This window comes from Arachis ipaensis, chromosome B3 (genome assembly GCF_059453495.1).
Source record: "Arachis ipaensis isolate K30076 ecotype BB chromosome B3, ASM5945349v1, whole genome shotgun sequence".
Taxonomy (NCBI): domain Eukaryota; kingdom Viridiplantae; phylum Streptophyta; class Magnoliopsida; order Fabales; family Fabaceae; genus Arachis; species Arachis ipaensis.
Window position 1 is genome coordinate 78,067,407 of NC_142438.1, and position 72,089 is coordinate 78,139,495.

The 72,089-nt window shown below is 33.0% G+C and overlaps 2 protein-coding genes and 1 non-coding gene across 3 annotated transcripts; 1 reads left to right on the forward strand and 2 right to left on the reverse strand.

Annotated features, from left to right (window-relative positions):
• Positions 1-2,231: 2,231 nt before the first annotated feature.
• On the reverse strand, positions 2,232-13,287 carry LOC107614144 (beta-glucosidase 12-like). Its single transcript, XM_016316370.3, has 13 exons — positions 13,036-13,287; positions 12,827-12,896; positions 8,366-8,424; positions 8,186-8,261; positions 7,539-7,616; positions 7,367-7,454; positions 6,670-6,925; positions 5,676-5,791; positions 4,302-4,516; positions 4,167-4,198; positions 3,166-3,268; positions 2,955-3,051; positions 2,232-2,471 (listed from the first exon to the last, which is right to left on the reverse strand). The coding sequence occupies exons 1-13, from the start codon at positions 13,162-13,164 to the stop codon at positions 2,303-2,305; spliced, it is 1,488 nt and encodes a 495-aa protein (XP_016171856.1). The 5' UTR covers positions 13,165-13,287; the 3' UTR covers positions 2,232-2,302.
• Positions 13,288-20,456: 7,169 nt separating this feature from the next.
• LOC148571197 (beta-glucosidase 12-like) lies at positions 20,457-29,707 on the reverse strand. Its single transcript, XM_088507754.1, has 13 exons — positions 29,570-29,707; positions 29,352-29,421; positions 26,710-26,768; positions 26,499-26,574; positions 24,788-24,865; positions 24,619-24,706; positions 24,019-24,274; positions 23,298-23,413; positions 22,719-22,933; positions 22,600-22,631; positions 21,359-21,461; positions 21,148-21,244; positions 20,457-20,664 (listed from the first exon to the last, which is right to left on the reverse strand). The coding sequence occupies exons 1-13, from the start codon at positions 29,696-29,698 to the stop codon at positions 20,496-20,498; spliced, it is 1,488 nt and encodes a 495-aa protein (XP_088363880.1). The 5' UTR covers positions 29,699-29,707; the 3' UTR covers positions 20,457-20,495.
• A 27,242-nt stretch (positions 29,708-56,949) lies between these two features.
• LOC148571198 (small nucleolar RNA R71) lies at positions 56,950-57,057 on the forward strand. Its single transcript, XR_015908404.1, has one exon. It is a non-coding gene; the product is annotated as a small nucleolar RNA R71 (small nucleolar RNA).
• The last annotated feature ends 15,032 nt before the right edge of the window (positions 57,058-72,089 follow it).

The window sequence follows — 72,089 nt, forward strand, 5'->3', positions numbered from 1 at the left end:
GGCAGTTACTTATTTTTGGATAGGTAGAGCTAAGCTCCTTTATCGGTGTCCGGCCTCTTTAAAGAGGTCGGGCATGTCGTGGAGGCCACCCTTCTTAGTGGACCTTTTTGTTTTATTGAGTCTGACTTTATTTACTGAGTTAAGGTATGAACACTAGTATTTTGAAAAGTAATAAATTTATATATTTTACGTGATTTTAACCTAATCTATTTATTCATTGCATGGTAAATAAAAAAATAAATACACGACATATATTCTATGATATAACATCGAATTTGATGAGTGATTTTGATAGATATTAAATTTTGACAAAGATTTGACATAAAATATTTTTATCATTTTACAGTGCGTAAACATGAATATTTGCATGAAGATTCATGCATCAAATTCAAGAACAAGTTCATCAAGTAATCAATCCTGCATGTAACGAAGGTGATATGATAAGAAGTCCAACAAGTAAGATTTAGTAGTAGGATATTAGTTTTTACTTGTCAAGAACAAATCAAATTCATCTCTCAAATTAAAATATGGTTCGAAATAGAATAATTTTTAACTTATGATTTCAAAAATTCATGATTGAGGGAGAGTATGGGTCGTGCCGCGTGATGATCCTAATCTATTTATAATGGATTATGAAGAGTGGACTCCAATCCAAACATGCACCAAACACCATAGTTTGAAATTTAATTTTGTTCTTTTTTGCCTTAGAGGATCGATCCATATACTAAGTGGAGTGGCTTAGAAGTGGTGAGTGGTGACCATATATCGCGAGGTGTATCACAAATGCTCTAATTTGTAGTAGTCTGTCAAATACATTCTAAATTTAGTGATATAATAAAAATTTTCGCACCTTGGTGGGAAGAATTGAACGTAGATAAAGAAATTATACCGAATTAAAATATATCATGCTTATACATTTTAATAATCTTTAAACTCCTTGTATTTCTTGTTATTTATATTTTTAAAGTGGCGTGAAAAACGAGCTCCTTATAAATTCTTGAAAACTTGTTCAAGTTCTTAAAAAATTTTTAATGCGAAATGACTCGTACTTAAGCTTTTATTTATTTTATACATGTGATACGAAAAATATTAAATACATGGTTTAAATGTTTAAAATTCACTTATAATTAAGTCCATAAAAAAAAGAAGTACATTGTCTTTGTTTGTAAGTTTATATTTCCAAAATTTAAATTTCCTTCTATATATTACAAAGTATTTAATATTTTAATTTGTCATTAATACTCAATTTATCTTTCTCTTGAATATATTTATCTTGTACTTATTGACTAATAAATTCTTCTGCATTGTTGGTTGTCCCCACAGCGCTTAATTTATTCAAATTGGAGATTTTAGACATCTTCTATCGTCTTGCAGGAGCATATTAAAACATCAGTCACACTTATGCTTAGTTTGGTAAAGCTTTTCAAAGAGATGTTTGTATTTTTTAAAAGTTCAAGTTTCTCATTTTTTGTTTGGTAAATAAAAAAAGACCATGTGCTTGTGCTTGCAGTTTTTAAAAGACCGGAATACTTTTAAAAATACCTAAGATAGAGCTTTTCAAAGTTGGCTTGTACTTTTCAAAATTTAAAAGTTTAATATAACGTCATATATTAACTAATTTTCAAATTTAATGCTTACATTTATGTCTATTATGGTATTTTTAGATTTTAAAAACTATTTTACCAAATGCAATTAATGTTGTTTGTATTTATTAAAAGCTATTTTTTATTTGATTTACCAAACATAAATACTACAACTTTTAAAAAGTCATCTTTTAAAAGTTAACTTTTATAAGTTACCTTTGAAAAGTAAAAATTTTACAAAACTAAGCTCTAGCCGAGAGATAATAACAAATCAGATCAGCCCAACACCATAATTCAATATGCTAAATAACACTCCTTATACTGCACTATATTTTCTTCCTCTCTTATGTGTACATTCTTCTCTTACCTTCTAGAATTAGTTAATTTTTTTTTGTTATACACACACTCACCATTTACACACACCTTTCAACTACAATCCAGGTATAGCTAGGTATCAAATAAACCAGGTGTGCATGCCTGGGCGACAAATGTAGGAACTTATGTATAAATTCTATACACTCATACAGTGAATAATGGAAAAAAAAAACACAACCAATTTTATTTCCATATCGCTCAAGCTTATCTGCTTTTTCTTATTACATACCTGAGTGCAAAAGCTACTTTAATCAAGAAAAGACAAAATATATATAGAACAATAAGTAAATAGTGAAAGTGCGACTAATATTTATTTTCCATAACTTTGTTCAAGTTACAAATGTTCATTGATGAAGAAACCTTTTGAACCACAAAGCTGATTGTTTGCAATATCTTTTTAAATTATTCTTGAAATCTACATGAACAATTCCCCACCTAACAGTGTAACCATAAGACCACTCGAAATTATCCAATAATGACCATACAAAGTATCCTTTCACCTTGATACCATTCCTACATCAAATGCCAAATTTCAAGTGTTAGATCAGTAAATATTGAGTTCCAAAGAGGTTAACATGATGAACAAGTTTCACAATGTCACACTATATGAAATTTGGTTTTGTTATGGTTAAAAATTTATCATTAAAAGAGATCTTCCTTTCGTTTTATATAATATGTTTCTAAAAAAAAGGACAAGAAAAAAATCCTGAAAATGGTAGAAAATTATGTAAATAGACTCCATTATCATGAACCCCCCAAACTAATACTAAATTTAATTTCTTTCTTTTAATTATATTATTATTAAGAAAAAATATTGAGGAGAAAAATTTAATACTACCTAAATGTTATACATTAGTCAAATATTTTAAAATCTTAAAAATACAAATGACACACATATTATCAAAGACAAGGAGTATCTTTGTGACAACTTTTATTACTTTTGTTACTTGCCTTTATCATCATGAACATGTTCTCTTGTGGCAAATGAAAACTTACCTTATGGCCTTTTCAATATATGAAAGATGCTGAACAATAAAGTCTATCCTAAAGTTGTCATCTAGAGCCTTTGTACCATCATTCGGCTCATTAATTCCTGCAATTATTTCAAGAACACGATTTATTGAATTGAAGCAAAATAATTGCATTATAACTTGGTATAAACTCAAATCTTAAGAAAAATGATGATAAACATAACTAAGCAGCATACCATTTTCTGTTATGTAAATGATTGGATCACCATACTTCTCCTGGGTATACTCTAATAGGTCTAGTATTCCTTGAGGATAAGTATACAACCAATCTGTGGCAGTCTGCAACATTATTAACTTCTCAATTCCACTACAAATAAAATTTTTAAGTAACAAAAATTACTTTTAAAAGATATGTCTGACACGCGCTACATAAACATTTAAAATTTTCATCAATAGAAAATCAAGGCTAGTTAACATTAGGTTGGTTTGACGTCACACCCAGTCTTTCGGAATATTATTGGGTAAATTTACATTTTTGAAAAACCAAAATAGATATTTTGTTAGTGACATAATTCAGTGGTAATTTTGGTAGAGTTTGGTTAGTACCTATGTCTACCAGAAATATGGATATGATAGTACATATTTACTGTTTATTTGTTGAAATTGACACAAAATTTTGATGGACAAAGAAATACATAAATACATAAAAACACATGTTTTCAGTATATCTCTTCTAAGCTGTCACACTAAAATACAATCCATGAGACACAGACTTTTACACCTTTGTCCCTGGTTATTTTGCTCCATTTTTTAAGAAAATATGAAAAGACGGGAATGCATCACAGATGGAACTTGGAAACTTCTACAATTCATGCCAAGCTTGAAACTAGCATGGACACGCCGCTTTAAATTTTAACGAATGCATGTTAGGAATTTCAGTAACCTTTTAGTGTAATAATTTTACAAAATTCACGTTGGATTAGAAGCTTATAGTTCATATCTGTCCAAATTTATTTGATATACTTTTTTATAAATCAAAATTAAAGGTGATAAATTTGAGCATGATATAGGCACTTATAGTTCAATCGCCAAACCGCTAAAAGTTAATCCTTACAAACAAAAATAAAATGTATAATTTTACTTAAAATGAGACTGATGATGTCATTTGATACAAATACAAATATATGAAGGTTCTCATAAAAGAATTTGAAGAATTTAAATAATATTATTAAGGTACCTGGGGACCAATGGGAATCCCATCTCGAGTAGCTGAAGCAACAAAATAGATCAATTGTAAGTAAAAGCCAAATTAAATGGGAATAGCATGAAAGCAACAAACAGATATAAGCTTGATTAGAAACATATGGATTACCACTGAACAATGCGCAAATGTCTGCCAAAAAGGTTAGATTTTCACGCTGGCAAGGAATATTGCCCACATAGGTTGCAGTGTAATAGTTTAATCCTAAGAAATCGAAGGACCCTTTGATCATGGCGGATTCCCTTCTAGAAAACTTTGGCAAACGATCTCCAAGTTTCTCAACCATTACAGCAGGATATTCACCATTGTACAATGGGCCCATGTACCTTTCAACAAGAGAGGATTTTCAGACTTGATGATTGTTTCAATCACTGTTCTAAAGATGCACATGCATTAAGTTCTTATCATTTAAGAGGCAGCTCAATGCGCAACCATCCCGTGTTAAACAGCATCTTGAGAAAGATTGCACTCAAATAGTGTAATACAAGTAGTGTAATCTAATAATTATATCAGTGATTGATTTTATGATTTGAACTCGTGATTTTAAGGTCACACAGAAACAACTCAAAATTTCATTAGGATCTCATATTTTAAAAATTTATAAATAATTTTTTGGAAAAATATAGGTAAACAATTAGAATACTAAACAATGTGAATAATGGATATGTAGGTGTTCATTATTTTTAGGTTTGATTACTCTATTGGTTCCTATAGTTTTGCAAAATTTTCAATTAGGTCCCTATATTTTTTTTTCTTTTAATTGGGTTCCTGCACCAAATTTTTTTTTCAATTAGGTCTTTCTTAGTAGTAATTGGTTTAATTGTATAGGGATCCAACTAAACAAAAAAAAATTGGTGTAGGGACTCAAATAAAAGAAAAAAAAGTGTAGGAACTCAATTGGAAAAAAAATTAGTGCAGGGACCCAATTAAAAGGAAAAAAAAGTATAGGGACCTAATTGAAAATTTCGCGAAACTATAGGGACCAACAGAATAATTAAACCTTATTTTTAATTGGATAGTTACTTCTTTTGATTCGATTTATTCATGCACAGTTAACCATGACTGGATGTTCAATTCACTAGATGTGCAAATAGTTATTCTAATGTTAAAGTTTAGGAGGTAATTTTGGGTGAAGTGGTTTTTTTATTTTATTAGGTCAATTCTAGAGCCCATTGTTCACATTATTTACAAAAGTCATTGTCTAACTAACAAAACCGTAATTTTTTATATTAAAACTTTTTAATTAAATCTTTATCTTTTCAATAAAAAAGTGGATATTATATTTTTTTTAATTGACAATTTTTAGTATAGAATTAATTAAATTTTTTTATTTATGATATGAATTTAACTATAAATTTTAAATTTAAATTATAAGAACTTAATCAAAAGTTTAGTAAATCTATAGAGACATATAGTAATTATGCTCTTTTTCTAATGGAAGAAAAAAGGGTATCCAAAATTGGTAATGAGTCTACAAGAACAAACCATTCATCCAAAAAAGCAAAGGCACGAGATGCTGCATCTACATCAGCTTTTGATGGTGAGAGTGGCATAATCCAAGGAAAACATAAGGCTATCCCAATTTGACCCTTTTGAGAAATCTGTTAGAAAACAATTGATTGTCAACCAATGACGCACCAAAATTATGAACGAAAAATCGTTACTAAAAGAATAACCCATGAACAAATATCCGTTTGGTATATATCAGGTCCTTTTTGTTTTGTTAAAATTGAACAAAGGGTAAATTTTAAATCTTTATCACAAATAATTTTGATGTCAGGTCCAACTTCGACTGTGGAGGATCTTCATCCCAGATCAGAGAGGGAATAGAAGATCAGGCTTTCGGCCTCACCTGTAGTTGATGATAAGGCATTTGCCTCCGCTGTATTAAAGTCTTTAGAATGAGAGGATGCTTGCTCTTTTGCCTCTTCAAGGAAGGCACATTTCAGACTGACTAGCCATTCTTCCCGGGCGTGTAAGAACAAGCAAGAAGAGATCGAGAGGAAGCCAAGCTATGCGTATACTTTCCTCTCCTAAGTCATAAACTATTTTTTCTAAAAACTTACTCATTCGGTAGAGATATATAAATAGTTTTATAGTTAATATTCTGTCAACAATATGACTTTCATAAATAAATATATGTAAAAAGTAATACTATATGACTAACAAAATTTAGCATTTTTTATCAGTACTCGACCAACAAACATATTTTTATATGTAATATCCAAAGAATATGGTGTTAGCTCAATCCTAATGTACTACATTATTCTAAACTCTAAAATCCTAAATTCTAAAAGTATAAAAATACAATGCTACCCGAAAGTATTGGCTAATATCCATAAATAGTGTTAGCCCTCAACATTTCTCATATGTAAATATTTGAATTTATTATTTTATTCACTGTCGATTATTTCTTTGAGAACAACAAAATGCATGATTTTGTTTTAATATGAAGGTTTGATAATAGTTAGGTAATAACCTGGAATTTGTCCCTATAGACATTCACAGCAGCCGCATGAGCGAGGAGTTGATAGTGTGAAACTATATAGGGCTCTGTACTTGAATCACCTGCTTCACAATCTGGGCGTATCCACTTTGAACATCTTGCAGGTGGGAACATACCGTATGCATAACCTTGAAGGCTAACGGGTAGTGGCTCATTCAAAGTAATCCAATGTTTAACCCTGTCACCAAATTCTCTAAAGCATACTTCTACAAAATCTGCAAAATCTTCGCTATAAAAATATTTAATAGTAAAAAAAAGTGTCAGCTTGAGTTTTCCAAATTTGTTAAGGTTGCAATTGGATGTTGTTTTTAATACAAAAATATAGAAATTGCAGAAATAATTTTTTTTTATGTTAGTCTGTGTTTTCATTTTCAATGTTTTATTTTTATTTTTTAGAGTTCTGTGAAAAAAACAAAGAAAATAGGAGATAAAAATAGAAAATAAGATTTTATTACTTTTACTGTTTTTCCTTTTTTTTCACAAAATTCTAAAAACAAAAAAAAAACACTAAAAATAAAAATACAAATCAAACACATTATATTTTCTATTTTCTATACTTTGTAAAAGTAAAAACAGAAAATCTTCGTCCACTATTTTAGAACAAGATCCAAATGCATAGAAAGAAGAGAGGGGATGGTAGGATACTATGTTATTAATTACTATTGCTTACACAATTTTTGGGCTGAGAAAACCACCATATTCATCTTCAAGAGCTTGAGGTAATTCCCAGTGGAATAATGTTATAAAGGGCTGTAGGTCTGAGTATAAGATACAATAATGTTTCAAGTTCGGTATCATCATTTTGAGTGACACTAAGAGTTGACTTTAAACAGAGTACTAACCATTTGATAGAAGTTCATTTATGAGGTTGTTGTAATATGTGATGCCTTCTTGGTTAACTCCATCCTTCAATTTTCCACCTAAACATGAGTTTAGTTAGTTGCAGTTTGTGCTATGCAAGAATCAACGTAAAATTATTTCAATGAACATAAAGTGATCAGAAGTATATATAATTTCATTAGAATTACACTAAATGGTAAAATAGATTAGTAATATGAAGTAAAGAAATAAAACGTAACAAATTAAATAAGTGCTTAATAAATAATGATTTTAAGATTAAATTAAAAAGGTTTAATTACTGTATATAATTATATATATACCTTGAAAAAAAGTCTTGGAGAAATGGTTTTTTTTTCCATATGATCTTAAAGTCACAGATTCAAACCCTAAAAATAACTATGTATGTATGTACGGGCAGAACTCAACTTTTAATTATGTTTCTAGAGATTAAAGTTTCTAATTGGTTTTCTATACGTACTACGTAAAAGAAAAAGTTTAGTTAGGTGTCAAATAAGAGTTGAGGTTATAGAAAATAGATATTATGTAAGAACATTTCATTCTAAACCGAAACATGAAATCAAATATTCTAAGAATAACTTTTTATATGAACCACAATTATAAATGTAAATAAGATTAGAGAATTTCTTACTTGGCAAAATTCTTGACCAGGAAACTGAAAATCTGTAGGCTTGAAATCCAATATCCTTCATCAAACCAACATCTTCCTGATTTTTTTTAAAAGAAAGATAATAAAATTGTCAATTTATCTAGTTGAAATCAAACCTCACCACTAAGAGAAAAGAATTTTCAAGATGGTGAATCAAAATACCTTGTAGCGATGGTATGAGTCAGTTGCAATATCTGCAGTACTGCGGTCCACAATTTTACCTTAAACAACAAGCAAATGTCATACATATGGTAGGAATGAACTCAGCACTCAACAGTAGAAAAATTTTGAATTTTTTTTCTTTAAATTAGTGAATCGGATCCATTAAATGATCCAAACCCCAAAGATTCTTAACTGTCGTTCCCTTTTGTACTTATTCAATTATTTGTGCTCTATATAAGAGCTAATAAAGTTGAAACATTTAACTGTGTATATCTAATTATTTATACTAAATATAATGGAATATTACCCTAATGCTATTGGTGGGTTGAAATTTTATTAAAATTCTATTCTACTCGTAGATTGAGAATCTCTCAACCCTAACCTTATCCTCACCCTAAAGTTCTAAGCTCTACCTTACTTTATCCTACCCGTAAAAATATCAAATTTTTTCAAAGCAAATATAAAATTCAATCATTTCAAATTTCATACATATTAATAAAATAAAAAATAAAAGACTAAATTCAAATTAAAATTAAAAATAATAAAATTTTAAAGAAATCTAACATAAAATTACAAACATACATATTATTATAAATATACAAATACTCTAAATTACTAAATTAATTAACTAATTTAGTAGTTGTTCACCTATTGTAAATTATTACATGAGAGAGGTTATAAGTTTAACTTTCACTTCCTTCACTATATACCTAATTTTTATAAAATACATACCCGAATCGATCTCTAACCTACCCGCAGGATCGAGTAACCTACCCTACCCAAACGGGTTGGACAAAAATAATTAGTTAAAAATGGTTAAAATTTTATTTTATTAATTTCTTTAACTACAATACACATATTTAATGTTCTTCTTTTTTTTTTTTCACTCTTCTCATTTTTATTCTAACAAATAATAATTAAATAAGTTATACATTAATTACATTAGTAGTAATAATAGAAAGTATATTAACAATATTCAAATTGTTTTGCCAATCATATGGCGAAGATATTATCTACTATTAATGTAATTTTTTTAATCCTTTTTCTTTAGTTCTTTTCTTTTCTTGTTCCATGTAGTGTAAGTAGTTAAAATATTTTTAATTTAATATCTAAAATTTTATACAAATAACATTTATTATTTTATATTTATAAAATCTATATTTTTATACATATAATATCTATAATTAATATTATTTAATTTCAAAATATATATTTTTCGATTATCTCATATATATGTTAATAGATGTTAATTTTAAATTATTTTAATACTTTTAATTGATATTTATATATAATTTTAATCTGATTAATTAATAATTACATTTAATAATTTGTTTCATAAATTTTCTCCTATATTTCATTTCTATTTTCTATTTTATAATATATAATTTATATATAAAAATATGAGTGGTAAAGTAAAAGTTATTAAAATATTTTTAATTTAACATCTAATATTTTATATGTATAATATATATCTATAACTTCAAACATATACATTTATAATCCACAAATAAAAATTGATTTATTATTTTTTTATTTTACAAGTCATAAACTAAAAATTCTTTTATTTTTTTGATCTTTAATAAATTGAGAATAACGAATTTGAGATTTTGAATTTTTTTTATAAAATGCATTGTGGTAATTTGAAAATAATTTTTATGGTTAATGATACGAGGACTTAAGACTTTTATTTGAAATAAAGATGGTATAATTATGGACGTAATAAATTAATAATGAGAGAGAGATTTTAAGATTTGATTCTAATAAAATTTGAATTAATTTCTAGTATAATTAAATAAAAAGAGATATTTATAAAAAAAAATTTAATTGTGTCAATTAATTAAAAAGAGTAATTTACACTCTGTTATAAGTGAGAATATTATTAAATATATATATATTTTTATTTATTGTTTGTGATTTTTGATTATGTAGTATTACTTTTTTCTAAAATATCCTTTATTTTACATATTTCATGAAAAAAAATATTATTTCCAAGATTTGAATTTAAGAACATTAAATTATAAACTTTTTGTCTTCTCAATTAATTCAATTTTTGAGCGAGTTAATAGTCAAATTAGTCTCTAAAAGATAGGGCATTTTTCAAATTCGTCCCTAAAAGATTTTTTAATAAAATTGATCTTTCAAAGATTACGAATTAATCATATTTATCCTTCAATGACTCAATTAATTTTTGTCAACGATTAATGACATAGAATATTAATTGATAACATACATGATATCTAATATGTCCAATTAGATGTTGACTAAATATGCTTATGAAAATCTATCAATTTAGTCGTTATGTCATATTAGGAAAAAAGGTCTAAATTAATAGATTTTGATAAATATGTATAGTTATCGTCCAATTAGATATATCAAGTATTATGTATGTTGTCACTTGATGTTTCATATCATCAATTGTTGACGAAAATTGTTAATAGAGTCATTGAAGGACAAATATGATTAATTCATAATTTTTGTAAAGACCAATTTGATTAAAAATATCTTTTAAGATGAATTTAAAAAATGTCTTATCTTTCATGAACTAATTTGACTATAAACTCATTTTTGAACTTGTTTAAGTGCCATTAAGTTCTTAAAAAAATATTTATACAATGAAAAAGAATTTTTTAATATTTTTAGCGTGTTTGGCAAATTATAGTAATAAAAATAAAAATATTAAAAAAATAAAAAATAACTTTTTAAAAATTACGGTTTATATTTTTTTAAAAGATTTTTTATTTTAAAAAAATTATTTTTAACATAATAAATAAATAAATACTATTATATTATTATATCTAAATATAATTAATAGACAAAAATATATTTTTATATAAAATATTTAAATATAAAATTATTTTTATATTTTTTAAAAAAACCACCAAAAAAATTTCTTAAAAGGTTCACCCAACTTATTTATATAGAAAGAATATGAAGATGTTACCAACTGACCCAACTTATTTATATAGAAAGAACATGAAGATGTTACTAACTGAAGATAAAGTATGTTTTTTGTTTTTAATATTTGTGTTTTATTTAGAAATATTTCGAATGTTTAATTATATTTAATTTTATTTTTAATGTTTTTTATTTGTATTAAAATTATCTAAAGATAAAATTAAAAATTTTTATAAATAATTTTGATATAAATAAAAAATTAAAAATTAAATTAAATTAATCAAAAATATTAAAAATAAAATTAAATATTAATATATTTTTTAGAAAAATTACAAACATTAAAAATAAAAAATATACTTTAAAAACAAAAAATATACTTTTTACTTTATCCTATCAATTTATCATGGGTAGCGGTTTAGCGCTTCAAAAGGAATACTATCATAGGCTACTCTCATATATGATTTGTAACTCTATACTCTTTGAAATAATATACATTTTATATATTTTTCATTAATAAATGAATAAATAAATAAAATAATTCATTGTCTTCTATTTTGCTTTTTCTTAGAGTCACTTAATTGAAATTCATGTCATTGCAGAGGAAGGCGCTAAAACACTTAGGATGCCATTGTTTGGACAGGACATTAAAATACGAATCCAGAGTTATAAAATTATATTTAACAAGTGAGATATAAATAGAAATATTGTATTTTAAAATAATAAATTAATATATTTTGTATTTTTTCTAAAAAAAAACAAAAATTTTAAATAAAGACATAATTTATTTTTTTATTTTTTTATTATCATTATTAAATTTTAAAATTATATTTTTTTATCATGTTATTTTTTATTCTAAATTTTGTATAAAAAATAAAAATAAATTAAATTTTTAATTATTTATTCTATTTTTTATTCAGTTTATCCCTAAATAAAATACAAAATACTAATTTTATGTAGTTGACCTTTGTATTATGAAAACCAACACAGCCTTAAAAACAACTCGAAGGAGAGTGTTTTTAAAATTTTAAATATGCAGTGTTCATGAAGTGAAATAATTTTAAAATTTATTTAAATTAGAGATTATTGATGAAATGAATTGAATCTCATTTTAGATACATGATTTCACTTTAATAAAAAAACTAATTAATTTTTCACTTTGTATAAAATTAAAAAAAAAATTGAAACCAAACACTAAAGTAATAAATCTTAAATTTAGACTCAAATTACTTTTTATGAGGTAGTTTTATAAATGTTATTATACTATTTTATGAGACTCAAAATAAAATTAAAGTGAAACCAGAAAATAATAAAAAAAAATTGATGGCAAAAAGAGTGCTACTAGAAAAGTGTTTTAAAAAATAAAAAAATATAGAAATACTTTACAAAGACTTAGCAGTTGATTTTAAAATAGAAGATTATGATGGTTGCCCAGATTTTAAATCTATAATTGAAGCGTATCTTCTTCAATAAAGCAAACCCAATACTTTCGTTGTGTTGATTAAGCCCAATTGGTTGCCAAGGAAAAAATTAACAAAATAAAAGTGAAGGGGCCAAGTACGAACTAACCAGAGTATTTATATGTGAAATTATCCCAATTGCTTTGGCCCTTGCCACCTTCATGCGCTGCACCTTCAATCTTTTGGGGAACAACACAAGAAGAGAAAAAAGCGAATGTGCATAGCAGGAAAAGAAGGCAGAATAAGATCCTTCTTCACAAAGATATATATTATAATAAATATGTAATAAATGAAGAAAATAGTTCACAGAAACAAAACCTGATGAGCTGCAGATGCTGTACCAAATAGAAAATCTGCAGGGAAGCTACTAGAATTAAGAGAAGCTACCCATTTAAATAAGGTGACAGAAACAATAAACACAACAAGAACACCCTTAAACCACATCATTTGTTTGAATTTGAGTTAACCTCAGAATACTGAGAATTGGTAAAGTTCATTTTGCATATAAAGCATAAAAACTGATATTTTGTTTTGGGGGGAAAATATTTTTTCCTCTCTCCTCATTCAGTTGATATTTTGGGCAACATCGTATGATTTAATACTCACATTAATTACTAGTCAAACTTAGGATTTTTTCCTACAATATATTAAAAAAATACATTATTTTCTAAAATAAAATAAAAACACATTAATTACACAGATTCTTTTTTTTTTTTTTGGTCCGTAACAGCTATTTCTTAATTTAAGATTCAGTTTAAAAGATTTTTTTTAACTGTTAATCCTGATTTAATAAACTGAAATTTAAAAATTATCAATTAAAAAATTAATTCCACTAAGTAACCAACAGAAATATAGCCAACAGTAAAAAATATTGTATTGAGCTGCACCTCAATAAATACAAAAAAAATTCCAATGTAATTACTTATACCCTAATTCTAATTTCACTTTTTATATTTTACCTTTTTATTAGGCTATTATCCTAATTTTACGAAAGTTGCCACTCTCCATAATATGTCCTACCACACGTGGTCACCATCACCTCGCAATGCCTAGTTTTAGCATTGCCGTCACTTCCGTTGCTCCCCCACTTACAATGAAAAAGAAACATCCAAAATCTGAAAAAAAAAATTCTAAAACCATTTTGTCACTCAACCTTTTGTTACTTTTTGGCTTTTTCTTGAGCTCTCTCTCTCTCAGCCTTTTACCACTCAAGAAATTACAGAAAGATCTACATTAAAAATGAAATTACAATCTGTAAAACATAAAAGAGATTGATGTTTCAACAGCCTCTGTTACTATAAGTTGAACCGGATTGAGCTAACACTAATCGAGTTCTTCATTTTGGCGGAATGCTTCTTTCTCTAGAACGCACTGTCCAAAACGTTAAACTTTCTCAAGAAGCCCTCTATGAAACTCAGATTCTGGTTCTTTCTCATTGTCTCCAGAAAGATGAAGATTTTTCTTTTGTATCTCCTTCCATGTTGCTGAGTTGCTCTCTTCCAAGTCAACTCCTCGAGCTGTGTGCTACACCAACTTACCATTTCACTATTTTCAATTAATCCCTAAATTAGAAATTTTGAATCTGAGCCTTTTTGCTTGATCGAAAACCTCAGGTAAGCAGTGAAAAAGTTGTTCAATAATAAATCCAGATATGAATCCTTCAGCTACAACTTTGTCCACAAGAAACAATTTTAACCTTTGATTCACAACAGTGATTATCAGAAATCACTTTCTCCATTTATCACAAATTGGAGTAGCAGAGTGTTGGAGAAGGAGTGAAGAAAGTAAATTGCATGCAAATGGAAATAAATCACCTTTAGCTTCTGACTTAGCTTGAAATAGTTTGATTTGGGTGATTAGACCTCTGCCTTTTAGCTTAATCTTTCTCTATCTTTCTTCTTTGATGAAATGAGCAAGGAACGAAGCAATCTCTCTCCTTTCTCTGAGTCTGACCGAAGGAAAAGTGAACGTTGGCTTTGGAGTGTACGGATTTGGGGGGATCAACTTGGGTGAGCAACTCGAGCTTGGGTTGTTTTCTTTCTATTCAACCCAAGTGATTTCTTTGCTCAATTACTTTTGGCTTTATATTTTAGAGTCCACCTAGTTACTGGTTTGAGTTTCGATCCTATTGGGCTGTTGCATCATTATTTCTTTGGCCTACAACACTAATCAAACACAATCAAAACTAATTGGGTGTTTATCCGGATAAAATAATGTTTGCCATCATCAATTAAGTTAATTAATTTCTTAACTCAAAAATCTCTCCCTTGATGACAAACATAATTATAACATTGATCAAAGGAATTGAATTCAAATAAAATTAGAGAACTTCCCTTTGAGTGATGTTACTTGCTTTTGTGTTGCTCCCCCTTTCTTTTTCAAGAGTTTCTCTCCCTTAATTGGTGCTCTTCTCTTCTTTTCTTTTTGCATATTCTTATAGAGAGAACAATTATGCACTACACACAATTCAACTTAACTAAGGGATTGTACATCACCGTCAACTAAAATCCAGTCCAATACCAAACAAAATATGGCAGAAACTGAACAAAATATATTATCAAGAGAATGATAAAATTAATTAAATCCAAAATAGAGCAGTTATCATGCACAAAAAAAAAAAAACAGAGCAGCAACCAAATCAGAGAGCAACTGACATGCAGCAATTACATGCTTTCTACTTTCTACTACTATCCCTTTTGTCATCAAGGGAAGAAAAACAAAAAACATCTAACTTAGAATATGTTAAAACCTGTAACAAAGTGTCAATTTAAAGTTCAAACATCTAAATAACTGAAATTAAAAGGAGCAGTGGTTTAATAGTTTACAGTCATCCAAAACAAAATATAGAGTAGTTCACAAGTAAACAATAACAGTGTTTATGAGACAAAAGTGAACAGAAGGCTGCAGCAACATGAGATAATTTCAGGCATCCGAACCATCCTCTTCAAAATCAGCATTTTTTTAATTAGAAACTAGAATTAATATTCTCAAAATTAACATTCTATTTGTGTTAATATACAACTAACAAAAATTGAATTTCCAATTTTAGATCCCCAAAATCTCTCTATCTAATATCTCTTTTTTATATTGTATTCTATCAGAATAGTTCTAATATATATATATATATATATATATATATATATATAACAAAATTTTGAAATATTCGAAATAGAATTTTTATATTCATTCAATAATTTGAAATTTTCACATATGCAAAAATATTAATATATAATCAAACAGAATCAGTGGCAGCATTATCATCCTCTTGGAAATTATTAATAAATTTCAAGAAAACTGCCACTCTATCTTTGGATTTTCTGAGGAAGTTCTCATGCTTGGTGGCTAGTTTCCTTTGCTCCTTATTCATAGTAATCAGATGGTTTGATTGAGAGACAAACTCTTGCACCATATCTTTAACAACACCATATAAAATAGATTTGTGTCTAGTGGAGACTGAAGTACCCGTGGTAGAAGGAGGAGAAGATTCTTCTGGTTCATAGTCATTATCATCATCATTAAGAACCACCCTTTCAGAATGAGTGCGTCCCTTTTTCTGTTGTTTCATTGAACCACCTCCTTTTAGATATGAGTGTATATTTTCATATGACTTATTTAACAAGTCAACACCAAAATGTTCAAAAATACAGGTTAAGAACATGCCATAAGGAAGAGCTTTATCCTTCTTCTCACTTCTAACACAATCAAACATATACCTTACCATCAAATATGCAAAAGAGATTTTTGTTTTTGTGAGAATAACATACAAAACTAGAGTATCAGTGTAAGACACTCTTTGATATGAGCCACTCTGAGGAAGGATGATATGGTTCACTATGCGATGTAACTGAGCACGAGTGTAATCCGGGGCTATGTGAGTAGGAGTAATGCCATCAATCAACGAAATGAGTTCACATACATAGGCCAGAGCATCATTGTAAGAGAGACCTACTCCTTCATCCCACTTACCAGATGTATAGGTACATGCACCAATATTAGTGTATTTCAGCGAATCACTAATGGTTTCATTATTCAGAACTATGTCACGGTCTTTTACATAGGAATGAACACTGCCATCATGATAAGTCATGTTTGCATAAAATTCCTTGACTAAAACTGGGTAAACTAGGTTTTTGATTTTCAAAATATGGTTCTAGTCCAGAAATACAATATTTTCAACAAACTCAAAACCTTTCTTTTTCAGATTTGGTAAATCAACTAAAAAGGTGTGACATAAGGTATAGTGAGCAATAACACCTTCATAGAAATCATTATTAATGGCAGATCAAAAACGGTGAGGATTGTAGTTTGAGTGAGAGGTCATGAAGTGTGATTTGTGTGCAAAAGGATCAATGGAGGGTTCCCTAACAGATTTAAGAGGGATACGAGGTTTACCTCTCTGAGGACGAGTGGAAACAGACCTAAGCTTAGGTCGAGAAGGTTCAGGATCACGTTCCTCAGTGGCGGGACGCTTTCCTTTTAAGGTGCTGGGCTTGGAAGGTTGATAAACCCCATTTGGAAGGTTTATCTTGTGTTGAATTTAGAGAATTTTATCGTCTTCTCCTACATTTATCCAATGAAATAGCATGGTTTTTGTTATTCTCCTTTAATTGTGCTTAAAAGTGAAAACATGTTTTTAATTCTTAAAATAGCTAAATTTAATTCACCTTAATTCCATTAGGTGCTTGATATGTTTGTTAAGTGATTTCAGATTTAGGAGGCAAGGATTGGATTGAGGGGATGAAGGAAAATCATGTAGAAATGGAGAACTCATGAAGAAATGAAGGAATCACAAAAGCTGTTAAGCCGACCTCTTTGCACTTAATTGACCATAACTTGAGCTACAGAGGTCCAAATGATGCGGTTCTAGTTGCGTTGGAAAGCTAACATTCGAGGCTTCGAAATGATATAAGATTTGTTATAGTTGCATCGCGTTTAAGAGCGCGCACGTGCACTGTACGCGCACGCGTCGATGTTGCACGTGACTCACTTAAGTGCAACTCGTGGCCAGCGATTTTAGAAGCCTTGTGGGCCCAATCCAACTCATTTCTGATGCTATTTAACCCAAGAATTGAAGAGGGATGATAGACATTACACACCTAGTCATCATTAGTTTAGTTTAGATTAGTTTTGGAGGGAAAATTAGTTTTAGAGAGAGAAGCTCTCACTTCTCTCTAGAATTAGGAGTAGGTTAGATCTAGATTAGAATTTCTTAGATCTAGGTTAATTTCATACTTTGATTTACTTTTTCTTTGCAATTTCTTCTTCTTCTACATTTCCTCTTTCTAGCTTTGCATTTAATTCTTGTAATTCTTTACTTTTATGTTGATGCACTTTTGTTCTTCCCTTTTCCTTTAATGCAATTTATGATTCATGTTCCTTTATTGTTCATTTGATTTGTTGTTGTTTAATTCCTTGCAATTGAGTAGTGTACATTTACTTTTCTTGCAATTTTACTATACTTTCCTTTTATACCTTCCAAGTGTTTGATAAAATACTTGGAAGGATGTTAGAGTAGAATTTTAGTACTCTTGGCTTGGGAAGGTAACTTAGGAACTCTTGAGTTACTAATGTCCAAGTGATTGATGATTGGGAGCCATTAACTCTAGATCTCACTAATTGAATTGGTGGAGAACTAGGACTTATGGACTTGGATTGATATAGCTCATTTGACTTTTCTTTACTACTAGTTAGAGAATGACTTAATGGGATTGATTCTTACCAATTCTCATGTTGTGGTTAGTGATAGGGATAGAGATCCTTGACCACCAAACCTTGCCAAGACCTTTATAGCTATTTGTTTATTTCATTGCCATTTACATTTCATGTCTCTTATCCCAAAAACTCCAAAACATATCTCATAACCAATAATAAGACACTTTATCGCAATTCCTAAGGAGAACGACCCGAGGTTCCAATACTTCGGTTTATAAATTTAGGGATTTATTTTAGTAACAAATAATCTTTTGTATTATTTAGGGGGTTTTCTCACTCTATCTCTTCCTTCTCTTTCACTTGGCCTAATTCTTATTTTTCTCATTCGAATTATTTGATTCCTCATCAGGCCCATTATCACTTTGAGACCCCACTTTATTTGTATTCTGAACTTGAGTTGAGAAAAGAGAATTGATTGACTTGAATAACCTAATTTTACTAGAAAAGAAAATACATTATACAACTAAAATCGACAAAAGTGTACGAAAAAGGATTGAATCGTGCATAAATATTTTTCCTAGAATACATTAACTATACATTCTTATTATCAAGTCTTTGGATTTGTTTACAATAGAATATGTTAGCATCTTAGTTTAAGTGGTTTTTTATTGGTAGATTAAAATAATTTTTGAGATCACTTATGGTGATATAATAAACAATTTTATAATGAATTCTATGATTTTAAATAATAATTTTTTTCTTTTAATAACTTAATTCTTTATTTTGAAAAATAATTTTTTATATGTATTTAATTAGTAGCTTATGAAAAACTTATTCTTTCTTTTCAATCCATAAAGCTTGCATTTACAGCTTATGAAGAGTAAGAAAAAACCATTTTAACGAGTTTTCATTGCCTATAAAGAAGAAAAGTAATTCATTTTTCAACTTGGGAAAAGTTTGAGGAAAAAAAAACGTGAAATCAATTTCAAAACCTAAAAGACGAGAAAAGAAAAACAAAAGCCTCTTATAATTTGCAAAAACCTAAGAGTCCATATGTTGGATTCACTTAAATGGATCATTTTGAGATATTTCACATCTTTGGTTTTCCTGTACAAATTCTCAACCTAAAATAAGATGAACAAATTAAAAATTTCAAATTTTTTTTTTTCCAACAACTACAAGAACAAAAGAAAATTGAGGGGGGAAAAGATATAAATCTGCTCCAATTATTGTTCGTTCATTTTTTTGAGATACAAATATGGAAACTCAACACCAACGAGGGTAAAGTGAAGTTTCAAGTACAAATAACTACAAATATTAGGAATTTTGAGGAGTAATTAAGGGAGATAACATAAGATGAGAATACATCACATTGCTTTGCTTTTTTTGATGTGTGACCAATTTCAACACTTCTCCATATCACTTGTTGGGATGGGCCAACCGTGGGGAGCTCTTGACCACCGGGAAGATTTCGGAGAGGAATCATGTGAGATAACATAAGATGAAAAGACACCACATCCAACTCAAAACCTTAAGGTAATAAATTAATGAGTCTCTCATCTTATAAATTTCTCACTCTTTCTTGCTTTTTTTGATGTGAGACTAACTTCATCACTCCTTACACTTACAACATACGGGACTTTCGCCTAATATAAAGGGTTAAATACAAATTTACCCTTTATAAAAATAATAATTATCAATTCCTTTAAAAAAATTGTTTCCATTCCAATCCTACATCATCTACTCAGACCACTATCCTTCCATCTCAATCAAATACACCTCCATCATCATCATTTTCAATAAGTAATCTTCCTCTCACCTTCTAGAATAAATTAGTTTTCACTAGTCACTACTATTCTATTAGCATAGAAATCTTATGATGAATTTAAAAGATTTTTCATAGAATTTATGTATAAATTCTATACACTCAGAGTGAATAATGAAAAAAAATAACACAATCAATTTTATTTCCACATCTCTCAAGCTTCTCTGCTTTTTCTTATTACATACCTAAGTGCAAAAGCTAATTTAGTCGAGAAAAGACAAAATATATATAGAAGAACAATAGATAAATAGTGAAAGTGACTAATATTTATTTTCCATAACTTTGGTCAAGTTACAAATATTCATTGATGAAGAAACCTTTTGAACCACAAAGCTGATTGTTTATAATACCTTTTTAAATCATTCTTGAAATCTACATGAATAATTCCCCACCGAACAGTGTAACCATAAGACCACTCGAAATTATCCAATAATGACCATACAAAGTATCCTTTCACCTTGATGCCATTCCTACATCAAATTATTCCAAATTTCAAGTGTTAGGTCAGTAAATATTGACTTCCAAAGAGGTTAACATAATGAACAAGTTTCACGATGTCATTATAAGAAATCTGGTTTTGTTATGATTAAAAATTTATCGTTAAAAAAGATGTTCCTTTCGTTTTATATAATATGCTTCTAAAAAAAAAGGACAAGAAAAAAATCCTGAAAATGAAAATTATGTCAATAGACTCCATTATCAATGTGAGATAAAAAAAAAAAAGAAAAAAGAACTTCTTTCTTTTAATTATATTATTATTAAGAAAAAAATTTGAGGAGAAAAAGTTAATACTACCTAAATGTTGTACATTGGTCAAATATTTTAAAATCTTAAAAATACAAATGACACACATATTATCAAAGACAAGGAGTATCTTTGTGACAACTTTTATTACTTTTGTTACTTGCCTTTATCATCATGAACATGCTCTCTTGTTGCAAATGAAAACATACCTTATGGCCTTTTCAATATATGAAAGGTGCTGAACAATAAAGTCTATCCTAAAGTTGTCATCTAGAGCCTTTGTACCATCATTCGGCTCATTAATTCCTGCAATTATTTCAAGAACACGATTTATTGAATTGAAGCAAAATAATTGCATTATAACTTGGTATAAACTCAACTCTTAAGAAAAATGATGATAAACATAAGTAAGCAGCATACCATTTTCTGTTATGTAAATGATTGGATCACCATACTTCTCTTGGGTGTACTCTAATAGGTCTAGTATTCCTTGAGGATAGGAGTACAACCAATCTGTGGCAGTCTGTAACATTATTAACTTCTCAATTCCACTACAAAAATAACTTTTAAAAGATATGTCTGACACGCGCCACATAAACATTTAACATTTTTATCAACAGAAAATCAAGGTTAGTTTACACTTGGGTTGGTTTGAAGTCACACCTAGTCTTTCGGCATATTGGGCAAATTTACCCTTTTAAAAAACCAAAATAGATCTTTTGATGGACAAAGAAATACATTTTATTTGTTGAAATTGACGCAAAATTTTGATGGACAAAGAAATACATAAATACACATAAAATATATGTTTTCAGTGTATTTTATAGACAAAGATAGTGTGTTCAGAGACACTAAATTAGTGTATTTTATATTCATCTTGACAGGAAAGACACAAAAACCACTAATAAAAGATAACTTATTTTTTATTTTTTCTTTCATTATTTTTATTAATTTTTTATTATTATATTTTTTCTTTTCAAATTTTTTGAATGAAAAAAATGAAAATAAATTAAACTTTTATAATTTGTTCTAGTTTATCTCCAAACAAAATACAAAAATACTAATTTTTGTGTCGCTGTTCTTTACGTTTTATTTTTAGTATTTTATCTTATCTTGTTCTCAGTACCAAACATAGCCTAAGATACAATATGAGACACAAACTTTTATACTTTTGTCCCTGATTATTTTGCTCCATTCTTTTAAGAAAATATGAAAAAAGACGGGAATGCATCACAGATGGAGCTTGGAAACTTCTACAATTATTCATGCCAAGCTTGAAACTAGCTTGGACAGGCCACTTTAAATTTTAACAAATGCATGTTAGAAACTTTAGTAACCTTTTAGTTGTATTAGAAGCTTATGACTTTGTGTATTGTAAATCATATCTATAAAATTTCATATGAGTCCAAATTTATTTGATATACTTTTGTATAAATCAAAATTAAGATAACAAATTTGAGCATGCATGATATAGGCACTTATAGTTCAACTGCCAAACCGCTAAAAGTTAATCCTGACAAACAAATATAAAATGTACAATTTTACTTAAAATGAGACTAATGATGTCATTTGATACTAATGCAAATATATGAAGGTTCTCATAAAAGAATTTGAATAATTTAAAGAATATTAACTGTAATCTGTATATGTAATTAAGGTACCTGGGGACCAATGGGAATTCCATCTCGCGTAGCTGAAGCAACAAAATAGATCAATTGCAAGTAAAATGCAAATTAAACGGGAATAGCATGAAGCAACAAACAGATATAAGCTTGATTACCACTGAACAATGCGCAAAAGTCTGCCAAAAAAGTTAGATTTTCACGCTGGCAAGGAATATCACCCACATAGGTTGCAGTGTAATAGTTTAATCCTAAGAAATCGAAGGACCCTTTAATCATTGCGGATTCCCTCTTAGAAAACTTTGGCAAACGATCTCCAAGTTTCTCAACCATTACAGCAGGATATTCACCATTGTACAATGGACCCATGTACCTTCCAAATTCAAACCCAACAAGAGAGGATTTTCAGACTTGATCATTGTTTTAATCACTGTTCTAAAGATGCATATCTTTTTTTTAGATTAAACTATTCATCAAGTCATTATCATTTAAGAGGGCAGAGCAACGCACAAACATCCCATGTTAAACTGGGTCTTGAAAAAGATTGCACCCAAATAGTATAATATAGGTAGTGTAATCTAATAATTATTTAGTATATAGATTTAAATTTTAAATTTAAATTATAAGAACTTAATTAGGAATTTAGTATAACTATAAAAATATAGTAGTTGAACTCCTTTTCTTAATGGAAGAAAACAAGAGTAACCAAAGTTGGTAATGAGTCTAAAAGAACAAACCACTCATCGAAGAAAGCAAGGACACGAGATACTGCGTCTACATCAGCTTTTGATGGTGAGAGTGGCATAATCCAAGGAACACTTAAGGCTATCCCAATTTCACCCTTTTGAGAACTCTGTTACAAAATAATTGATTGTCAACCAATGAACCACCAAAATTATGAACAAAAATTCGTTTGGTATATCAGATCCTTTTTGTTGTGTTAAAATTCAACAGGGAGTAAATTCAAAATTTTTATTCATAAAAAAATTGATATTAACTCATAAACTATTTTTCCTAAAAGTTTAATTCATTATATAGACATAGGTAAACCATTTTATGTCTGACAATACAATTCTATCAACAACATGACTTTCATGGATAAATATAAGAAAAGAATAATCGACCAACAAAATTTATCATTTTTGACCAACACTTAATCAACCGACATATTTTCATATGTAATATCTAAAAAAAACAGTATTGGCTAAATTTTAAATATTAAAAACTAAATTCTAAATCCTAAATCCTAACCATATAAAATACGTTGTTAACTATCGAAAAAATATGTTGTTAGTGCATAACATTGACTAATATTGACAAAAAAATGTTAATCTCCGAATATTTCTCGTTAAATAATTGAATTTATTTTTTTATTCACAGTCAGTTATTTTTTTGCTAACAACAAAATGCATGATTTTGTCTTAATATGAAGGTTTGATAATAATTAGGTAAATTAACCTGGAATTTGTCCCTATAAACATTGACAGCGGCGGCATGAGCAAGGAGTTGATAGTGTGAAACTATATAGGGCTCTGTACTTGAATCACCTGCTTCACAATCTGGGCGTATCCACTTTGAACATCTTGCAGGTGGGAACATACCATGCGCATAACCTTGCAGGCTAACGGGTAGTGGTTCATTCAAAGTAATCCAATGTTTAACTCTGTCACCAAATTCTCTAAAGCATACTTCTGCAAAATCTGCAAAATCTTCGCTGTAAAAATATTTAATAGTAAAAAAAAAAGGATCAGTTTGAGTTTTGCAAATTTGTTAAGGTTGCAATTTGATATTGTTTTTAATACGAAAATACAGAAATTGCATAAATAAAAACCCTTTTGGTTTGTGTTTTCATTTTCTCTATTTTCATTTTCATTGTTTTCTATTTTTAAAAGTTTTTGAAGAAAACAAAGAAAATAACAGAAGATAAAAATAGAAAATAATTTTTTATTATTTTTACTATTTTTTCTTTTTGCTTCATAAAATCTAAAATTAAAAAAATGCTGAAAGAAGAGAGGGGATGGTAGGATACTATATATGTTATTAATTACTATTGCTTACACAATTTTTGGGCTCAGAAAACCACCATATTCATCTTCAAGAGCCTGAGGTAGTTCCCAGTGGAATAATGTTATAAAAGGTTGTAGGCCTGAGTATAAGATACAATAATGTTGAAGTTCGGTATTATCATTTTGAGTGACAGAGAGTTGACTTCAAACAGAGTACTAACCATTTGATAGAAGTTCATTTATGAGATTGTTGTAATATGTGATGCCTTCTTGGTTAACTCCATCCTTTAAGTGTCCACCTAAAAATGAGTTTAGTTAGTTGCAGTTTCTGCTATGAAAGAATCAAGGAAAAATTTCAATTCAACATGATATGATCAGAAGTATATATAATGTCGTTAGAATTACTATAAATGATAAAATACATTATTAGTATGCCATAAAGAAGAAGTAGAACTTAACTAATTAAATAGGTGCTTAATAAATAAAGAGAAAATTACACTTTTCTCCCATCATCCCATGCGAGATGCTAAAATGACACTCCCCTCTCTTCTATTTTATAAATGTATATTCTCCTCCCTAGTCCCTTCTGACTTAAAAAACCTCCTCTTTAATCCATTTTAAACTTTTTGTGTTAACTTTATCCATTTTCTAAAAAAAATAAATTATTTTTTTAAAAAATACCCATTAGTAAAAATTTTATTTTTTATCATTAAATTTTGCTTACCAAAATATTCTTTAATAAATTATTTTTTTATTGATTAAATTATATTTTTTAAAAAATTTAATAATTATGTAATTTTTTTTTAAAATACTCTTCAATAATTTTTTAATTATTAAATTATAATTTTACCAAAATTTTCATTAACAATTTTTTTATATTTTACTATTAATTTTTCGATATCTATATATATTATTTTAATATTAAATAAAATATTTTAGTAAGATTATTTTTCAATATCAATATATATTAATTTTTATATATATTAACAGTGGTAAGATTTTTTATTTAATGTTAAAATAATATATATTGATATCAAAAAATTAATAGTAAAATATAAAAATAATTGTTAACAAAAATTTTGGTAAAATCACAATTTAATAATTAAAAAATTATTGAAGGGTAGGTATCTTAAAAAAAATAATTTAATTATTAATTTTTTTAAAATTATTTTAATAAAAATACAATTTAATCAATAAAAATAATAATTTATTAAAAGGGTATTTTGATAAGCAAAATTTAATGATAAAAAATAAAATTTTTGCTAATAGGTATTTTTTCAAAAAATAATTTATTTTTTCTTAAAAAATGGATACAGTTAATATTAGTTAACACAAAAAATCTAAAATTGATTAAAGAGGAGATTTTTTAAAAGTTAAAAGGGAGGAGAATGTACATTTATAAAATAGAGGGAAGGGGAGTGTCATTTTAGCATCTCGCAGGGGAGGAGAGTGAAATTTCCTCATAAATAAATGATGTCAAAATTTAATTAAAAATGTTTAATTACTTTGTATATATCAAGATGATACTGTATGTAGTAATGACAAAACTCATTTGGAATCGACCAATGACACTGTTGGTTGAGAATCAAAACTCAATTTGACAATGATGCATGTTTTATTTTATTTTATTTTTTCGTTTAATTACCTGTGTATTTATATATTTTAATTTGACAATGAACGTGAGTGGTTTGAATTTTGGATGTTAATTTATAATTTAGGAGGATTCTTAGGCAAGAATATAGGACTTATATGATTTTTCTTTTTTCATAATTATAACTGATGGTGAAAGGGAAAATTGAGTGTGATACATTTGAATGTATCTAAATCTAATAATTAGTTAGGTCCTACACAATCTATTGGCTGAAAAGTATTGGTTCTGTAGTAACTAAACCAATCAATTATAAATGTAAATAAGATTAGAGAATTTCTTACTTGGCAAAATTCTTGACCAGGAAACTGAAAATCTGTAGGCTTGAAATCCAATATCCTTCATCAAACCAACATCTTCCTGATTTTTTTTAAAAAGAAAGATAATAATATTATCAATTTATCTAGTTGAAAATCAAACCTCAACCACTAAGAGAAAATAACTTTTAAGATGATATATATTTTAGTTATATTCGAACAAGGAGAACCAAAATACCTTGTAGCGATGGTATGAGTCAGTTGCAATATCTGCATTACTGTGGTCGAAAATTTTACCTTAAACAACAAGCAAATGTCATACATAGGTATCATTTATATGGTAAGAATGAACTCAGCAGTAGAAAATTTTGAATTTTGAATTTTTCTTCTTTAAATTAGTGAATCGGACCCATTAAATTATCCAAAGATTCTTAACTTTTCCTTTTGTACTTAATGTGTGCTATATGTGTTGTTTTTTGGGTATCTTTTAGCGTTGCGGTAGATCAGAATTTCATTTAAAAATTTGTTATTGGCCAATGAATTAATATGTACACAAGCCGAGATTAAACACTGTGACCAAGTTGATTCAATTTGGGCAATATATAATTTCAATTCATTTGTAAGTACTTATTGGCAAAAGTTGTTGCAATTTTCTAAAGCTTGAGTTCATCAACCACAACTTCTTGGCACAAGATTTTTCAAGAGAAAAGTCAGAAAAATTGTAGAAACAAGAGGGGGAGAATGCGGAAAGAACAGTGGCAACCTATTTATACAGGGACAGAACATGAAGATGCTATCATGGCTTTTTTTTTTTTTTTTTTTTTTTTTTTTTTTTTTTTTTCATAAGAGGCTATCACGAGGTTAGCGCTTTAAAGGGGATGCTATCATAGGCTATATGATTTATTTGTAACTCTGCCTTTGATCTTTTTTGAAATAATACTTCGTATATTTTTCATTAAAAAAATAAACAAATAAATAAAATCATTTAATTGATAAATTCATATCATTACGGTGGAGGCGCTAAACAACTCCAAAGGGAGTATTTTTGGAGTTTAAATATGATGTTTCTATTTAGAGAAACAATTTTAAAATTCATCTTATACCAGAAATAATTGATAAAATGAGATCAATCTTATTTTAAAGTATAGTTATGAGAATCGGATCAATAATAGATCTAGTTAAGATGCTGACTTAATAGATTATTGATTCAATCGTTGGATGACTGGTTAATTCGGTCATAATTTAATAATTATATATTTTTTTTCATAACAAGTAATTTTTATATTAGATTGATTATTATTTTCTGATTTTAATCATTTATTAATTAATTTGTATTTATTACATTTTTTAAATATGTGTAAATAACTGTGAGGCCAATGAGTTATAATTTAAATGGCTTAGTCTCACCATATTCATCTAAGAGGTCGCGGATTCGAGTTTATTAGCCTGATTAAAAATGATAAATAAAATTTGTCATTTCAAATTTTTAGTATCTAAAAAATGATAGTAGAATTTTTTAAAATATATATATTTTTAAAATGAATCAATTAAACAAGCTCAATAGACACCAAAAACAAAATTAAACAAGCCCAATAAACACCCAAAAAAAGAAATTAAACAAGTCCTGTAATGGCTGAAGCTTGTGTAGTGTACTAATGGCAAACCTATTTGCCTCCTAAGATGTCACATCAGGTTCGATTTGCAGCATTAGCTAAGTTGTGATTAAAGAGTTGTGTAGTGTATAAGAATTAAGAAAGGGATTAATAATTAAATTAATTCTTAAAAGATAATTTTTTAATTTATTTTTAAAAAAAATTTAAATTGATTTTTCAAAAATTATAAATTAATTTTTTTCATCCTTCAGTCACTCAATTAATAGTTTTTGTAAACAATTAATGACATGGAATATTAACTCACGTCATAGATGATACCTAACATATTTAATTAGATATTAAATAAATATATTTATAAAAATTTATCAATTTAGTGTCATTAAATTATATTAGGATTAGAGTTTATATAATTGAAAAAATGGATTAAATTAATAGTTTTCATAAATATATTTATATAAATTAGACATTCTAACTGTCATATATGCTATCAGTTAACGTTATATATCATCAATTATTGACAAAAATTATTAATTGAGTGACAAAATGACAAAAATAACTAATTCGTAATATTTGAATGACTAATTTGATCAATAAATTTTTTTAAAAATGAATTTGGAGAATAACCATCTTTCAAGGATCAATTTAACCATTAATAACCTAAAAAAAAAAATCGATAATAGCTAATGGATAAAAACAAGCAACCAGGGAATTAAATTGGACCAACTTAGAGTCTAATTCGTTGATTTTTCCATCGAATTGATCAGACTGGTCCAGTTTTTTTAACTATACTTTAGAGGGGCGATTTCAGTATAATGAAAAATCAATTAATTTTGCTACCTTGTATAAAATTTAAAATAAATTGAAACCAAATGTGAGAGTGATAAATATTAAATTTAATCTCCAATCACTATTTATAACATGTAATCCCACAAATAATATGACATCTAATGTAATTGAACCGAAAAAAAAAATGTGTAGACACAGAAAATAATAACAATAAAAAATCATGATGGCCAAAACTCCAAGAGTGCTACTAGAAAAGTATGTTTCAAAAGAATAAAAAATATATAAATAGTTTTACAAGGACTAGTAGCTGAGTTAAAAACAGAAGACTACAGTGCGTGGTAGCTCAAGATTTTAAATCTATAATGGAATCGCTTCTTCGTCAATAAAGCAAACCCAATAGTTTTGTTGTTTGATTAAGTGCAATCGCTTGCCGAGGAAAAAATTAACAAAATAAAAGTTAAGGTACCAAGTACCAACTAACCAGGGTATTTATGTGTGAAATTGTCCCAATTGCTTTGGCTCTTGCCACCTTCATACGTTGCACCTTCAATCTTTTAGGAAACAAAAAAAAAAATGGAAAAAAAAAGCGAATGTGCATAGCAGGAAAAGAAGGTAGAATGAGATCCTTCTTCACAAAGATATATTTGATAATAAATATGTAATAAATGATGAAAATAGTTCAGAGAAACGTAACAAAACCTGATGAGCTGCAGATGCTGTACCAAATAGAAAATCTGCAGGGAAGCTACTAGAATTAAGAGAAGCTACCCATTTAAACAAGGCCACAGAAACAATAAACACAACAAGAACACCCTTAAACCACATCATTTGTTTGAATTTGAGTTAACCTCAGAATACTGAGAATTGGTAAAGTTCATTTTGCTTATAAAGGATAAAAAACTGATATTTTGTTTCAGGGAGAAAATATTTTTTTTTTATATTAATTGTTTTGGGTAATATGATATGATTTTATACTCATATTAATTGTTAGTCAAAATTTCCTTCAAATAATTAATATTTCAACTATTATTCTCTACTAAAATAAATAATAAATCTATTATCAATTTTTACCAAATAAATTACTTTTACTTAGAAAAGAAGAAGACTTAAATAAACAATAATACTATATATACAAATAATTTTGGTAATCAAATCCAATTAAGTTAGAACAAACCTAATAAAAATAAAACATGCTTGGCCATGACGTGGTTCTTTGTCTCTGTGCATCTTCAGTATAGAAATTTTATCAGGAGCACAAAAATATTGTTACAAAGTACAGAAATTTTGTTATCAAACACAAAAATTTTTATATACAGCACAAAAATTTTGCAGATAGTATGTAAATTTATAGATATAACATAATTTTTTTTACATATAGCACAAAAATTTATTTGGTATAGCACCGAAAATTTTCTGCTGTGCACCAATATTCATGTGCCATGTATCAAAATTTATGTGCTCAGTATCTTTACTAAACATATATAAGAGAAGAAGGAGAAGAAGAAGGCGGTAGTGGTAGCAATGATAACAACGTCGATGGCGGCAATGACGATAATATCATTGAAGAAAGAAGTGCACAGAAGATGAAGATAATAAAGGAGGAGGAAGAGGAAGAAGAAGAAGTAGCAGCAGTAACAACGCATACGTACGTACGAAGAAAAAACACACGACGACTTGGTTGGAAACTTGACTTAAAAAATACTTAGACGCCTAGATTTATTACTTGAATAAAATTATCTACAAAAGAATTAAACTCGTTTTGTACCAATAAAAAATAAAAGTTTGATTATTCTACCGATTCCTATAATTTTGCCGATTTTTCAATAAGTCTTTATACTTTTTTTTTAATTGACTCCATATACCATATCAGATTTTTTTAATTACATCTCTATTAACGTTAGTTAAATGTTTAAAAAATATGGAGTGAAGTGTAAATTTTTACCTATACCCTCCACTTATAATAGGGTTCGTATGAATTGAGCATTTCTCTCCTTCTCATTTCTTATTTTTATACATTATCTGAGATACACATAAGGTGATATGGATCTAAGTCAAGGATCCTCTTTTCTTCTTCCTTTAGGAAGTTTTATATCAAGGGTCTCCAACTTCATTGAAAGAAGACACCTATGTTTCTATGGTGAAGCAGTTGTTGTGCTCTCTTCTTCAATTGTGACAAATCATGGTTAGAAGTATATTTCTTATGGGAGGATGTCATAATGCAACGTCTTTGAGTAGATTGATGATGATGAAGGTTCAAAGAGTAGATGATCAAAGGCAAAAAAAAAAAAAAAAAGAGAATTTGTTGCTTTTGTGGGGACACTTTCATTTTTTGAACTTTTGGAATGTCAAAGAATTCAAACAAAAAATCTATTTATTTTTCTAATAAAAGATGTGAGTTTTTTGAGTGAGCTGATGAAGAGGGTGCAATAAGAAGACAAAGAATATCTACTGTAAATGTTAGACTTATGGGAACACAAGATAGTGGTTGGTTGGAGGCTGAAATGAACAAATTAAAGGCATAAGATAGGAAGATAGAGAGATTAAGTGTAGAGATAGAGAGAATGAATGTAGAGACTGGACAAATAGATGCTTGTAAGGGTAGACTGTGTACTAAATTTATTGTTGTTCAAGAGTGTAACGACCCAATTTTCAATATGTCTAGATCATACCAGAAACTGAGCGCTACCAATTTGTCTTCCTAATTATTATCTATTATTTATCATATGAGCCTGATTCGTTGTTAAACGCGTAGTTAATTTGCGTGGTGTATTTTTTTTTTTGAAAACATTTGGATTAATAGACAGAATCATTTATAATCAATTCACAAGTAATAACAGATAAAACAGTTATAAACAACCACACAAAAATACATCACAAGTAGTTGACAACATTCGGTGATTCAGCCTTTATTAGCATATAGACTGTTAGTTAGAACACCCCTAGATATAGCTAAATAATATCTATATACATATATATACATACAACATCCCAGGTCCTGACCTGTTCAAGAGGTCCCTAAGCTGGCACCTAGGCTAGCCTAGACTATATACTCACCTAGTCCCTCTAAAGTACTAAAGCGAGGGAAAGTACGTTCTAGATCTTCGAAACTCAAGTCAAGTGGAACGTCATCAAAAGATAGAACATCATCTGCTACTCCTCTGCACGATCAGACTTTTCCACAGGACGTCTCTCTGGTACCTCATGAAGTAGCCACACAATAGGAATCTCGTACACCGGATTTAGGTTAAAGTGCGCATACGAACGGGGTGCAGACGTTGGCTGGTCTCACAGTATATACATATAATCAGAGAACGATATTCACCCTAGACTCAGAAGACTATCTAGAGCAGAATCCTCTTCTTGCGAACGGTCATCAGCGAACTATGGTAAGGTACTCTTACTTCCATCTGAAGGGGGAAGGGAGAGAGAAGGGGTAAGAACTGGGGAGTTCTTAGTAGGGCCGGGGTTATTAGTTACGTTCATTAATTCTATGTTGTTTAGCAGACTATTAGAAGAATACAAGGAAGCAGTAATTAGAAAACACAGATAAGTAGAGAAGATAGAGAAAACAGATAGCAGAACACAAACAGAAGAATACAAGAAAATATCACAAGCGCAGAGAATGGAATACAAACAAGGAAAGCATACATTCATACCACAAACATAACAAAGGAAATGCGCAACCAAGTATGATGCATGTCTAGCCCTAGTGCAGGTAATGAGCTCATTTGTCGGTTACATACCCGCTCCCGACGTTACCCGGAGTCCTTTGACCAGGTAAGGCTTTCCTGTTGGCAATGTCTCTCGCAAGAGTCCTTTGACTTGTGAGGCAAACCACTGCAAGAGTCCTTTGACTTGCATGGCGGAGCTAGTTAACTTATATCTGCCCAACACACTCTCTGTAAGAGTCCTTTGACTTACAAGAGCATACACAAACTCTCACTGTAAGAGTCCTTTAACTTACAGGAGTATATGCTAGTCGTGTGTTCTCGATACCTCTGTAAGAGTCCTCTGACTTACAGAATAGCATTATAGCTAAGTATCCCAGGAAAGCACTCTCAGTGGTCGTACCACCATCTATCTGACTGCCTTCACGCAGCAGATAATCACATAATCATTCTCATTATCATCATCACTTTCACATTCTTATGCAGTACCTCTTTCTTTCTCTGTTCAATCATGCTATACAAACTTTACAGCTTTTACTTTTACAACATCGTAACTCAAACCATTTCTCTTTATCACATTACTCTTTTCTCTTTGTCTTTTTACTTTGCTCTGGTTACTCTTTTCTCTGTATCCTTTTATTCTGCTCTGGTTACTCTGTTCTCTGTGTTTCTTTACTCTGTTCTGATTTCTCTGTTTAACGTATGTATTTAAAGCTTATGTAAATTTTGGTATGAATAGTTAGTCTGTCCCAAGTATAGGTTCATTAAGTCTATACTGAAACAGTTTAACTTTTCATATAATACCTAACCCTATTCGCAATTCCAGGACTAACTATGTTGCCCTAGTTCGTTCACTAGTCTCTGTCTGTTTTTCTGTCATTAAAACTTTACAGACTTTTCTTTGGTTTTTTTTATCTTTTCTTTAACTTTTTATCTTTCATTTATCTTTGCCTCACTAATATGTTCTTACCACTCCCTAAGTGTTTTATGAAGGTAATTATGAGATTCTGCGCTTAAAGTTGTCTTTCTAAAGCTTTTACAGAAAACTGCCTTTTCCGTATTATTTTATTATTTTTATTAAAATATTATTTTTAATTAAATATTATTATTTAATATTTTATTATTATTTATTATTTTATCATTAATTTTTCTAAATTACCCCTTTTTAACTTTTAACCTTTAAAAATTTACTTTTTACCACCCGTAACTTTTAATATTTCTACTTTAACCGCCCTAACTTTTAGAAATTACAAAATAACCCCTCAAACACCAAAATATTTACTTCCTTTCTCTTTCTAAGATCTAAGGCCTGTTCTTCATTGTTCTTCATCACACTCAAAGTGTTCTTCGTGTTCTTCATAAATTCTTCAGATTCTTTCTTTGTTTTTACCCGTTTCTCAGTCTTTTCAGCAACCGATTTTTACTATAATTCATAATAAATTAGCAGCCACTAAAACCCCATCTTTTCTACATGATTTTAACACAAATTGAACCTCAATTTAAGCTCTAGGGTTTCGTTTTCCAGCAGCCATAAGAACACACATTCATAGCTTGAATTTCATCAAATTTCATCAAATTTTCACCAAAATTTCAACAAGAATTACTCATACAAACAATCAATTTCAAGCACAGACAAACCATATCATAATCACACAACTCAAACACAATCAATCAAGATTAAATTCGTCAATCCCTACCTGGTTTTGCTGCTCCTAATTCGGTTAAACTTTCAGGTGGTCCTTAAGCACTTTTTCCTCCTAAATCACATCAAGAACAACTTTAAATCCAAAAACTCTCAACTGACCAAATCTCACTCAGTATGTTAGGAAGAGATATCTCACCTTAGACTTGCTGGAAATTCACGTTTCTTGGCCCTCAAGTCAAGTTAAGCATGATTCCTAAGGAAGAACATCAAGAAAACACATGTTTTGCATGGTTTTCCTTGAAAACCGAATTGAAATGGGAGGGAGACAGCCATCTCACCTTATTTCCATCCTTGATAAAGTACATGGTTATGTAGAGGAAGAAGAGAGGATCATTTTGGTGAAATCGGAGTTTTGATTTGAGTTTTAGTTCAGAAGAAATCAAGCTTTGAAGATTAAGTGTTCATGAAAGTTTCTCTCTTTTCTCTCTTGTTATTTTCGGCCAAAATGATGAAATGAGACAGCCTTGGAGGTCTTGGGGGGTGTAAGGTGAGTTGTGATTGGTTGGCTTGGAGGTGGATTAAAATAATATTAAAATATCTCTGGTGTACAACTACTAAAACTAGGTGTACCGGAACACTCGTAAAAACATCTCTAAAAATTATTTTCTGAGCTACTAGCATAAATGACACTAGTAACATATTTATTATGAGAATATAACATGTATAATGAGGCCTTAGCATTGCTAAATTCATCAGAGAGTGCTGGTGCTAAGCTGCACCAGTAAACCGTAAACCCGGTTAAACCGATTTTCTGTTTTTAACAAAAATAGACCAGGTAACCTTATAATATCATTCAAGTATTTTCTAATACTAATATAATGATAATATTATACTATTATCTCTCTCCTCTCATGAATCGAGTCCGGTTCATCAAACAGAGACTATTTACGAAAATCAGAATCAAAACTGCCAACCGATACGGTTCAAAAACTAGGTTCTTTGCGATTGCATTATCGAGCTTGCCTCAAAGGAGGTTCTAGCTTAAGGATGACATAATAATAATGAGGATTGAGATACTTGATGATATAGCAGAGGTGTTCCCTTTACTGATCTTCCGGAGAAATCCGTATTTTCAGAAAAGATCTCATGTACTCGAAAATCAGGGTTGTTACATTCTACCCTCCTAAAAGAAAATTTTGCCCTCAAAATTTCAGTTACCTAGGAATAAATGCGGGTAATCAGCTTTCATCTTATCTTCCAGTTCCCAAGTGTGCTCTTCCTCTCCTCTTAGTTCCCATGCTACTTTGACTAAGCGAACAGTCTTGCCTTTTAGCTGCTTATCACTTCTTTCTACGATTTGAACCGGTGATGCTTGATATGTCAAATCATTTCATAACTGTACTGTCTCTGGTTGTAAAATGTGACTGTTGTCGGGAATATATTTCTTAAGTTGCGAGACGTGAAAAACATCATGAAGGTTTGATAAATAAGGAGGAAGGACTATTTGATAAACTACTAGACCGACTCTTTTAAGTATTTAGAAAGGTTCTATGTATCATGGGTTAAGCTTTTTAGTCTTAAGGGCTCTACCTATTCCAGTAATCGAGGTTACTTCTAGAAAGACACGGTTTCCGTCACTAAACTCTAAGTTATCAGCATAGCTCTTTTGACGGCTTTGTGCTGTCTGGATCTTCCGACGAATCTCCTTTATCTTCTCAGTAGTTTCTTACACTAAGTCTGAACCTAGGACACTAGCTTCTCCATTATCATTCCAATACAATGGTGTCCGACATCTTCTTCCATAGAGAGCTTCATATGGTGCCATCCCGATACTTTATTGGAAACTATTGTTGTAGACGAACTCGACCAATGGCAAATACCTATCCCAACTGCCTTGGTTATCCATCACACAAGATCTTAGAATGTCTTCCAATGTCTGGATTGTCCGCTCTGATTGTCCGTCTGTCTGAGGATGGTATGCTGTACTCATATGCAATTCTGTTCCCAATGCTTTCTGAAAAGCTCCCCAAAATCTAGTAGTAAACCTCGAAACTCGATCTGAGACAATTTATGAAGGTATCCCATGTAGTCGTACGATTTCTTGAATATATATTCGTTCCAGCCTTTCTAAAGTATAGTCAACTCGAATCGAAAGGAAGCATGCCGATTTTGGCAACCTGTCCACAATCACCCAAATGACATTACGTCCTGTTGAGGTTCTTGACAATCTCGTGATGAAATCGATAGAAATCTACTCCCATTTCCATTGTGGTATTTCTAAGGGTTGCAGGGTTCCTGACAGCTTCTGATGTTCCACCTTCATCTTCTAGCAAGTTAAACATTTTGAGACATAATCAGCTACTTCTTTCTTAATGCCCGGCCACCAGAACATTTCTTTCAAATCTCGATACATCTTTTTTTTCTCCTTCTTTTCCTTTTCCTTTTTTCTTTTCCTTCTCTTCTTTTCTTTTTTCCTTTTTCTCTTCTCTTCTTTCTTTTTTCTCCCTTTCTTTTTCCTCTTTTCTTCTTTTCTCCCTTCTTTTTCTTTTTTCTTTCTTTCTTTTTTCTCTTTTTTTTTTTTCTTTTCTTTCTTTTTCTTTTCCTTTTTTTCTTTCCTTTTTTTTCCTTTTTTTCTTTCTCTTTCTTTTTCTTTTTTTTTTATCTCCTTTTTTCTTTTCTTCTTTCCTCCTTTTTCTCTTTTTCTTCCTTTCTCTTTCTTTTCTTTTTCTCCTTTCTTTCTCCTTCTTTTTCCTTTCTTTCTCTTTTCTTCTTTTCCTTTTCTCTTCTTTCTTCTTTCCTTTTTTTTTCCTTTTTCTTTTCTTTTTTTCTTCTTCTTTCCTTTCTTTTCTCTCTCCCTTTCTTCTCTTCTTTCTTTTCTTTCTTTTTTTTCTTTTCTTCTCCTTTTTTTCTTCTTTTTCTTTTTCTTTTCTCTTTCTTTTCTTCTTTTCTTTTTTCCTTTCTCCTTTTTTTTTTCTTTTTCTTTTCTTTTCTTCCCTTCTTTCTTTTTCCTCTTTTCTTTTTTTCTTTTTCTTTTTCTTTTTCTTTTCCTTTTTCCTTTTCTTCTTTTTTTCTTTTTTCCTTTCTCTTTCTCTTTTTTTTTCTCTTCCTTTTCTTCTTTTTCCCTTTTTTTTCTTTCTTCTTTTTTTCTTTCTTCTTTTTTCTTCTTTTCCTCTTTCCTCTTCTTTTCTTTCTTCTTTCTTTTCTTTCTTTTCTCTTTTTTCTCTTTCTTTTTTTTTTTCTTCCCTTTTTTTTCTTTTCTCCCCTCTTTCTTTTCTTTTTCTTCTTTCTTTTCCTTCTTCTTCTTTTTTTTCTTTTTTCCTTCCTTTTTTCTCTTTTTTTTCTTTCCTTCCTTCTTCTTTTCTCTTTTTCTTTTCTTCCCTTTTTCTTCCTTTTTCCTCCTTTTTTTCTTTCCTTTTTTTCTTTTCCTTTTCCTTCTTTCTTCTTTTTTTTTTCCTTTTTTCTTTTTTCTTTTTTTTCCTTTCTCTTCTTTTTCTCCTTTTTTTTCTTTTTTCTCTTTTTTCCTTCTTCTTTTCTTTTCTTTCTTTTTCTTCTTCTTTTCCTTTTCCCTTTTTCTTCTTCTTTTTTCTCTTTTTTTTTTCTTCTTCTTTTTCTTTCTTCTTTCCTTTTCTCCTTTTTCTCTTTTTCTTTCTTTCTTTTTTTTCCCTTTTTCTCTTTTCCCTTTTTTTCTTTTTTTTCTTTTCCCTTCCTCTTTTTTTTCTTCTTTCTTTTTTCTTTCTTCCCTCTTCTTCCTTTTTTCTTTTCTTCTTTCTTCCTTTTTTCTCCTTTTTTTTCCCCTTTTTCTTTTCTTTTATTCCTTTTTTCCTCTTTTTTTTTCTTTTCTTTTTTCCTTTTTTTCTTTTCTTTTTCCTTTTCCTTTTTTCTCTTCCTTTTCTTTTTTTTTCCTTTTTTTCTTCCTTTCTTCTCCTTTCTTTTTCTTTTTTTCTTATTCTCCTTCTTTTTCTTTTTTTTCTTTTCTTTTTTTTTTCCTTTCTTTTCTCTTTCTCCTTTCTTTTCTTCTTTATTCTTGACAATCTCGTGATGAAATCGATAGAAATCTACTCCCATTTCCATTGTGGTATTTCTAAGGGTTGCAGGGTTCCTGACAGCTTCTGATGTTCCACCTTCATCTTCTAGCAAGTTAAACATTTTGAGACATAATCAGCTACTTCTTTCTTAATGCCCGGCCACCAGAACATTTGTTTCAAATCTCGATACATCTTTGTCACTCCAGGATGCATAGAAAATCTACTTTAGTGAGCTTCAGCAAGAATCTTTTGTCGCAATTCTCCAGAGTTAGGCACACAAATTCTTTTCTTGTACCTCCATAGGCCACTACGATCCTATCTCACAGCTTCTTCATCTCTGCAAGCAATGGTGACATCCAGTACAGTACTATGGAAATCGGTCCGGCTCCAGGTACTAGATCAATGCTGAATTCTATCTCTCGCTGAGGAGGAAACTCAGGTATGTCGTCCAAGAAAATATCAGGAAATTCCTTCATCATTCAGATTCGTTCTAAGCTTAATTCACTATCATTCGAGCTAGCCGCTAACAGAACGTACCTTTCACAATCACTCCCACCTAAGGTAACTCTTACAGAATTCAGATATAAGGTGTGGGACAGAAATGGTTTAATACATATACTATCAGATGGAATAACAGCAGTTCTTTTAAAATAATCAAGGAAAGCATGATACTTAGATAACCAATCTAATCCTAAAATAACTTCTAAACCACATAAAGGTAAACAGATTAGATCGCGTATAAAAGTCCTGTTCCTAATAGCGAATGGTACTTGCAGGCACAGTAAACTGGTCAAAGCATTTTGGGATGCAGGTGTATGGACAATCAAGTAAAAATTCAATTTAAAGAAATATAATCCTAACTCGTGAGCAATAGTTAGAGAAATAAAGAATGCGATGCACCCGAATCATACAGTACAGTTAGAAATCGATTCTTGACATAACCTGACCTTGAATGAGGGCGTTCGATTGCACAACATCTTCAATAGTGATGGCAAACACTCGTCCTTGTTGCTGGGTTCTAACTGAATTTTGAGTAAATCCCTTCGGACAATCCTTGGCAATATGTCCAAGTTCTCCACAAGCATAGCAGTTAGGTGATCCAAACTGGCAAGACCTGTTACTATGCTTTTTTCTGCATTGCTTACATGTAGGGTTTATGTAAGCCTGACGGGCTCGTTTACCATTGCCTTGCCTTACTTTACCTCGAGCGATAAATCCAAACTTTATAGTATTGCCAACAGACTCATCTACCATTCTTTTTCGACAGTCTCTTGCCCGATGTCCTTCCTTATTACAGTAGCAACATAAACCTGTTCTGAACCGGCAAAGCCTACTACCATGATGCTTTCCACAAGTTGGGCATACTACACCACTTTGAGCTTGGTGAGGTTGACTCTCATGTCCTTGTTCAATGTCACGGTTATTGTCACTACCATTATTGCGAGTTAAAAGGCTGACATCTTGGTGGTTTCCATTCCAACACTGGAATTGACCAATGGCTTTAAAGTTGCGACCTTGAGGGGCTAAATTTTGAACAAAGTCTCTTTGTGAATCCTCCCTACGTCTTGCTCGAGCTATCGCCACCTTCTTTGAACATTCTTCCACTAGTTTACTTTTATTCACCAGTTCAGCAAAATTTCATATCTCTAGCGAAACAACAGAATTCATCAGTTCTTCTCGGAGTCCTCCTTCAAACTTTAAACACTTCCATTCCTCAAAGTCTTCTGGGTTCCCTTGACAAATCTTGGAGAAACGGCACAAGTCATCAAACTTACGGGCATACTCAGCAATAGTCATATCCCCTTGTTTCAACTGCATAAGCTCCATCTCCTTAGCATCTCGTGCTGCTCCCAGAAAATACTTTTTATAAAATTCGTCCCTAAAGATATCCTAAGGAATGTCATTTTCATTCTGTTGTAGCAGTCGCTGTATCCCCTGCTACCAGTACTCAACTTCTCCCTCGAGCATATAAGTAGCAAACTCCACGTGTTGTCCTTCCGGAACATGTTGCGCTTTCAGTGATCGTTCAATACCTCAAAACCAATTATCAGTGTCAGTCGCAACGAGTGTACCCTTGAACTTAAGCGGATTAACCTTCAGAAATGTCGCAAGGGTCATAGGTCTTTCAGGATGCCCTAAGTTATTCTCATCATTCCTATTATCTTCTCCGTATTCATTCTCGTTCCCATTTCTCACTCCGAGACGTTCAACAGCCCTAGCCGCTGCTACAGGAGCTTCACGCACTACTTCAGCCACGTTGTTCATGGTAGCCATAAACGTTTCCTGTTCCCTCCCGTAGTTAACATTAGGAATTCCTTCCCGTACTCTTCGTCTCCGTGAACCCATTGTAGTCTTGTTCACACCAAACAATCATTGTTAAGGTGATCAGTCTTAACACTTCAAGTCAAGTGTGAACATTCCCAAAATGAAAACACAGAGACAATCATGCAACATATATCACTGGGATATCCTATACGCATGAGACACACAACAGAGTATGCAATGAAGCATAGTCAGTCCACTCCCCAGGCTCTACTGGGAACGAACTGCTCTGATACCAAATTGTAACGACCCAATTTTCAATATGTCTAGATCATACCAGAAACTGAGCGCTACCAATTTGTCTTCCTAATTATTATCTATTATTTATCATATGAGCCTGATTCGTTGTTAAACGCGTAGTTAATTTGCGTGGTGTATTTTTTTTTTGAAAATATTTGGATTAATAGACAGAATCATTTATAATCAATTCACAAGTAATAACAGATAAAATAGTTATAAACAACCACACAAAAATACATCACAAGTAGTTGACAACATTCGGTGATTCAGCCTTTATTAGCATATAGACTGTTAGTTAGAACACCCCTAGATATAGCTAAATAATATCTATATACATATATATACATACAACATCCCAGGTCCTGACCTGTTCAAGAGGTCCCTAAGCTGGCACCTAGGCTAGCCTAGACTCTATACTCACCTAGTCCCTCTAAACTACTAAAGCGAGGAAAAGTACGTTCTAGATCTTCAAAACTCAAGTCAAGTGGAACGTCATCAAAAGATAGAACATCATCTGCTACTCCTCTGCACGATCAGACTTTTCCACAGGACGTCTCTCTGGTACCTCATGAAGTAGCCACACAATAGGAATCTCGTATACCGGATTTAGGTTAAAGTGCGCATACGAACGGGGTGCAGACGTTGGCTGGTCTCACAGTATATACATATAATCAGAGAACGATATTCACCCTAGACTCAGAAGACTATCTAGAGCAGAATCCTCTTCTTGCGAACGGTCATCAGCGAACTATGGTAAGGTACTCTTACTTCCATCTGAAGGGGGAAGGGAGAGAGAAGGGGTAAGAACTGGGGAGTTCTTAGTAGGGCCGGGGTTATTAGTTACGTTCATTAATTCTATGTTGTTTAGCAGACTATTAGAAGAATACAAGGAAGCAGTAATTAGAAAACACAGATAAGTAGAGAAGATAGAGAAAACAGATAGCAGAACACAAACAGAAGAATACAAGAAAATATCACAAGCACAGAGAATGGAATACAAACAAGGAAAGCACACATTCATACCACAAACATAACAAAGGAAATGCGCAACCAAGTATGATGCATGTCTAGCCCTAGTGCAGGTAATGAGCTCATTTGTCGGTTACATACCCGCTTCCGACGTTACCCGGAGTCCTCTGACCAGGTAAGGCTTTCCTGTTGGCAATGTCTCTCGCAAGAGTCCTTTGACTTGTGAGGCAAACCACTGCAAGAGTCCTTTGACTTGCATGGCGGAGCTAGTTAACTTATATCTGCCCAACACACTCTCTGTAAGAGTCCTTTGACTTACAAGAGCATACACACACTCTCACTGTAAGAGTCCTTTGACTTACAGGAGTATATGCTAGTCGTGTGTTCTCGATACCTCTGTAAGAGTCCTCTGACTTACAGAATAGCATTATAGCTAAGTATCCCAGGAAAGCACTCTCAGTGGTCGTACCACCATCTATCTGACTGCCTTCACGCAGCAGATCATCACATAATCATTCTCATTATCATCATCACTTTCACATTCTTATGCAGTACCTCTTTCTTTCTCTGTTCAATCATGCTATACAAACTTTACAGCTTTTACTTTTACAACATCGTAACTCAAACCATTTCTCTTTATCACATTACTCTTTTCTCTTTGTCTTTTTACTTTGCTCTGGTTACTCTTTTCTCTGTATCCCTTTATTCTGCTCTGGTTACTCTGTTCTCTGTGTTTCTTTACTCTGTTCTGATTTCTCTGTTTAACGTATGTATTTAAAGCTTATGTAAATTTCGGTATGAATAGTTAGTCTGTCCCAAGTATAGGTTCATTAAGTCTATACTGAAACAGTTTAACTTTTCATATAATACCTAACCCTATTCGCAATTCCAGGACTAACTATGTTGCCCTAGTTCGTTCATTAGTCTTTGTCTGTTTTTCTGTCATTAAAACTTTACAGACTTTTCTTTGGTTTTTTTTATCTTTTCTTTAACTTTTTATCTTTCATTTATCTTTGCCTCACTAATATGTTCTTACCACTCCCTAAGTGTTTTATGAAGGTAATTATGAGATTCTGCGCTTAAAGTTGTCTTTCTAAAGCTTTTACAGAAAACTGCCTTTTCCGTATTATTTTATTATTTTTATTAAAATATTATTTTTAATTAAATATTATTATTTAATATTTTATTATTATTTATTATTTTATCATTAATTTTTCGAAAATTACCCCTTTTTAACTTTTAACCTTTAAAAATTTACTTTTTACCACCCGTAACTTTTAATATTTCTACTTTAACCGCCCTAACTTTTAGAAATTACAAAATAACCCCTCAAACACCAAAATATTTACTTCCTTTCTCTTTCTAAGATCTAAGGCCTGTTCTTCATTGTTCTTCATCACACTCAAAGTGTTCTTCGTGTTCTTCATAAATTCTTCAGATTCTTTCTTTGTTTTTACCCGTTTCTCAGTCTTTTCAGCAACCGATTTTTACTATAATTCATAATAAATTAGCAGCCACTAAAACCCCATCTTTTCTACATGATTTTAACAAAAATTGAACCTCAATTTAAGCTCTAGGGTTTCGTTTTCCAGCAGCCATAAGAACACACATTCATAGCTTGAATTTCATCAAATTTCATCAAATTTTCACCAAAATTTCAACAAGAATTACTCATACAAACAATCAATTTCAAGCACAGCCAAACCATATCATAATCACACAACTCAAACACAATCAATCAAGATTAAATTTGTCAATCCCTACCTGGTTTTGCTGCTCCTAATTCGGTTAAACTTTCAGGTGGTCCTTAAGCACTTTTTCCTCCTAAATCACATCAAGAACAACTTTAAATCCAAAAACTCTCAACTGACCAAATCTCACTCAGTATGTTAGGAAGAGATATCTCACCTTAGACTTGCTGGAAATTCACGTTTCTTGGCCCTCAAGTCAAGTTAAGCATGATTCCTAAGGAAGAACATCAAGAAAACACATGTTTTGCATGGTTTTCCTTGAAAACCGAATTAAAATGGGAGGGAGACAGCCATCTCACCTTATTTTCATCCTTGATAAGTTACATGGTTATGTAGAGGAAGAAGAGAGGATCATTTTGGTGAAATCGGAGTTTTGATTTGAGTTTTAGTTCAGAAGAAATCAAGCTTTGAAGATTAAGTGTTCATGAAAGTTTCTCTCTTTTCTCTCTTGTTATTTTCGGCCAAAATGATGAAATGAGACAGCCTTGGAGGTCTTGGGGGTGTAAGGTGAGTTGTGATTGGTTGGCTTGGAGGTGGATTAAAATAATATTAAAATATCTCTGGTGTACAACTACTAAAACTAGGTGTACCGGAACACTCGTAAAAACATCTCTAAAAATTATTTTCTGAGCTACTAGCATAAATGACACTAGTAACATATTTATTATGAGAATATAACATGTATAATGAGGCCTTAGCATTGCTAAATTCATCAGAGAGTGCTGGTGCTAAGTTGCACCAGTAAACCGTAAACCCGGTTAAACCGATTTTCTGTTTTTAACAAAAATAGACCAGGTAACCTTATAATATCATTCAAGCATTTTCTAATACTAATATAATGATAATATTATACTATTATCTCTCTCCTCTCATGAATCGAGTCCTGTTCGTCAAACAGAGACTATTTACGAAAATCAGAATCAAAACTGCCAACCGATACGGTTCAAAAACTAGGTTCTTTGCGATTGCATTATTGAGCTTGCCTCAAAGGAGGTTCTAGCTTAAGGATGACATAATGATAATGAGGATTGAGATACTTGATGATATAGCAGAGGTGTTCCCTTTACTGATCTTCCGGAGAAATCCGTATTTTCAGAAAAGATCTCATGTACTCGAAAATCAGGGTTGTTACAAAGAGTAACTTGAGAGATTGGCAAGCAATATGAAAAAAAATTGCAAGATGCAATATATGTTGTTTATGTGCTTTGTATTCTTAGTAATTATAGTGTGCTGTAGAATGACTTACGACTATTTTTTCTGTGTAGGGTGTTATCTGAATGTAAGAGGACAAATAAATTATTTAATTTTAATCCAATTGCTATTAATTTTGTTTTGTTTGATGTAATTGCTTTCAATATATTTTCTTCAAAGTTCACGGATGACTAAAATAATAAAACGTAACTTTAACACACTTTAGAAAAAATAAAAAAATAATAATTAAAATAAAACCATGTCTTCGCAATTTACACAAAATAAATGGCTATATGCATTATAATGTGCCATACATTTAAATAACCATAAAATAAAATTTCACCAACGTGAGACTATTAAAAGTGGTCCAATCACATAACAAAAGAATAAATTAGTGGTCATACCAATACCAAAATATTGGTGACAAAGTCACAACATTTACAATAAATCTTACACAATTGATCAACAATATACACTATAAAAAAGTAACTCTAACTCTAAAGGCATTAGAATTTTGGATCTAAGGCAACCAACTTATCATAGCATTCTTTCTAAGTTTTCTTCAGTTGGTTCATCCTTCTTTTCCATTCATCCATTTAGGTAGCTTTAGCAATTGATAGAATCAGGTCCCTCAAAACTGATCTACCTCCATATGCCTTCTTTCAATTGTCATATAAGTACCTCAAACATAATCTATACTCTCTGGCATCATCACCTAAAAAACTTGCACCAAACCCTGCAATAATTAAAGGATATTTCATTACATAATACATAACATAAACCAATGAAAAATTAAACATTACAAGTAAGGAGTTTATACTCACCTTTTATTGATTGACTTTCTTCTAATGACGCCATCATTGTCATCCAAAAGAAAATCAAGAAATCAACTGGTGCTGTCTTTGGTCTTGACCTCTGCTGCAACAACAACAATTGGAAAATAATTATTATTCAGATCTCTCCCAACATCAATTAGTTGTTGTTGACCATGATCACCTTTCAAGTGGCAACCTTCTACCCTTCTAATAGGTTATAACCAGCCAAGCAATCTTTCTTCACAACATTAAGGCACATGTACATCCTCATAAACATTGGCTGGTGAGTAATTGAATACCTATCAACTATAAATTGAGTACTATCCTAGAATATTTCTCATAATCTCTCAACTTGTCATATTACAAAATTTCCTTCCTATGTATTTCTTTCTTTGTCTTCCTCCTTGCCCAATAAATCTTTATAACCAAAATATCAACCATGTATTTGTCTTAAATGATTTGAATAATGGTTGCAAGCTTCATCTTCTCTCCCTTATTAATGTTGGTGACAATCTTTATTGAGATCCAACTGCTTGATGTAAGCCTAGTGTTGCAGTTTCTTTCACAAATGTACTTTCCTTTCAAAATTTTTAGCCTAAAGCAATTAAAATCACCAACCTTGGATGCAAATGCCATCCACTTACACTGTTATTTTTTTTTTGCAAACTATTCTATGCCTCACTTTATCATTCTTTACAAACTAACAATGTATGATCTTTAACAGCATCCTTAAGTTGAGTAAGTGACTTGAATTCTAACGCCACTTAAATTCTAACCCTCGAAAATTTCTCCAACTTCAATTTTTTCACCAGCGTCAGCATCATGACCAGTAACTTGTCCATTATTATCTTAATTTAGTAGGTCATTGAAGTCCCAAATATTTGAAGTTGTACCATCATTTTTATCTTCAACTTCGAAACCAAAATTATCCTCATGATCTCTATCATCAGCAGTATCATTATCATCAATTCTATCTTTCTCATTAGATGACTCTGATTCACCTCCAACCTCTACTTTCTATTAGACCACTACCACTATGTAAGAACTTGGTTTTGCAGAAAAAATTATTTTTGAGTATTCTGTGATTGAAATTTGCAAAATCTAAGAATCACGGTTCACCTCGATTTTACGAGATTAGCCCAGATAAAAAATAGATTAAATAATAAATAATAGTGATAATAAATGCTATCATAGTATTTAATGCTAGTAATTAATAATGGTGATTACTAGAATAAAATTTAACCAGGAAAATATTTTTACGGGTATTTTTTTACCCATTTATCCTTTCCAAAATATTCTAGAAATATTTTAGAACAGAGATAAAATATGATACCAGCAATGCATACACCGGTATACATATCCATTTTTACTAAATATAGTAAAAATAACTAAATAAGTGGCTAAGAAATTATTACCTTAGTAATTAATTACTAAGGAGTAACCTTAGCCACACATTTACATTCATGCTCCCTTATTAGTGAATTTTCATCACTCACTAATTTACCATGTGGTAAATTAATGTAAAGATAAACATGAATTTTGACACATATGATACATCTCCTAAATATCACATTTTCACCCTCCTCACTTCTCTTCCATAACTAGCTATATCTTTCTCTCTCTCTAATTTTTCTCACCATTTAATTTTTACCTTGGACACCAAGTAAGATAATTAACTAGATAAGATCATCACTAAGAAAGAGAGTAAAAAGTAAATTACACCCTTTTCTCTCCAAGCCTTCCGACATGTATAAGGCTCCTTTTTTCACCAAAATTCTCACTTTTTATCATTACTAAATACCAGTTACTAAGTGAAAAAGAGAAAAAAAAATAGAGAAAAGAAAAAGAGAGAGGCCGAAGCCAAGAAGAGAGAAAAAGAGATCATCAAAGTCTTGTTCATACAATTTTCTTTGTCATTCCTAGACTATTCTATCATTTCTTAAGAAATCAAGAAGCCAAGATCACTCCCCTTACTCTCCTCTTTATTTTTCACCCCAAAATCATCAAGGTAAGTGAAGAGAGTTCCTTACTTTCTCTCTTCATAATATAACTTGGTTTTTATGAACCATTCATAAGGATTTATATTGTTTCCTTTCCTTTTTTAGCAAGCCATTACTAGAGGCCACAAGGAGAACATATAAGACACCACCAACTCAAGTTTAAGAATGTGAAAAACTACTCCTCCTTCTCCCTTGAAATTTTGGCCATAAGGCCTAGGAGTTTATTAATTGATATTTTGCTTTTCTCTAGAGAATCCTTAGTGATTAAGAAGTTCAAGAAGTAAATTGAAAGAGAGGTAATAGTTAGGAATAGTTATATAATTATATATCTAGAAATTATGCTCCCATCACTCTTTAATGTTTTGATGCCTATGCTTGCTTGTGATAATGGTTGAGTGATGAATTGCCCACTAATAAGTGAGATATATGCTTTATATGAATGTTTGATGAATATGTCTCATGTATATTTGATGGCCGAATGCAAAGAAGTATTTGGGGTTAAAATTCAACTCTATGAAAGATGATAATGAGTAAAAAAAATCATAAGATGAAATTTAGAGAGGTAGAAAGAGAAGAGAAGACGTAAGAGAGTAAAAGACTTAAGGAGAATGATAAAAAAAGGCATAGAGGTAACATCTTTACTATCAGAATGTCACGCTTCCAGTTGCGGCATTCTGATAGCAAGGAATGTTATGACAACTCTCACATATTTAACAATAAGATAGAAGCTTTTAACTCAAAACCATATCATTGTTTTCTTTGAAAAGTCGGAAATACTTTTTTATTTTAATCAAACATGCATATATAACCAAAATCAATCATAATCCTCATATATATGTATATATAAACATATCAAATTTCGTATACAAGTAACTTACAAATATTATGAACATATATATTATTTTTAGAATTATATTATTTTGATTTCACCTTAAATTTATTTTTTTTCGTTTGTCCATAAGAGTGCCCCTTTACCATTATGTACTTATAGTACTCCTATCCCTCTAACAAGGATATAATAATAAAGGCAAGAAAAAATTACAATATGTATATATAATAATATACAACAATCAGATGCACAGAAAGAACTACTTAAACTCTTCGTCCGTCCTAAAAAGAAAAATCTGTATGGGGTGAGAATATCGTCCTCGCAAGTTCTCAGTAGAGGATTTTTAAGAATTGTCATAAGAAGATAGGTATAAAATAAAGAATTGATCTTAGCTACAGTGATTATCGCTCATCTCATGAATCTATTGAAATCATTAACAATTAATTATCTAAAATTCAAAGTTCACTTCTTTAGTATAAGAATTTCAAAACTCAATTAATATCCTATAACATAATCCAATACGGCCTCCGACTCAACATATAATCAAATCGAATTATGGCCTCCGACCTAAATTAAATCAAATCACTATCAAAACTCAATCTCAAAATAGAATCAATTATCAGCATCAAACGGTATAAGACAAATATAATCAGAGAACAATTATAGCCAGTGCCACTATATTGAAACTTGCAAGTAGGAATCAAGAACATAAATGAAATCAAATAGGAATTAAATAAAGAAGAAACTACCATGATCATATGAGTATTGGAAGGCTAAAATAACTATTTAGCTCAACACATTTGAACCTAGTTGTTTGAGGTTTCAGTCTAGAGGAGCTTTATGAAATCTTTACAAATAGTTTAGAACCTTGAAGAAGCAAAAGTCATCAATCAATGATTAAGTAAGAAGGGGGAGAGAAAGAGAAGCTGAAGGCTCTAAGTACCAATGACTAACCATTAGTCAAGTACTTGTGGTGTTTATGTATCAAGAAAAACTTCAAAACAAAACACTTAAAGTTAAGGCTAGGCTCAAAAGTGTAAAGCACTCCTTCAAGCTCAAGGCTCTGAGTATCAATGACTAGAAAGAAAAGAAAGAAACAAATATAAGGATCAAAGAGTCCTCTAATCACATGCTTGTGGTTCTTATGTATCAAGTGGTACAACTTAAAAATAAAACATTTAGAGTCAAAGTTAAACTCATGGTGTAAAGCACCCAATAAGCTAAGATAAAGAAAGAAAAGAGAAAGGCAATGAATTTGCTTTAAGGTGGAAATATTAGAAATGATTTCATAAAGTAATCAAGATAGAAACTTTAATAGTTAGAATTCTTTTGTGATTGATACATGCATAGTGAAACCGCCAACCAAGAACATTAAGAATTGCTAATCTTCACACCCTGGGTTGTCAAGATTGAATCCTTAAAGTTGATTTACATGATGACAAGCAAAGTTTAAGTTTGGTGTTGTGATGCACGTGCATCATGAGTTATTTTTCTATGTTATTTTATATAGAAAGTCAATTAATTATACTCAATTATGAAGTATTTTAGTGTTTAATTTTAATACTACTTTGATTGCTTTGAGTTAATAACTTTTGTAAGAAATGATAGAAAAAAAGCAATAAAAACACTAATAGAAGAATCACTCAAGCAACACTTTTAGAGTAACATTTTAGAGGATCAAGAATAGAGTTTTGCGAAGCCATTTTTTTAGGATAAACAAATCAAATGGTGCAAGTTACAAGTGAGACAAGAATGGTGTCTCAGACTCCACATTATTGGCGTCTTACACGCCATGTGAATACACCTTTAGGAAGCACCATCTTGGCATCTCCAACTTCACTTCTTTTAACTCCTCCAACGCCAATGGTTGCACCTCCAAGAAGCTTCATTTGTGGTGCCTTAGACACCATTCCCTTGGAGCCTCCAACGCCACAACAATTCAACTCCCAGGAACCTTCAATGTGGCGTTTTAGACACCATCCTTCTTCACCCAATTGGCGTCTCCAACGCCACTCCCTGGAGGCCAAAATTATGCAACAATGTGGCATCTCCAATGCCATTCTTCCCCTATTTTGGCGCCTCCAATGCCACTCCCTAGAGGCCACATTGAAGCAACAATGTGGCATCCAAGAGGCCACAATTGGACACTGGTCCACAAAATTGTGATCATCAACAATGGCGCCAAAGACTTGGCACTTTCAAACGTGAATCACACTTTGTCACAATTCCGTACAACTAACCAGCAAGTGCACTGGGTCGTCCAAGTAATACCTTACGTGAGTAAGGGTCGATCCCACGGAGACTGTCGGCTTGAAGCAAGCTATTGTCATCTTGTAAATCTCAGTCAGGCAGATTCAAATGGTTATGGAGGATTGATAATTAAAGATAAATAAAACATAAAATAAAGATAGAGATAGAGATACTTATGTAATTCATTGGTAGGAATTTCAGATAAGCGTATGAAGATGCTTTGTTCCTCCTGAACCTCTGCTTTCCTATTGCCTTCTTCCAATCATTCATACTCCTTTCCATGGCAAGCTTTATCTTGGGCATCACCGTTGTCAATGGCTACTTCCCGTCCTCTCAATGAAAATATTCTACGCACGATGTCACCGCACGGCTAATCATCTGTTGGTTCTCGATCATGTTGGAATAGGATCCATTGATCCTTTTGCGTCTGTCACACGCCCAACACTCGCGAGTTTGAAGCTCGTCACAGTCATCCCTTCCCAGATCCTACTCAGAATACCACAGACAAGGTTTAGACGTTCCAGATCTCAGGAATGGCCGCCAATAATTCTAGCCTATACCACGGATGTTCTAATCTTAGATTAGAAACCCAAGAGATACACATTCAAGCTTGTTTGCATGTAGAACGGAAGTGGTTGTCAGGCACGCGTTCATAGGTGAGAATGGTGATGAGTGTCACATAATCATCACATTCATCATGTTCTTGGGTGCGAATGAATACTTGGAGAAGAAATAGACTTGAGTTGAATAGAAAAACAATAGTACTTTGCATTAATTCATGAAGAACAGCAGAGCTCCACACCTTAATCTATGGTGTGTAGAAACTCCACCGTTGAAAATACATAAGAACAAGGTCTAGGCATGGCCGTGAGGCCAGCCTCCAAAAGCGTCTAAGATAGCATAAGACTTATCAAAGATGAAAATACAATAGTAAAAGGTCCTATTTATAGAGAACTAGTAGCCTAGGGTTTATAGAAATAAGTAATTAATGCAGAAATCTTCTTCCGGGCCCACTTGGTGTGTGCTTGGGCTGAGCATTGAAGCTTCCATGTGTAGAGACTTTTCTTGGAGTTAAACGCCAGCTTTTGTGCTAGTTTGGGCGTTTAACTCCAGCTTTTGTGCCAGTTCTGGCGTTTTGACGCCAGAATTCTTAAGCTGACTTGGAACGCCGGTTTGGGCCATCAAATCTCGGGCAAAGTATGGACTATTATATATTTCTGGAAAGCCCAGGATGTCTACTTTCCAACGCAATTCAGAGCGCGCCAATTGGGCTTCTATAGCTCCAGAAAATCCACTTCGAGTGCAGGGAGGTCAGAATCCAATAGCATCTGCAGTCCTTTTTCAGCCTCTGAATCAGATTTTTGCTCAGGTCCCTCAATTTCAGCCAGAAAATACCTGAAATCACAGAAAAACACACAAACTCATAGTAAAGTCCAGAAATGTGATTTTTATTTAAAAACTAATAAAAACTAACCAAAATATACTAAAAATAATGCCAAAAAGCGTATAAATTATCCGCTCATCACAACACCAAACTTAAATTGTTGCTTGTCCCCAAGCAACTAAAAATCAAATAGGATAAAAAGAAGAGAATATACAATGAATTCCAAAAACATCTATGAAGATCAGTATTAATTAGATGAGCGGGGCTTTTAGCTTTTTGCCTCTGAACAGTTTTGGCATCTCACTTTATCCTTTGATGTTCAGAATGATTGGCTTCTATAGGAACTCAGAATCCAGATAGTGTTATTGATTCTCCTAGTTAAGTATGTTGATTCTTGAACACAGCTACTTTATGAGTCTTGGTCGTGACCCTAAGCATTTTGTTTTCCAGTATTACCACCGGATACATAAATGCCACAGACACATAACTGGGTGAACCTTTTCAAATTGTGACTCAGCTTTGCTAGAGTCCCCAATTAGAGGTGTCCAGAGCTCTTAAGCACACTCTTTTTGCTTTGGACCACGACTTTAACTGCCCAGTCTCAAATTTTCACTTGACACCTTCACGCCACAAGCACATGGTTAGGGACAGCTTGGTTTAGCCGCTTAGGCCAGGATTTTATTACTGTGGGCCCTCCTATCCACTGATGCTCAAAGCCTTGGATCCTTTTTATCACCCTTGCCTTTTGGTTTAAAGGGGTATTGGCTTTTTCTACTTGCTTTTCTTTCTTTTTCTCTTCTTCCCTCTTTTTTTCTTCTTTTTTTTCGCATATATGTATTTTTTTCTGCAAGCTTTTCACTGCTTTTTCTTGCTTCAAGAATCAATTTTATGATTTTTCAGATTATCAAATAATATTTCTCCTTTTCCATCATTCTTTCAAGAGCCAACAATTTTAACATTCATGAATCAATAATATAAAAAATATGCACTGTTCAAGCATTCATTCAGAAAAACAATAGTATTGCCACCACATCAAAATAACTAAACTGTTTTAAAATTTGAAATTCATGCACTTCTTTTTCTTTTTCAATTAAAAACATTTTTCATTTAAGAAAGGTGATGGATTCATTTTCATAGCTTTAAGGCATAGACACTTAGACACTAGTGATCATGTAATAAAGACACAAATATAAATAAACATAAAACATAATAATTCGAAAAACAGAAAATAAAGAACAAGGAGATTAAAGAACGGGTCCACCTTAGTGATGGCGGCTTGTTCTTCCTCTTGAAGATCTAATGGAGTGCTTGAGCTCCTCAATGTCTCTTCCTTGCCTTTGTTGCTCCTCTCTCATGACTCTTTGGTCTTCTCTAATTTCATGAAGGAGGATAGAATGTTCTTGGTGCTCCACCCTTAGTTGTCCCATGTTGGAACTTAATTCTCCTAAGGAGGAGTTGATTTGCTCCCAATAGTTTTGTGGAGGAAAATACATCCCTTGAGGCATCTCAGGGATTTCATGGTGAGGAATTTCCTCATGTCCATGAGTGGGATCTCTTGTTTGCTCCATCCTTTTCTTAGTAATGGGCTTATCCTCATCAATGAGGATGTCTTCCTCTATGTCAATTCCAGCTGAATTGCAGAGGTGACAAATGAGATGAGGGAAGGCTAACCTTGCCAAAGTAGAGGACTTGTCCGCCACCTTGTAGAGTTCTTGGGATATAACTTCATGAACTTCTACTTCCTCCCTAATCATGATGCTATGGATCATGATAGCCCGGTCTATAGTAACTTCAGACCGGTTGCTAGTGGGAATGATTGAGCGTTGGATGAACTCCAACCATCCCCTAGCCACGGGCTTGAGGTCATGCCTTCTTAGTTGAACCGGCTTCCCTCTTGAATCTCTCTTCCATTGAGCGCTCTCTTCACAGATGTCTATGAGGACTTGGTCCAACCATTGATCAAAGTTGACCCTTCTAGTGTAGGGGTGTGCATCTCCTTGCATCATGGGCAAGTTGAATGCCAACCTTACATTCTCCGGACTAAAATCTAAGCATTTCCCCCAAACCATTGTAAGCCAATTCTTTGGGTCCAGGTTCACACTTTGATCATGGCTCTTGGTGATCCATGCATTGGCATAGAACTCTTGAACCATTAAGATTCCGACTTGTTGAATGGGGTTGGTGAGAACTTTCCAACCTCTTCTTCGAATCTCATGTCGGATCTCCGGATATTCACCCTTTTTGAGTTTGAAAGGGACCTCGGGGATCACCTTCTTCTTGGCCAACTTCATAGAAGTGGTCTTGGTGCACCCTTGAGATGAATCTCTCCATCTCCCATGACTCAGAGGTGGAAGCTTTTGCCTTCCCTTTTCTCTTTCTAGAGGTTTCTCCGGCTTTAGGTGCCATAAATGGTTATGAAAAAACAAAAAGTAACGCTTTTACCACACCAAACTTAGAAGGTTTGCTCATCCTTGAGCAAAAGAATAAAGAAGAGATTAGAAGAAGAAGAAATAGAGGAGATGGAGGGGGCTTAGTGTTTCGGCCAAGGGGGAGAAGTAGTGTGTATGTTGTGTAAAAATGAAGGAGTGAAGATGGGTTTATATAGGAGTGGAGAGGGGGGTATGGTTTGGCCATTATGGGTGGGTTTGGGTGGGAAAGTGGTTTGAATTTGAATGGTGAGGTAGGTGGGGTTTTATGAAGGATGGATGTGAGTGGTGAAGAGAATGGTGGGATTTGATAGGTAAGGAGTTTTTGGGGAAGAGGTATTGAGGTGATTGGTGAATGGGTGAAGAAGAGAGAGAAAGGTGGGGTAGGTGGGGATCCTGTGGGGTTCACAGATCCTGAGGTGTCAAGGATATCTCATCCCTGCACCAAGTGGCGTGCAAAAATGCCCCTTTCTGCCAATCTTGGCGTTAAACGCCAGGCTGCTGCCCATTTCTGGCGTTTAACGCCAGCTTCTTGCCCATTCCTGGCGTTAAACGCCAGTCTGGTGCCCATTTCTGGTGTTAAACGCCCAGAATGGTGCCAGACTGGGCGTTTAATGCCCATTTTGCTACCCTTACTGGCGTTTAAACGCCAGTAAGTTTCTCCTCCAGGATGTTCTGTTTTTAATTCTGTTTTTCATTCTGTTTTTGCTTTTTCAATTGTTTTTGTGACTTCACATGATCATCAACCTATAGAAAACATAAAATAACAAAAGAAAATAGAAATTTAACATAGATAAGTAAAAATTGGGTTGCCTCCCAACAGGAGCTTCTTTAGTGTCAATAGCTTGACAGTGGGCTCTCATGGAGCCTCACAAAAGTTCAGAGCAATGTTGGAACCTCCCAACACCAAACTTAGAGTTTGAATGTGGGGGTTCAACACCAAACTTAAAGTTTGGTTGTGGCCTCCCAACACCAAACTTAGAGTTTGATTGTGGGGGCTCTGTTTGACTCTGTATTGAGAGAAGCTCTTCATGCTTCCTCTCCATGGTTACAGAGGGATATCCTTGAGCTTTAAACACAAGGGAGTCTTCATTCACTTGTATGATCAATTCTCCTCTATCAACATCAATCACAGCTTTTGCTGTGGCTAGAAAGGGTCTGCCAAGGATGATGGATTAATCCATACACTTCCCAGTCTCTAGGATTATAAAGTCAGTAGGGATGTAGTGGCCTTCAACCTTTATCAAGACATCCTCTACAAGTCCATAAGCCTGTTTCTTTGAATTGTCTGTCATCTCCAGTGAGATTCTTGCAGCTTGTACCTCAATGATCCCTAGCTTTTCCATTACAGAGAGAGGCATGAGGTTTATACTTGACCCTAGGTCACACAAAGCCTTCTCAAAGGTCATGGTGCCTATGGTACAAGGTATTGAGAACTTTCCAGGATCTTGTCTCTTCAGAGGTAATTTCTGCCTAGTCGAGTCATCCAGTTCTTTGATGAGCTATGGAGGTTCATCCTCCCAAGTCTCATTACCAAATAACTTGGCATTAAGCTTCATGATTGCTCCAAGGTACTTAGCAACTTTCTCTTCAGTAACATCTTCATCCTCTTCAGAAGAATACTCATCAGAGCTCATGAATGGCAGAAGTAAATTCAATGGAATCTCTATGGTCTCTGTGTGAGCCTCAGATTCCCATGGTTCCTCATCAGGGGACTCCATGGAGGCCAGTGGACGTCCATTGAGGTCTTCCTTAGTGGAGATCACTGCCTCTTCCTCCTCTCCAGGTTCGGCCGTGTGGGTTGTGGTTATGGCCTTGCACTCTCTTTTTGGATTCTCTTCTGTATTGCTTGGGAGAGTACTAGGAGGGAGTTCAGTAATTTTCTTACTCAGCTGATCCACTTGTGCCTCCAAATTTCTAATGGAGGACCTTGTTTCAGTCATGAAACTTTGAGTGGTTTTGATTAGATCAGAGCCAATGGTTGCTAAGTCAGAGTGGCTCTGCCTAGAATTCTCTGTCTGTTGCTGAGAAGATGATGGAAAAGGCTTGCTATTGCTAAACCTGTTTCTTCCACCATTATTGTTGTTGAAACCTTGTTGAAGTCTCTGTTGATCCTTCCATGAGAGATTTGGATGATTTCTCCATGAAGGATTATAGGTGTTTTCATAGGATTCTCCTATGTAATTCACCTCTTCCATTGCTGGGTTCTTAGGATCATAAGCTTCTTCTTCAGAGGAAGCTTCCTTAGTACTGCATGTTGCTGCTTGCATTCCAGACAGACTCTGAGAAATCATATTGACTTGTTGAGTCAATATCTTATTCTGAGCCAATATGGCATTCAGAGTATCAATCTCAAGAACTCATTTCTTTTGAGTTGTCCCACTATTCACAGGATTCCTTTCAGAAGTGTACATGAATTGGTTATTTACAACCATTTCAATGAGTTCCTGAGCTTTTGCAGGCATCTTCTTCAGATGAAGAGATCCTCCAGCAGAGCTATCCAGGGACATCTTGGATAGTTCAGACAGACCACCATAGAATATACCTATGATACTCCATTCTGAAAGCATGTCGGAAGGACACCTTCTGAACAATTGCTTGTATCTTTCCCAAGCTTCATAGAGGGATTCACCTTCCTTCTGTCTGAAGGTTTAGACTTTCACTCTAAGCTTGCTCAATTTTTGAGGTGGAAAGAACTTTGCCAAGAAGGCATTAACTAGCTTTTCCCAAGAGTTCAGGCTTTCCTTAGGTTGTGAGTCCAACCATGTCCTAGCTCTGTCTCTTACAGCAAAAGGGAAGAGCATAAGTCTGTAAACTTCAGGGTCAACCCCATTGGTCTTGATAGTATCACAGATTTACAAGAATTCAACTAAGAACTGATGAGAATCTTCCAATGGAAGTCCATGAAACTTGCAATTCTGTTGCATTAGAGAAACTAATTGAGGCTTAAGCTCAAAGTTGTTTACTCCAATGGCAGGGATTGAGATGCTTCTCCCATAGAAGTCGGGAGTAGGTGCTGTAAAGTCACCAAGCACCTTCCTTGCATTGTTGGCATTGTTGTTTTCAGCTGCTATTATTTCTTCTTCTTTGAAGAGCTCTGTTAGGCCCTCTAGAGAGAATTGTGCTTTAGCTTCTCTTAGCTTTCTCTTCAAGGTCCTTTCAGGTTCAGGATCAGCTTGAACAAGTATGCCTTTATCTTTGCTCCTGCTCATATGAAAGAGAAGAGAACAAGAAAGTAGGAAATCCTCTATGTCACAGTATAGAGATTCCTTGAGGTGTCAGAGGAAATGAAGAATAGAAGGAGGAGGTAGATAGAAGAGAATTCGAACTTATCAAGAGGGATAGAGTTCAAATTGCACCTTAAGGAGGAGTGTTAGTCCCTTAAATAGAAAGATGTGAGAAGGGGGAAGAATTTTCGAAAATAAATTAAAAAGATTTTGAAATAATAAAAAAGAAATTTGAAAATTTGATTGAGATTTTCGAAAATTAAGATTGGGAAAGAAATTAAGTAATTTTTGAAAAAAATTTTGAAATTAGAAATCAAAAAGATATGATTGAGAGTTAATTTTGAAAAAGATGTGATTGAAAAGATATGATTGAGAAGATATGGTTGAAAATCAAATTAAAAAGAGAAAGTTTTAAAATTAAAGTTGATTACTTGACTATCAAGAAATTAAAAGATATGATTCTTAAAATTTAAAATTTGATCCTTTCTTAATAGGCAAGTAACAACTTGAAAATTTTGAAGTAAATCATTAATAGTAGCAAAGATTTTTGAAAATAATAAAAAAATGGAAAGAAATTGATTTTGAAGAGATATGATTGAAAAGATATGATTTGAAAAAGATTTGATTTTGAAAAATTATGAAAATTTGAAAAAGATTTTAATTAAAAACAAAATCTTCCCTCTAGTGTCCTTCTAGCGTTAAACGCCCAGAATGGCATCCATTCTGGCGTTTAACGCCCAAAATCCTACCTTTTTGGGCGTTAAACGCCCAGCCAGGTACCCTGGCTGGCGTTTAAACGCCAGTTTTCCTTCTTCATTGGGCGTTTTGAACGCCTAGCTTTTTCTGTTTGATTCCTCTGCTGAATGTTCTGAATCTTCAATTCTCTGTATTATTGACTTGAAAAGACATAGTTTTGAAATTTTTTTTGAATTTTTCAATGATGAGAAACAATAAAAATACAACTAATCTTAGGAAACTCAAATCAAACAAACAATGCATGCAGGACACCAACTTAAAAATTTTCATATAAGAGACACTAACAAATTGAGAATGCATATGAGAAACAATAAAACACACAAAACAAGAGAATTTAAAGATCAGAGCAATGAAATCATTAAGAACAACTTGAAGATCAATGAAGAACAATATGCATATATTCGAAAAATGCAAGAAGAAGAAAGTCATGCAATTGACACCATACTTAAAAATTGATACTAGACTCAAACAAGAAACATAAAATATTTTTGATTTTTATGGTTTTATAAAATTTTTTGCGATTTTTTGAAAATCATATGGAAAAGAGAATAAAGAGATTCAAAACTTTTAATAAGAATTCCAGGAATCATGCAATGTTAGTCTAAAGCTTCAGTCTAAAAATATTAGACACGGTTAGCCAAGCTTCAGCAGAACATTACATTCAACAGCTAAATTGATGAGAATCAATCAGCTTTTGTGATGATAAGAATATCACCTTGAAACTCTAGAATTCATTCTTAAAAATTCTGAAAAATAAAAAGAAAAGTACCTAATCTAAGCAACAAGATGAACCGTCAGTTGTCCAAACTCGAACAATCCCCGGCAACGACGCCAAAAACTTGGTGCACAAAATTGTGATCATCAACAATGGTGCCAAAGACTTGGAGCTCTCAAACGTGAATCACACATTGTCACAATTCCGCACAACTAACCAGCAAGTGCACTGGGTCGTCCAAGTAATACCTTACATGAGTAAGGGTCGATCCCACGGAGACTGTCGGCTTGAAGCAAGCTATGGTCATCTTGTAAATCTCAGTCAGGCAGATTCAAATGGTTATGGAGGATTGATAATTAAAGATAAATAAAACATAAAATAAAGATAGAGATAGAGATACTTATGTAATTCATTGGTAGGAATTTCAGATAAGCGTATGAAGATGCTTTGTTCCTCCTGAACCTCTGCTTTCCTATTGCCTTCTTCCAATCATTCATACTCCTTTCCATGGCAAGCTTTATGTTGGGCATCACCGTTGTCAATGGCTACTTCCCATCCTCTCAGTGAAAATGTTCTACGCGCGCTCTCACCGCACGGCTAATCATCTGTCGGTTCTCGATCATGTTGGAATAGGATCCATTGATCCTTTTGCGTCTGTCACACGCCCAACACTCGCGAGTTTGAAGATCGTTACAGTCATCCCTTCCCAGATCCTACTCAGAATACCACAGACAAGGTTTAGACGTTCCGGATCTCAGGAATGGCCGCCAATAATTCTAGCCTATACCACGAAGGTTCTAATCTTAGATTAGAAACCCAAGAGATACACATTCAAGCTTGTTTGCATGTAGAATGGAAGTGGTTGTCAGGCACGCGTTCATAGGTGAGAATGGTGATGAGTGTCACATAATCATCACATTCATCATGTTCTTGGGTGCGAATGAATATCTTGGAGAAGAAATAGACTTGAGTTGAATAGAAAAACAATAGTACTTTGCATTAATTCATGAAGAACAGCAGAGCTCCACACCTTAATCTATGGTGTGTAGAAACTCCACCGTTGAAAATACATAAGAACAAGGTCTAGGCATGGCCGCAAGGCCAGCCTCCAAAAGCGTCTAAGATAGCATAAGACTTATCAAAGATGAAAATACAATAGTAAAAGGTCCTATTTATAGAGAACTAGTAGCCTAGGGTTTATAGAAATAAGTAATTAATGCAGAAATCTTCTTCCGGGCCCACTTAGTGTGTGCTTGGGCTGAGCATTGAAGCTTCCATGTGTAGAGACTTTTCTTGGAGTTAAACGCCAGCTTTTGTGCTAGTTTGGGCGTTTAACTCCAGCTTTTGTGCCAGTTTTGGCGTTTTGACGCCAGAATTCTTAAGCTGACTTGGAACGCCGGTTTGGGCCATCAAATCTCGGGCAAAGTATGAACTATTATATATTGCTGGAAAGCCCAGGATGTCTACTTTCCAACGCAATTCAGAGCGCGCCAATTGGGCTTCTATAGCTCCAGAAAATCCACTTTGAGTGCAGGGAGGTCAGAATCCAACAACATCTGCAGTCCTTTTTTAGCCTCTGAATTAGATTTTTGCTCAGGTCCCTCAATTTCAGCCAGAAAATACCTGAAATCACAGAAAAACACACAAACTCATAGTAAAGTCCAGAAATATGATTTTTATTTAAAAACTAATAAAAACATAATAAAAACTAACTAAAATATACTAAAAACATACTAAAAACAATGCCAAAAAGCGTATAAATTATCCGCTCATCAGACACCAAAAATGAAGCACTTCTCCCTCATGTATGCCTTCGAGCCTCAAGGAGATTCAACGCATGAAATGACGTTTCCAACTCCACCCTTAAAGCACACTTCAAAGACCACACTTCGAGCTTTATTTTGGTCTTTAATAAAGAAGATGTGACGTGCAGGCAGAAGTCGGCTAATTAAGAAATCAATATAGATAATGCGTTGAAAGTATAGTTCTTAACCAGCTAAGATCCGCCTTGTCAATTTAGAAAAGTTGTCACAAAATTTAGAAATAAAAATACTGGGAGTATGAGTCCCAGGTCGTCTCCCAACAAGTTGCAGGAAAGGATGCTAATTTATTAATTAGAAATTTTTCGAGAGAGTTTGAGTTTTGGATAATGAGCAATAATTATAAATGAAAGCAATAAAACTAAGAATTATTATTAATATAAAAAGGCCTTGACTGGGGGAATGATTAATTGGAAGTTCTATCTTTGTTGGGGTCTCTTAAGTGAAGTATCAAAAAGGCTGTTGATTTCACTTAGTTAAAACTTTACTAAATAAAGGAAAGTCAAGTGATTGAGCTAATCCTTATTCGCAAATCCTAGTCCTCTCCCTTGGGAAGGTCTAGCGTTAGTAAATACAGAACTAGCCAACAACTTCCAATTTAACCAACACTTAAGCCTTCCAACTCAAGTGTCTCCTCTTAATCAACCCCATGTCAAGTTTGGGAATCTACTCCATTGACATGAATATAATACTTAGAAAAATATAAAAAGACATAATAAATTAACTAAAATAAAATATAGATTGAAAATTAATTAAAAGTAAAAGTAATCCTCTTCACTAACAATTCATGAAAATAATCCAATTAGAACTCTAAATAAAATAAATAAGGATATGGAAGAGTAAGGGACAAAGTAAACAAACTAGAATAATGTCTTCAACAGAGGTAATGATTCTTCAGTTTCCAAAAGCAAAAGCAATAACTAGGAATGTAAAGTGAACCTAGAGGGAAAGTAATCCTCTCTAAATTTAGATCTAAAAACCAAAAACTATCCTAATGTGAATGTCTAAGATGTGTGTGTGTGTTGAGTCTCTGCATGTTCCCTGGCTTTATTCTGTGTTTCTGGACCGAAAACTAGGTCAAAACATGGCCCGAAATCGCCCCCAGCATTTTTTGTTAATTCTGCAAATCGCGCAGGTCACGCATACGCGTCGTCCACGCGTTTGCGTCATTCAGTGATTTTCCTTGTCATGCGTACGCGTCGTCCATGCGTTTGCGTCATTCGTGCAGACTCCAATCCACGCGTTCACGTCAAGCACGCGCTCGCGCCCCTGCGATTTTCTCCATTCCACGCGTTCGCGTGAGCCATGCGCTCGCGTCAGTGTTTGCTGGTCATCTCCTTAGTTTCTTGTGTTCCTTCCATTTTTGCAAACTTCTTCTCCATTTTCCAAGCCATCCCTGCCCTATGAAGCCTGAAACACTTAACACACGGATCACGTCATCGAATGGTATAAAGGAGAATTAAAATATACTAATTAAAGATCTTTAGGAAGCAAGTTTTCAACTATAGAATAATACTAGAAAGGAATTATAAAATCATGCAATTAGTATGAATAAGTGGGTGAAGATTTGATGAAACCATTCAATTAAACACAAGATAAACCATAAAATAGTGGTTTATTAACCTCCCCACATTTAAACATTAGCATGTCCTCATGCTTAGCTTAAGGAGATAAAATAAATGAGTAGGGAAAAGTAAGACTCATGCAATGCAACCTATGTATATGAATGCAACTATATGATTCTGTCTACTTGGTTAAAATAAATAAGTTCTTTAAGACAAAAATAACTCAAACTTCACTAATTCAAACTATACAGTAAAGACAAGTAAACTTGTAAGAAGACAGCTCATGAAAGCAGGGAACATAGAGTTAAGCATTGAACCCTCATTGGTGGTGTATATGCACTCTAGTCTCTCTAGTGTATAGGGTAATCACTCTACTCTTCTCTAATCATGCTTTCTAAACATTGTTCTTCACCTAATCAATCAACAAATATTTAATGTACCAATGCAAACATCATGAGGTCTTTTCAAGGTTGTAATGGGCCAAGGTAAAGGTGAGAATATATATATGGCTAAGTGAGATATAAATTGAATCTTTAATTAACCTAATCTCTTCACCTATACACACACTCTATGTACTTCTAAAATTATGCCTAGCTACCCAAAATTTTCCCACTTTTGTATTACATACTCATGCATCAACTTTTCTCTTAACTTGTATCACATGTGCATTGTTTTTTTTTTTTTTTTATTTGAACTTAACTTTAGCATTGGGGTAATTTTGTCGCCTTATTCATTTGTCTAATTACCTATTTAATTGAATATTTTTGGATTTTTTTTAAAGATAACAATAAACATAACATTATCAATGTACATGGATTTTCAATTTTTCTAGTTTCACATGAGTAGGTATTCAATTTCCCAATATTTTATCATGACACATTCCCTTATTAACCCATGTTCCCACAATCTTCCCATACTCATTTGGCACACAATTCTATCTTAAGCTAACCAAAGATTCAATTGGGATATTTAATTTTTTTCCTGCTTAAGGCTAGTAATGTGGTAAAATATAGAACAAATGGGATTTAAAAGGCTCAAAGTGGCTAACAAAGGTAAATAGAAGGGTAGGCTATTTTGGGATAAGTGAGCTAAAACAATTAATGGCCTCAATCATATGCATGCATATAACACATTAAACATTGGACATATAGGATAGAACAAAATAAAGATCATAATGATAAAGAAGTAAACACACAAGAATAAAATTTATGGTTAAATAATGTAACCATGTTATTAGGCTCAAGTCTCACAGGTTGTGTGTTCTTAGCTTTTTAAACTATGTTCCAAATACAACTTCTAACAATTTTAACACAAAAATTTTAATTTAAATTAGTGAAATTCTTCAAAAATAGTGTCTTAAAAAGAAACTTATTAATTTTTTTCAACCAAATAGAACATGCATGCAATTAACCTATTACTATGCAATTTATCCTATCCTAACTAAAGAAAAATTAACTAAATATCCTATTTTATTGGTGTTTAAGAAAGAAAAATTACCTCCGAAAGTCAGGTACTGACCGACCTCCCCATACTTAAAGCTTTGCACCATCCTCGGTGCCATTTGTGAGGAACAAAGGGGGGCTGGTAGCAGCATCTCCACCATCGGGACCGTCATGGCTCCCTGTACTGGTAAATAAACTGGAGTCCAGGGTGTCTGGTTATTTTTCAGGTGGTTGGTTACCAACAAGTAGCTCCTTGAAGTATGTAAATCTGCGCTTGTTACGGTGCTCTCTTTGCTTTCCTTTCCGGTCAAGCCGGTCTAGCCTCTCAAGTATCTGATGGAGTAGTTGGTTTGTTGAAGGTGCTTGTGATGTGAAAGAAGAAGGGATATCTTCTGCTGGTTGATGAGCGGATAATTTATACGCTTTTTGACATTGTTTTTAGTATGTTTTTAGTAGGATCTAGTTACTTTTAGGGATGTTTTCATTAGTTTTTATGTTAAATTCACATTTCTGGACTTTACTATGAGTTTGTGTGTTTTTCTGTGATTTCAGGTATTTTCTGGCTGAAATTGAGGGACTTGAGCAGAAATCAGATTCAGAGGTTGAAGAAGGACTGCTGATGCTGTTGGATTCTGACCTCCCTGCACTCAAATTAGATTTTCTGGAGCTACAGAACTCGAAATGGTGCGCTTCCAATTGCGTTGGAAAGTAGACATCCAGGGATTTCCAGCAATGTATAATAGTCCATACTTTGGCCAAGAATAGATGACGTAAACTGGCGTTCAACGCCAGCTTTCTACCCAAATCTGGCGTCCAGCGCCAGAAAAGGAGCCAAAACCAGAGCTGAACGCCCAAACTGGCACAAATACTGGCGTTCAACTCCAAGGAGGACCTCTACACATGTAACACTCAAGCTCAGCCCAAACACACACCAAGTGGGTCCCGGAAGTAGATTTATGCATCAATTACTTACTCATGTAAACCCTAGTAGCTAGTTTATTATAAATAGGACCTTTTACTAGTCTTTTTGACCATCTTTGGTCTCAGTTTTAATCCATTGTCCATCTTAGGAGACTATTGATCACGTTTTAGGGGGCTGGCCATCTCGGCCATGTCTGGACCTTCACTTATGTATTTTTAACGGTAGAGTTTCTACACTCCATAGATTAAGGTGTGGAGCTCTGCTGTTCCTCAAAGATTAATGCAAAGTACCACTGTTTTCTATTCAATTCATCTTATTTCGCTTTTAAGATATCCATTCGCACCCAAGAACGTGATGAAGGTGATGATTATATGTGACGCTCATCACCATTCTCCCCTATGAACACGTGCCTGACAAACACTTCCGTTCTACATGAAATAAGCTAGAATGAATATCTCTTAGATCTCTTAATCGGAATCTTCGTGGCGTAAGCTAGAATGATGGCGGCATTCAAGAGAATCTGGAAAGTCTAAACCTTGTCTGTGGTATTCCGAGTAGGATTCAATGATTGAATGACTGTGACGAGCTTCAAACTCGCGATTGCTGGGCGTTAGTGACAGACGCAAAAGGAGGGTGAATCCTATTCCAGCATGATCGAGAACCGACAGATGATTAGCCGTGCTGTGACAGAGCATGTGAGCATAAGGATCACTGAGAGGAGGGGATGTAGCCACTGACAACGGTGATGCCCTTGCATAAAGCCAGCCATGGAAAGGAGTAAGACTGATTGGATGAAGATAGCAGGAAAGTAGAGGTTCAGAGGAACGAAAAGCATCTCCATTCGCTTATCTGAAATTCCTACCAATGATTTACATAAGTACCTCTATCCCTATTCTATTATTTATTATTCAAAAACACCATTATCAATTTATATCTGCCTAACTGAGATTTGCAAGGTGACCATAGCTTGCTTCATACCAACAATCTCCGTGGGATTCGACCCTTACTTACGTAAGGTATTACTTGGACGACCCAGTGCACTTGCTGGTTAGTTGTATCAAAGTTGTGAACCATGGTATTGGCACCATGTTCTTGGCGCCATTGCCAGGGAAAGAAAGAGCCATGAATTTTACATAATTAAAGTGTAATCACGATTACGCGTACCAAGTTGCTCACGTTGCCAGGGATTGTTCGAGCCTGGACATCACAATTTCGTGCACCAAGTTTTTGGCGCCGTTGCCGGAGATTGTTCGAGTTTGGACAACTGACGGTTCATCCTGTTGCTCAGATTAGGTAATTTTTTTTATTTTATTTTCAAAAATTTTTCAAAAATATTTCTAAAATTTTCTCATCTGTTTTCGAAAATAATATAAAAAAATGTTTTCAAAAATTTTATTCAAAATTTTTAAGAATGAATTCTAGTGTTTCATGAAGCATGTGAAGCCTGGCTGGCTGTAAAGCCATGTCTAAATTCTTTTGGACTGAGGCTTCCAAACCATCAGCATAGAGGCAAGTTACTTCGATAAGTAATGAGCAGTATATTCTCTTATGTTACATGCTGAAGCTTGGCTGGCCATTGGCCATGTCTAGTGTTTTGGACCGGAGCTTTCATTGAAAGCTTGGCTGGCTAGTGAGCCATGTCAAATTCCTGGACTGAAGCTTTAGACTAAGAATGCAAGATTCCTGAAATTCATATTAAAAATTTTGGAATCCTTATTTTCCTTTTTCAATTAATTTTCGAAAAATACCAAAAAATTTAGAAAATCATAAAAATCAAAAATATTTTTCTGTTTCTTGTTTGAGTCTTGAGTCATGTTGTAAGTTTGGTGTCAATTGCATGTGCATCTTGCATTTTTTTTCGAAAATTCATGCATTCATAGTGTTCTTCATGATCTTCAAGTTGTTCTTGGTAAGTCTTCTTGTTTGATCTTGATGATTTTTTGTTTTGTGTCTTTTCATGTTTACCATATGCATTCTTGAATTCTTAGTGTCTAAGCATTAAAGAATTCTAAGTTTGGTGTCTTGCATGTTTTCTTTGCATTAAAAATTTTTCAAAAATATGTTCTTGATGTTCATCATGACATTCAAAGTGTTCTTGGTGTTCATCTTGACATTCATAGCATTCTTGCATGCATCACATGTTTTGATCTAAAATTCTCATGCATTGCATCATTTTTCTTGTTTTTCTCTCTCTTCATTAAAAATTCAAAAATCAAAAAAATATCTTTCCCTTTTTCTCTCTCATCAAATTCGAAAATTTGAGTTGACTTTTTCAAAATTTTTTAAAATCAAGTTGTTTCTTATGAGTCAAATCAAATTTTCAATTTAAAAATCTTATCTTTTTCAAAATCTTTTTCAAAAATCAAATCTTTTTCAAAATTCTTAGTTATTTTCCAAAATTCAAAAAATATTTTTCAAAAATTTTTTTCTTATTTTTATACCAAATTTTCGAAAATAACATAATCAATTAATGTTTTGATTCAAAAATTTGAAGTTTGTTACTTGCTTGTTAAGAAAGATTCAAACTTTAAGTTCTAGAATCATATCTTGTGATTTCTTATGAATCAAGTCATTAATTGAGATTTTAAAAATCAAATCTTTTTCAAAACTAATTTCTAAAATATCTTCTTATCTTATCTTTTTTCAAAAATTTGATTTCAAAATATCTTTTCTAACTTCCTAACTTCTTATCTTTTCAAAATTTGTTTCAACTAACTAACTAACTTTTTGTTTGTTTCTTAACTTTTTCAAAACTACCTAACTAGCTCTCTCTCTCTAATTTTCGAAAATATCTTCCCTCTTTTTCAAAAATTTCTTTTTAATTAACTAATTATTCTTATTTTTTTATTTTTGATTTTAAAAAATTTTCAAAAAATACTAACATTTTTCAAAAACCATTTTCGAAAATCACTAACTCTTTTTCAAAAATATTTTTCGAAAATTTTCCCTCTCCCATCTTATTCTATTTATTTATTCATCTACTAACAACTCATCTCACATCTCAACCCTCCTCACAGTTGTGTTTCTTCCATTATATTACATTCTTTGTCTCCCCCTCTTCTTTTACTCACACAGAGATCCCTATACTGTGGTATAAAGGATCTATATTATTACTATTATTATTTTTCTGTGCCCTCTTCTTTGTCATATGAGCAGGAACAAGGATAAGAACATTCTTGTGGAAGCAGATCCAGAACCTGAAAGGACTCTGAAGAGAAAATTAAGAGAAGCTAAATTACAACAATCCAGAGAAAACCTTTCAGAAATTTTCGAACAGGAAAAGGAGATGGCAGCCGAAAATAATAATAATGCAAGGAGGATGCTTGGTGACTTTACTGCACCTAATTCCAATTTACATGGAAGAAGCATCTCCATTCCTGCCATTGGAGCAAACAACTTTGAGCTGAAACCTCAATTAGTTTCTCTGATGCAGCAGAACTGCAAGTTTCATGGACTTCCATTTGAAGATCCTTTTCAGTTCTTAACTGAATTCTTGCAGATATGTGATACTGTTAAGACTAATGGAGTAGATCCTGAAGTCTACAGGCTCATGCTTTTCCCTTTTGCTGTAAGAGACAGAGCTAGATTATGGTTGGATTCTCAACCCAAAGACAGCCTAAACTCTTGGGATAAGCTGGTCACGGCTTTCTTAGCCAAGTACTTTCCTCCTCAAAAGCTGAGCAAGCTTAGAGCTAATGTTCAAACCTTCAGACAAAAAGAAGGTGAATCCCTCTAAGAAACTTGGGAAAGATATAAACAGTTGACCAAAAAGTGTCCTTCTGACATGCTTTCAGAATGGACCATCCTGGATATATTCTATGAAGGTTTATCTGAGCTATCAAAGATGTCACTGGAAACTTCTGCAGGTGGATCCATTCACCTAAAGAAAACACCTGCAGAAGCTCAAGAACTCATTGACATGGTTGCTAATAACCAGTTCATGTACACTTCTGAAAGGAATCCTGTGAGTAATGGGACGCCAATGAAGAAGGGAGTTCTTGAGATTGATACTCTGAATGCCATATTGGCTCAGAATAAAATATTGACTCAGCAAGTCAATATGATCTCTCAGAGTCTGCATGGAATGCAAGCTGCATCCAACAGTACTCAAGAGGCATCTTTTGAAGAATAAGCTTATGATCCTGAAAACCCTGCAATAGCAGAGGTAAATTATTTAGGTGAACCTTATGGAAACACCTATAACTCATCATGGAGAAATCATCCAAATTTCTCATGGAAGGATCAAAAGCCTCAACAAGGCTTTAATAATGGTGGAAGAAACAGGTTTAGCAATAATAAACCCTTTCCATCATCCACTCAGCAACAGACAGAGAACTCTGAACAAAATACTTCTAATTTAACAAACTTAGTCTCTGATCTATCTAAGGCCACTGTAAGTTTCATGAATGAAACAAGATCTTCCATTAGAAATCTGGAAGCACAAGTGGGCCAGCTGAGTAAAAGGATCACTGAAATCCCTCCTAGTACTCTCCCAAGCAATACAGAAGAGAACCTAAAAGGAGAGTGCAAGGCCATTGACATAAGCACCATGGCCGAATCTACAAGGGGAGTGGAGGACGTGAATCCCAAGGAGGAAGACCTCCTGGGACGTCCAGTGATCAATAAGGAGCTTCCCTCTGAGGAACCAAAGGACTCTGAGGCTCATCTAGAGACCATAGAGATTCCATTGAACCTCCTTATGCCCTTCATGAGCTCTGATGAGTATTCCTCTTCTGAAGAGAATGAGGATGTTACTAAAGAGCAAACTGCCAAGTTTCTTGGTGCAATCATGAAGCTGAATGCCAAATTATTTGGCATTGATACTTGGGAAGTTGAACCTCCCTTGTTCATCAATGAACTAAGTGATCTGGATCAACTGACATTGCCTCAGAAGAGACAGGATCTTGGAAAGTTCATAATACCCTGCACCATAGGCACCATGATCTTTAAGGCTCTGTGTGACCTTGGTTCAGGAATAAACCTCATGCCCCTCTCTGTAATAGAGAAACTGGGAATCTATGGGGTGCAAGCTGCTAAAATCTCATTAGAGATGACAGACAGTTCAAGAAAACAGGCTTATGGACAAGTAGAGGACGTGTTAGTAAAGGTTGAAGGCCTTTACATCCCTGCTGATTTCATAGTCCTGGATACTGGAAAGGAAGAGGATGAATCCATCATCCTAGGAAGACCTTTCCTGGCCACAGCAAGAGCTGTGATTGATGTTGACAGAGGTGAAATAGTCCTTCAATGGAATGAGAACTCCCTTGTGTTTAAAACTCAAGGATCTCCCTCTGCAACCATGGAGAGGAAGCAGAAAAAGCTTCTCTCAAAGCAGAGTCAACCAGAGCCCCCACAGTCAAACTCTAAGTTTGGTTTTGGGAGGCCACAACCAAACTCTAAATTTGGTGTTGAACTCCCATATCCAAACTCTAAGTTTGGTGTTGGAGAGTCTCAACAAAGCTCTGCACATCTGTGAGGCTCCATGAGAGCCCACTGTCAAGCTATTGACATTAAAGAAGCGCTTGTTGGGAGGCAACCCAATTTTTATTTATCTAACTATATTTTCCTTAGTTATATGTCTTTGTAGGTTCATGATCATGTGGAGTCACAAAATAAATATAAAAAAATTGAAAACGGAATCAAAAACAGCAGAAGAAAAATCACACCCTGGAGGAGCATCTGTCTGGCATTCAGCGCCAGAACAGAGCATGGTTCTGGCGTTGAACGCCCAAAATGGGCAGCTTCTGGGCGCTGAACGCCAGAACAGGCATGGTTCTGGCGTTCAACGCCAGAAATGGCACACAAATGGGCGTTGAATGCCCAAAATGGCCACCAACCTGGCGCTGAACGCCCAGAGTTGTATGCAAAGGCATTTTTACATGCCTAATGGATGCAGGGATGTAAATCCTTGAACACCTCAGGATCTGTGGACCCCACAGGATCCACTCAGGATCTGTGGACCCCACAGGATCCCCACCTACCTCCACTCACCTCTTCACCACTCACATCCATCCACTCTTCCCCATAAACCTACCTCATAAACTCCACCTACCTTCAAAAATTCAAAACCAATTTCCCACCCAAACCCACCCATATGGCCGAAACCTTCCCCCCTCCCTTCCCTATATAAAGCCCTCCATTCTTCATCAAATTCACACAACACACCCCTCTACACTCCTCTTGGCCGAAACCACATCTCCCTCTCCCTCTCCATATTTCTTCTTCTTCTTCTTCTATTCTTTTGTTTATTGCTCGAGGGCGAGCAATATTCTAAGTTTGGTGTGGTAAAAGCATAAGCTTTTTGTTTTTCCATTACCATTGATGGCACCTAAGACCGGAGAATCCTCTAGAAAGGGGAAAGGGAAGACAAGAGCTTCCACATCCGAGTCATGGGAGATGGAAAGGTTCATCTCCCAAGCCCATCAAGACCACTTCTATGATGTTGTGGCCAAGAAGAAGGTGATCCCTGAGGTCCCTTTCAAACTCAAAAGAAATGAGTATCCGGAGATCCGACATGAAATTCAAAGAAGAGGTTGGGAAGTTCTAACAAATCCCATCCAACAAGTTGGCATCCTAATGGTTCAAGAGTTCTATGCTAATGCATGGATCACCAAGAACCATGATCAAAGTAAGAACCCGGATCCAAAGAACTATATTACAATGGTTCGGGGGAAATACTTGGATTTTAGTCCGGAAAATGTGAGGTTGGCGTTCAATTTGCCAAACATGGAAGAGAACGCACGCCCCTACACAAGGAGAGTCAACTTTGATCAAAGGTTGGACCAAGTCCTTATGGACATATGTGTAGAAGGAGCTCAATGGAAGATTGACTCCAAAGGCAAGCTGGTTCAACTAAGAAGATTGAACCTCTAGCCTGTGGCTAGAGGATAGTTGGAGTTCATTCAATGCTCAATCATTCCCACTAGCAACCGGTCTGAAGTTACTATAGACCGGGCCATCATGATCCATAGCATCATGATTGGAGAAGAGGTGGAAGTTCATGAGATTATACCTCAAGAACTCTACAAGGTGGCTGACAAGTCCTCCACCATGGCAAGGTTAGCCTTTCCTCACCTCATTTGCCACCTATGCAATTCAGCTGGGATTGACATAGAGGGAGATATCCTCATTAAAGAGGACAAGCCCATCACTAAGAAAAAGATGGAGCAAGCAAGAGAGCCCAGTCATGGAGCTCAAGAGGCGCAAGAAGCTCATTTCCATGAGATCCCGGAGATGCCTCAAATGCACTTTCCTCCA

Coding starts and splice junctions, on each gene's coding strand:
- LOC107614144 (XM_016316370.3), bottom strand. CDS start 13,164: ATGATGTGGTTTAAGGGTGTTCTTGTTGTGTTTATTGTTTCTGTCACC. Junction 7,455..7,538: donor AAATGAACTTCTATCAAATG/GTTAGTACTCTG, acceptor TCTTATACTCAG/ACCTACAGCCCTTTATAACA. Junction 5,792..6,669: donor TCTATAGGGACAAATTCCAG/GTTATTACCTAA, acceptor GTTTTCTAACAG/ATTTCTCAAAAGGGTCAAAT.
- LOC148571197 (XM_088507754.1), bottom strand. CDS start 29,698: ATGATGTGGTTTAAGGGTGTTCTTGTTGTGTTTATTGTTTCTGTGGCC. Junction 24,707..24,787: donor AAATGAACTTCTATCAAATG/GTTAGTACTCTG, acceptor TCTTATACTCAG/GCCTACAACCTTTTATAACA. Junction 20,665..21,147: donor TATATTGAAAAGGCCATAAG/GTATGTTTTCAT, acceptor AATTTGATGTAG/GAATGGCATCAAGGTGAAAG.